Source organism: Schistocerca serialis, chromosome 2, assembly GCF_023864345.2.
Source record: "Schistocerca serialis cubense isolate TAMUIC-IGC-003099 chromosome 2, iqSchSeri2.2, whole genome shotgun sequence".
Taxonomy (NCBI): domain Eukaryota; kingdom Metazoa; phylum Arthropoda; class Insecta; order Orthoptera; family Acrididae; genus Schistocerca; species Schistocerca serialis.
In genome coordinates, this window is record NC_064639.1 from 400,049,632 (window position 1) to 400,121,720 (window position 72,089).

Genomic DNA, 72,089 nt, shown 5'->3' on the forward strand with positions numbered 1-72,089 from the left:
GTTTGCGAGGGAAGCTCTGTGACAGAATAAACCATTCTGAAACATTCTTTTCCGTGGCCTCCCTGAATCACCTAAGGCAAAAGTTCCATTGAAAAGTTCTTTGTCCGGTCCGAACTTGTGTTCAGTTGTCACCAACAGAATATTACTCCCAAACTGCGTTCATCCTAAACATCCTTCCTTGCGGCTGATTTCCTTTCCCAATCTTTCACCAGTGAGTAACTGTGTCGTCTTGTACAACCACTGCGTTGAGACGGAACGCCGTATCCCAGTCTGCATTACTTTTGTAATTGCCGATCGGCGCTTCTCTCCACCAGAAAACGGTTTTCCGTCCAAAAGTATCTCATGACTTAGGAATTAATGCATAGTTCCACGAGAAATAATGATGTAATTCACTATTTCCTTAATATGGTTACATGGTCCAGAAATGTTTAGTTTGTAGTGAGTCCACTCTGCTGAGTAGCTATTAGGGAAGCATCCTTTCATGAATGCCGATTGTAAAATAATAACTTGAATAGTGGCCGGTACTCGTTTTGTCCAGTGTAGAATCCGAAAAAGTGGATGATAAAAGCAAAAGCCAGCGTCGAGAACGACGTCGTTGACTTGGAGTGCGCCCTTTCTTGTCTTTTAATAGTAGTAGTAGTAGTAGTAGTAGTAGTAATAGTAGTAGTTGTTGTTGTTTTATTCTTCCGTAGAATACTTTTACAAGAGTGTTGGAAAAGTCTTAGTATTAAAATTTAAGAATAACAAAAATATCATAATTCACATATATAGGCATTTACATACGAGGACAAGGCTGGAACATGCAGTCGACCATGGCCCTAAAGTAGACACCATGCTGGTATTTCTTCTTCTTTTCCAGACCTTCTCGCGTATCTTCACGTAGTCGGCATGTAATCTGGATTTGGCAATGTTAGTGTAGGAAGGTGACCGGATGCCCTTTTCGTCCCAGAGACGGGGCATAGCCCAGGATAAGACAGGGATGAGGAAATGGCCGTGTTCGAAAGGATCTTACATATGCACCTGTGACAAGTTATGGTCCTACTCTGCAGGCTTACACGGTCAGTGTTACACATCCTTGCAATTACTATTCCGTGGGATTATGCCGCGAGGCATTTTTGTTACCAACGTTTTGTCTCCCAATGCTGAAGACATCATCAGAGACTGTAAAGACACAGTCAGTATTTTTTGATTTAAACAAGCTCTGTAAGCCGAACTGCTTGTACGTAATCGCGCAATGACCGAGTTGTGACGTCATCAGGCCTCTGCCTAAGATCACGAAGTCGCGCTGACGGGTTATGGAGCTTTTACTGCGGAAGAGTTAGCGCAGTTTGCTTTTTTGAGCACTAAGACCAACAGTTTGACTAACATCAGTCCGTCTTTTCTGAGCAACACATACGAGAAATCGACGATAGCAGATAACGAACTAGGACCAGGGAGCAACCAAATTCGTATCTGTGACACTGTAGTTTTATGAGGGCCCAGTTATTACTACGCTGTTATATATACAGACAATTCATAGAACTCAGAAGGAAAAAAAAAATAACAGGACTGAAATTAAACATGTTGCAGGCCTTGTTGTTTTGATGTTCACTCCGAAAATAGGGTTTGATGCAGTTTTCCTCGCTAGTATATCTTGTGCAAGTCTCTTCATCTCTGTATAACTGCGACAAACTACAGCCGTTTGAACCTGCGTATTACGTTCAAGTCTTGGCCCCGCTCTACAATTTTTACACCGACACTTCCATCCAAAACCTAATTGACGAACACACGTATCCCAGTAATAAGACAGCGCTAAGCTTACATGTGCAATAGGAGGGTCATAATATTGGTAACATCGACGAACAGCTTCAAATTCTAGATGAAGTAATAAAAAGTAAACGGTTAGGCATTTTAGAACAACTGGAGATTTATGTTACGAGACGCAGAGAACCTGACAAACTCCTCAATAAACAGAATGAATTTGCAACAGACGCATACTTCAACATTTACAACGATTTGTTCACCTGAGCGAATCGTTTTTACTACATACGTGCTTCAGCTGAGGATCGAGCCTGCCGTCGGTCGAGTATTGCACTGCGTAGTGCGGGCCGCAGCAGACGTCAACAACCTCTAAGGCGGAGGAGCGTGCCAGCCACCTGCAGCAGAGCTCTGCTCTCGTCGTCCTGCCCGTGTCGTCCTGTCGTACCAATGGACAACAGCACAAACAGGCAATAGCTGGATATACAGCGCCATCGGGAGTCAGAAATACACCCTACAAGTGCTAGTACTGTTTTCATCTAGAGCAATGTTACCTCCTTGTTCTGAAACGTTATTTCACTGGATTAACGATCTATTCTATAATTTTAAATTTTATACACATTTGACCTAAATATTAATAATAAATTTGTATATCTTAGGCTTTTGAAAAATTATGGCTATCTCATAGAGGACGCGCGCATCTAGCGCAAAGACGGTGAACAAATCTAACAAATTTTTATATCTACATAAGACCGGTGTTTCACATTTTATAGCTACTTTGACAACGCATGAACCTTTGTTCAGTGTATGCCGCCTTTGGGTATGAACTACATGTTTCGCATAAAGATTACTAATTAGCTTGGTTAAATACTGCACTTATTTTTTTAGGTTTTAATATAAATTTATTTTCGTATTGTTTAAGCATCTGAAGATGGTCATTGTATGGCCGGAACCGGTTATGACTGTGTCATAAACATGTGATTGTGTCTATAAATTAAAACAAAAAAAATTTTACAAGAGAATCAATCACGCACTCCATAGACAAAATGTCGTTTTTTCCAAAACCTAGTTGACGATCCTGTGTTGCCTCAGGCTGTGTTTAATCAACCAAACCGTTCTTTCAGTCGGGTTGCGCCAAGAATTTTTCTCCCCAGTTGTTTTCAGCACCTCTTCCTTTGTTATTCAAGCTACTCATCTAATCTTCAGCATTCTTCAAGAGTACAACATTTCTAAAGTTTGTATTCTCAACTGACCCGTTTCTCGTCCTCATATGACTTCTGTAGAAAGATATACTAAGGCAAAAAAGAAGAAGAAGAAACCAACGATGCACACGAAGTAGTGTGCAAATTGATATTCGTACAGATAGTAACGGAAAACGAAAAATTATAAACTTTGGCTGCCAAATGTGTGACGCTGCAGCACTATTTCACCGCGCAGCTGGCAAGGATAGTCAATAGTGAGCACAGGGCATAAAGTCTCTGCGAACTTCATTCCGTGTGCTCAGTTTATCGTAACTATGCCTCGCCTCGCAGACAGGAGAGTGAACCATATAAGCGTATCTTAGCATTTAAGAGACTACGTGTAGTTCTGCTTAAAGAAGCCGGTTGGAGTAATCAGCGAATCTCGTGACATTTGAATAGAGGCGATGCCACTATTCGACGATGTTGGCAGGAATGGGTGAAACATGGCCGAACACAGTGTGAAGAAGGAAGCCGTCGACCTAGAGAGAACGACAAGACCGGGCATGAGAGAGCCACTCACTCATCATTTTCATAGATCCGACGTGCGACTGATGCTTCAGTGACAACGAGGACAGTTAATAGGCGGATCACAGAAAGGAGGCCGGGCGGAGTGGCCGTGCGGTTCTAGGCGCTACAGTCTAGAGCCGAGCGACTGCTACGGTCGCAGGTTCGAATCCTGCCTCGGGCATGGATGTGTGTGATGTCCTTAGGTTAGTTAGGTTTAATTAGTTCTAAGTTCTAGGCGACTGATGACCTAAGAAGTTAAGTCGCATAGTGTCATTTGAACAGAAAGGGGGCTGAGGTTACGGCGCCCCTTGCGCCGACTGCCATTGACCTTTATGCACCAACAAGCCCGTTTGCAGAGGTGTAGGGCACATTGGGTCTGGAATCTCATTGACTGGAGTAGAATTGTCTTCGGTGATGAGCCCCGATGACTAGCTAAGACGTGTCTGCAGACTCCTCAGACGCGGACAGCAGTGAGATACCAACGTGTCGCCCGCCGTACTGCTCGACCGCACCCTGTGATGGTCTGGGGTGCCGTATCAATTCATAGCAGAACTCCTTTGGTTGTCATCTGCGGCGCCCTTACAGCACATCGGTAAGTCGGCGATAGTCTACGCCCCGTTTTGTTGCCCTTCATAGCAAGCCATCCTGTGCTTACATTTCACCAAGGTACGAGTTTCGTGATTGCCAAACCCTACCTCGGCCAGCAAGTTCGAAGATCTCTATCCAGTAGGGAAAGTTTGGAACATTATGGGCAGGGCCCTCCAACCATCACGGAATTTTTACGATCTAACGCGCCAAATGGAAAGAATTTGGCACGAGATCCCTCAGGAGGACATCCAGCAACTCTTACCAATCAAAGCCAAGCCGAATCACTGCTTGCATAAGGGCCAGAAGTGATCCAATGCGCTATTGACTTGCTCAGTTTGCGAAGCTCTCTCTCTTGAATAAATCATCCAGTTTTTGTGAAATTGTAATCATTTGTTTGTCTGTACATGTACATCACAGCTACAGATTGTTGTCTCATTCGGACAGTTACAGCGTTGTGCGTCTTTTTTTTTGTGTACCTTCTCAACTGACTTCCTAACATTTAATTTTACATTCAGTGTTAACAAATTTTTCTTTGTCAGAAACGCTTATCTTGCTATTGTCAGTCGCCACTTTATAAGCTCTCTACTTCGGCCATTATCAGTTATTTTGCAGACTGTATTGTATTGTATGTTAACCGAGGGCCTAGAGAGGCTCCGTCCTCGCCGCAGCCGCAGTGGTCCACAACCCCACGACGACTACCGCAGCCCACTTCACCCCTCCACTGCCCCACTCTTTCAGGGTTATTATGCGGTTCGGCCCCCGGTGGACGCCCCCCCCCCCCCTCCCACTCTCCCCCAGAGAAAGTCTCACACCAGACGAGTGTAAGCCCTATGTTTGCGTGGCAGAGTAATGGTGGTGTACGCGTACGTAGAGAACTTGTTTGCGTAGCAATCGCCGACATAGTGTAGCTTAGGCGGAATAAGGGGAACCAGCCCATATTCGCCGAGGCAGATGGAAAACCGCCTCACCAGACCTCGACACAAGTCCGCCGGGCGGATTCGTGCCGGGGACCAGGCGCTCCTTCCCAATCCGGAAAGCCGTGCGTTAGGCCGGACGGCTAACCGGGCGGGCCTATTTTGGAGATACCAAAACTTATCTACTTCTGTTAGTGTCCCATTTCCTAATCTGATTTCCTCAGCGTAACCTAATTTAATTCGAGTTCATTCCATTAGCCTTCTTTTAGTTTTCTTTTCTTGATATTATAAGCTATTTTCCAGTCATTATCTTCTCTGAAAGAATTACGTCATCAGCAAATCTCAAAGTTGTCCTTACTTTAGACTAACTTAGTTTTTACAATGCGAAAGAGCATATTCGACAGCAATTTTTCTCCAGCGAACTCGATCAGTTGCCACGTTATTGACTTCTTCCCAGTTCATATCCACGCACTGAAAATTCTTTGCTAAAGTTACACCTACTTCTGTATCCATCCCTTGGTTTCCGCAGCAGTGCTGCGTTGGGGATACTTCCATCTTTAATGCCCCGCAAGCTTCTGTTTTCTAGGCGCTTCAGCCTGGAACCGCACTGCTGTTACGGTCGCAGGTTCGAATCCTGCCTCGGGCATGGATGTGTGTGATGTCCTTAGGTTAGTTAGGTTTTTTAGTTTCTAAGTGTAGGGGACTGATGACCTCAGATGTTAAGTCCCATAGTGCTCAGAGCCATTTGAACCATTTTTTCTGTATTCTTTAGGCTACGATTTTGTGCAGCGTGTTGACCACTTCCGCACAGTCTTTCATCATTTGAAACGTGGTCGCGATGACTAATCTTCATAATTCGCCTCAAACATCGTTGGTCGAAAACACTGAGCTTTTGTGCTATTTTTGCTGACATTTTAGTTTCTTCTCCCTGATTTAAATTTCCTTTCCAAATTTGTCCTTGGTTTTCGTTATTGCTTTCTCAGTTTACAGATTAAATTATATCAGGGACAAGCTACAACCCTACCGCGCTCCCTTCTCAGCTACTGTTTCCATTTCATGTCCTTCAGCTCTTGTAAATGTAATCTTTTTTTGTGCACAAATTGTAGATCAGTTTATGTAGGACAGACGAGCGGAAACTTTAAACGCAAAACACAGAAGAGCGTTAAAAAGTAACAGCTGTCATTCTGCTTTTGCTGAACACCTTACGGACATGAAACGCATCCCAGCAGACGTCAACACCGACTCGAAAATTCTCAAATTCAGCAACGGCCCCTCACAAAAACTAATAATTGAAGAAAACTACCAAACACTCGCACTAAAAGCCATAGTCAAAGGAAAAAAAATAATAAATGAATACACAGAATTCTGCAACGGAACTCTGTTCTCTGTCCTCAAAGAACTGTTAGATAACAACAAACCATAAACACACACACACACACACACACACACACACACACACACACACACACTCACACACACAATCTTCCACGTAGAATTAATTAATGTTATGGCTAACCATAATACTCTCAATCCTAAAATTACGAAGTACATTACTTTCCTACATATGGTTACAGATGATAAACTGTGAAAGAAAACAAGTGCGATAAAAAATACAAAAAAACAGGAAAACCACAGCATGTGGTAACAAGGTATATGTACAAAAGTTTGTTTTTCAAATTTGTAAATACTATCTCAGAAACTCAAATTTATATGTGTACAAGTAGTAAATGGCATTTTTGCTGCTTAACCGTAGAACACTAAAGGCGGAAAATGTTATATTGCTACTAAACCATTGTAAAGTGTACTAAATTACATTTTATTAAAAGGAAATCATATTAAGTAGTAGTTTTTTACAATTATTAGATGTCCAATGGTATGTTGCAAACCAAATAAAGTACAAAAGTCCAGTTTTATATCCTATTGCAATCGTAAATTTTACAAGGGTTCAGTAATCTAAGATTAATAGAAACAAAATAAAAGCCCACTGATGACGCAGAAATTTAGTGAAACATGTTTGGGAAATAGAAGGAATGATAAAATTGTGTTTCGCTCAAGGCGGACTCCTTCAAAAACAAATCTGCCAAGAACCTTTCCTCCCTTTATTTTATCCCTGCAACATTGTCAAAAAGCTTTCTCTAAATACACTAACGTAGGTTCACTTTTTTCAGCCTGTCTACTAAGATAAGCCGTGGGGTAGGTGAGCCATGTTATTAAATAAAGCAAACGGCAGCAGCGGTTTGGTGGCGCTACGACTCGACTGTTGCGCTTTTAAGTGTAAATAGTTTTGCTTGCTGTGCATGTATAAATTTGAAAACACTAACCATTTAATTATAACCTCTGATGTTCTCAGCATAGGACATGAAACGTTAGGCACGTATGATGCCTTAGACCACTGCCTAATACTCATACAGCATAAATCACCAACAAGCTGTGGTCCATTTCCAACAGCTTTACAATAACGCACATGGCCCAAAACAAGAGAGCACGCCGGCTTTGCTTACTTCTGCGGGGATTCACCATTTTGGGCTGTGTTCAAGCTTCCGACAGAAGCCACCATCTTCAATGCCATTTGCAATCGAGGAGGCCCTTCGACATGCTGCAAATCATTTAGTCAGTGGACTAAAAAACCTGCAAAACGCCGTGGGGCTCCAACGCCAACCTCCTTGTGCTCGATGTAATTAAGTTAATCTATCAGTGTGAAAATCAACATAAACTTGTATACGTATTGGCCGGCCGAAGTGGCCGTGCGGTTAAAGGCGCTGCAGTCTGGAACCGCAAGACCACTACGGTCGCAGGTTCGAATCTTGCCTCGGGCATGGATGTTTGTGATGTCCTTAGGTTAGTTCGGTTTAACTAGTTCTAAGTTCTAGGGGACTAATAACCTCAGCAGTTGAGTCCCATAGTGCTCAGAGCCATTTGAACCATTTGTATATGTATTATGGATGAAGGGACGCTCTGGTATCTCATGTAACGAATTAACAGACCACCTGTCGAAACAAAATGTGACTGACAGCCAACCTTACTAGACTTGCCTTCCACATACAGGTCGTGTTGCTGGCGTAAAGAAGAAAGGCCATCAAGTCTGGTCACAGACGTGGGAGGACGCACAGCAATCCAAAGAAACACATTATGCCGCAATACAGCCGAGTATACCGCCAAACACCTGATTCTCCCAAATCAAGCTATCTCGACGTCATACCACTACTAGAAACCCATCCACCTAGGTCACGGCTGTTATCCTGCACATCTGTATAGGATGACGGTTCAGCCTTCTCCGTCTTGCGAAGTACACGCAACTGGGATCGCAAACCTCAACCACGTGATACTAGGTTGTTCACGCTATGACACACAACGCATGCAAGTTTCTTAAAGCCCTGAAAGTTTCTCAAGGCCTTGATCGAAGCAGGAATTCCCCATCCTACAGTTGCGACGGACCTGTTTCGGCAGCTGTCCACAACTGACTACGTAGGTAATGCCCCGTTTCTGCAAGAATCGGATATCCAGTTATGTCAGACACAACGGATCCAGCGTGAGAAGTTGTGATATACGACGGTCACTCCAAAAGAAACGTACACTATTTTATTTTAAATCCATCTTTTATTCTACATGTTTGAAAGTTTTACACTGTGTACTTACACCTTTAGGAACAATATTTTCATTTCTCCACATAATTTCCATCCCTCTCACCTGCCTTAGGCCATCTTGGAACCAGCTCCTGTATACCCGCACGATTAAATTCTGGACCAACCTGTTGGAGCCACTGTTTGGCAGCGTGCACAAGGGAGTCATCATCTTCAAACCTTGTTCCACGAAGAGAGTCTTTCAGTTTCCCAAAGAGGTGATAGTCACATGGAGTGAGGTCAGGACTGTAAGGCGGGTGTTTCAGTGTTGTCCATACGAGTTTTGTGATCGCTTCCATGGTTTTTTGACTGACATGTGGCCGTGCATTGTCGTGCAAGAGCAAAACGTCCTTCTTTTGCCAATGTGGTCGAACACGACTCAGTCGAGCTTGACGTTTCTTCAGTGTCATCACATATGCATCAGAATTTATGGTGGTTCCACTTGGCATGATGTCCAAAAGCAAGAGTCCTTCAGAATCGAAAAACAGTGTACCCATAACTTTTCCAGCATAAGGTGTGGTTTTCAACTTTTTTTTTTTCTTGGGTGAATTTGCATGATGACGCTCCATTGATTGCCTCTTTGTCTCTGGTGAAAAATGATGGAGCCATGTTTCATCACCTGTCACAATTCTTCCAAGAAATTCATCTCTACCATTCTCGTACTGTTCCAAAAGTTCGCTGCATACCGTTTTTCTTGTTTCTTTGTGAGCCACTGTCAACGTTATGTGAACCCACCTGGCACAAACCCTTTTTTTAACGCCAACACTTTCAGTATTCTGCAAACACTTCCTTCCCCTTTCCCAACATAGCGTGACGTTTACTGTGATAACGCCTGTCAGCAGTCACCAGTTCGTTAACTCTCTACACATTGTCTGGAGTGTGTGCAGTACGAGGCCTGCCGCTGCGAGGACAATCCTCAATATTGCCGTGCCCGCTTTCATCACGTAACTTGCTTGCCCACCGACTAACTGTACTGCGAACGACAGCAGCATCTCCATACACATTTTTCAACCTCTTGTGGATGTTTCCCACTGTCTCGTTTTCACAGCACAGGAATCCTAAGACAGCACGTTGCTTCTGACGAAAGTCAAGTGCAGCAATCATCTTGAAGACATGCTGTGAAGGCGCCACTCACGGGAACAGGTTGAATTAAGTTTGAAAACAAGCGGGAAGGATGTATCTACACACTGTAAAACAGTCACACATGCAGAATGAAAACTATATTTTTACAAAAATAGTGTGCATTTCTTTTGGAGTGACCCTCGTACATTGAGGCGACAAAAATCATTGGATAGCGATATGCACTTAGCGGTAGTATGGCGTACACAAAGTGTAAAAGGGCAGTGCATTCATACTCAGGTGATTCATATGAAAAGGCGTCCGACGTGATAATTGCTGCACAATGTGAATTAACAGACTTTGAATGCCGAATGGTAATTGGGGCTAGACGCACGTGGCATTCCGTTTCGGAAGTCGTTAGAGAATTCGTTATTCCGAGATCTACAGTGTCAAGAGAGTACCGAGGATAGCAAATTTCAGGCATTGCCTCTCGTCTCGCACAACGCAGTGGTCGACGGGCTTCACCGACCAAGAGCGGCGGATTTTGCATAGAGTTGCCAATGCTAACAGACGAGTAGCACTACATGAAATAACGGCAGAAATCAGTGTGGGACGTACGGCGAACGTATCCGTTACGACAGTGCGGTGAAATCTGGCGTACATAGACTATGGCAGCAGACGACCAACACGAGTGCCTTCGCTGTCAGGTCGACATCGCCTGCCGCGCGTCTCCTGGGCGCGTGACCATATCGGTTGGATCCTCCAATGGCCTGATCTGATGAGTCCTCATTTCAGTTGGTAAGAACTAATGATAGCGTTCGATTGTGGCGTAGACCCCACGAAGCCATGGACACCAACTTATCAACAAGGCACGGTGCAAGCTGGTGGCGGCTCCATAATGGTGTGGTCTGTGTTTCCATGGAATGGACTGAGTCCTCTGGTCAAACGAACCGATCATTGATTGGAAATGGCTCTGTTCAGCTACTTAGAGACGTTTTATGTGAATAGAAGGTGGAGGGGGAGAAAAGAAAGGGAAGGAGTTGATGATATCAGCTGTATCGAGACCTTATGCGGAATCAGCGGCGACGAGGGAAGAATGCGTACCGGACCACGACTCGAACCCTGGATCTCCTGCTCACTGGACAGTTGCGTTAACTACTGCGCCAGCCCAACACACCGTCCATCGCAACTGCACAGACTATCCTGGCATGCTCCTTGACTGACTCACAAGTGCTAACCAACTTCAGATTCCAGCTGAAGGCCGAACGATACTGTTAAAGTTGTGGATTCATTGCCCATCGAGGCGAATCGATTATATTAATGCGTGGTTTCTGTTCTTTCGGACACCATGCATTGGAAGAGAGCGTTTGGCGTCATTGGCCGGGTGGCCCCTCGCGGGGCAGGCCCGGCCGCCTTGGTGCAGGTCTTGTTGCAGTCGACGCCACATTGGGCGACCTGCGCGCCGGATGTGGATGAAATGAGGATGAAGACAACACAACACCCAGTCCCTGAGCGGAGAAAAATCTCCGACCCAGCCGGGAATCGAACCCCGGCCAGTAGGACGGCAATCCGTCACGCTGACCACTCAGCTATCGGGGCGGACACCATGCATTCATATACACTACTGGCCATTAAAATTGCTACACCACGAAGATGACATGCTACAGACGCGAAATTTAACCTACAGGAAGAAGATGCTGTCATGTGCAAATGATTAGCTTTTCAGAACATTCACACAAGGTTCGCGCCGGTGGCGACACCTACAACGTGCTGACATGAGGAAAGTTTCCAACCGATTTCTCATACACAAACAGCAGTTGACCGGCGTTGCCTGGTGAAACGTTGTTGTGATGCCTCGTGTAAGAAGGAGAAATGCGTACCATCACGTTTCCGACTTTGATAAAGGTCGGATTGTAACCTATCGCGATTGCGGTTTATCGTATCGCGACATTGCTGCTCGCGTTGGTCGAGATCCAATGACTGTTAGCAGAATATGGAACCGGTGGGTTCGGGAGGGTAATACGGAACGCCGTGCTCGATCCCAGCGGCCTCGTATCACTAGCAGTCGAGATGACAGGCATCTTATCCGCATGGCTGTAATGGATCGTGCAGCCACGTCTCGATCCCTGAGTCAACAGATGGGGACGTTTGCAAGACAACAACCATCTGCACGAACAGTTCTGCGACGTTTGTAGCAGCATGGACTATCAGCTCGGAGACCATGGCTACGGTTACCCTTGACACTGCATCACAGGCAGGAGCTTCTGCAACGGTGTACTCAATGACGAACCTGGGTGCACGAATGGGGAAACGTCATTTTTTCGGATGAATCCAGGTTCTGCTTACCGCATCATGATGATCGCATCCGTGTTTGGTGACATCGCGGAGAACGCACATTGGAAGCGTGTATTCGTCATCGCCATACTGGCTTATCATCTGGCCTGATGGTATGGGGTGCCGTTAGTTACACGTCTCGGTCACCTCTTGTTCACATCGACGGCACTTTGAACAGTGGACGTTACATTTAAGATGTGTTACGACCCGTGACTCTACCCTTCATTCTATCCCCGCGAAACCCTACATTTCGGAAGGATAAAGCACGACCGCATGTTGCAGGTCCTATACGGGCCTTTGTAGATACAGAAAATGTTCGACTGCTGCGCTGGCCAGCACATTCTCCGGATCTCTCACCAATTGAAAACGTCTGGTAAATATCGGCCGAGCAACTGGCTCGTCACAATACGCCAGTCAGTACTTTTCATGAACTGTGGTATCGTGTTGAAGCTGCATGGGCAGCTGTACCTGTACACACCATCCAAGCTCTGTTTGACTCAATGCCCAGGCGTATCAAAGCCGTTATTACGGCCAGAGGTGGTTGTTCTGGGTACTGATTTCGCAGGATCTATGCACCCAAATTGCGTGAAAATGTAGTCATATGTCAGTTCTAGTACAATATATTTGTCCAATGAATACCCGTTTATCATCTGCATTTCTTCTTGGTGTAGCAATTTTAATGGCCAGTAGTGTATTTGGAAACCGTTTGCAGACATTCATGGTGGACTTCTTGTTCCCAGACAGTAATGGAATTTTTATGGATGACAATGCAACGTGTCAGAACATTGTGGATGGTTCAAGGGAGTACTTTGTCCACCTAGATTACACGACATGAATCCCATTGAACATTCATGGGAGATAATTGAGAGGTCAATTCGTGACCAAAATCCTGCACTAGCAACACTTTTGCAATTATGGACGGCTATAGGTGCAGTGTGGCTCCGCATTTCTGCAGTGGATTTCCAACGACTTTTTGAGTCCATGTCACATCGATGCATTACGCTGGGGAAAAGGAGGTACGACACGATATTAGGTGTATCCCATGAGTTTTGTCGCCTCATTGTATGGACTGTGTTGTTGAGTCTGTGTATGTACAAAGTGTACCACGGAGTGCAACTGGAATTAATGTAATTTGTAATGTTTATGCTGTATGTATGGTATTGTATACCAAATCTGTAGTTACTCACTTTTGTAGCTAAATGGTCAACGTCAAAGGTCAAACAAAAGAAAAGGCTCACTTCCTCTCGCGAGAACGGAGGCTATCAGTCGCAAGCCATTCGAAGCGAACTTGCTAATAGCTAAATAGGCGTGTCCGATGTTAGGACAGCATACTGGTTCCGGAGGCAGGTATGAGCGGCGGCTGCGGTGCGTCGATTGTGGCGCGCGCTGCGGGCTGCTGGCCCACGGCGCAGGGAGACTGTGGCGCGGGTAAATATAGCAACGCCAGCCGGCCTGCCTTCATTACAGCTCGGCCGCAGCCGCATGCGCACTGCACAGCACCGCACCGCCTCAGTCCCCGACACTTGCTCTCGTGTTGTAGCTCATAAAAACGCCACACGGCCAGCATCGCGCATGCGTGTCAAATTAAGATGACATACCAACGATGACAAATATCGCAGCGAGGGAAGGAGTTTACGTTCGCTTCAGTCCAGCGCACGATTCCAAAACAGTGCTAAGCAAAAGACGCTCAAAATGGTTCATATGGCTCTAAGCAGTATGGGACTTAACATCCGAGGTCATCAGTCCCCTAGACTTAGAACTACTTAAGCCTAACTAACCTAAGGCCATCACACACATCCATGCCTGAGGCAGGATTCGAACCTGCGACCGTAGCATCAGCGCGGTTCTGGACTGAAGCGCCTAGAACCGCTCGGCCACACCGGCCGGCCCAAAAGAAGCTTTCGTGACATCAGTAATTCGAGTAAGGTTGAGACATGCACGTTTCCCTGCACATCTCTATTAGGCTCTCACGTGCAGCAAACATCCAGAAGACAACGGGGACCTCGACTACCAGAATCTACGCTGAGGTGACAATAGTCATGGGATACCTCCTAATATCGTATCGGATTCCTTTTCGCCCGGAGTATTGCAGCAACTCGACGTGGCGTGGACTCAACAAGTTGTTGGAAGTCCCCTGCAGAAATACTGAGCCATGCTGCCTCTATAGCCGTCCGTAACTGGGAAAATGTTGCCGGTGCAGGATTTTGCGCACGAAATGACCTCTCGATTATATCCCGTAAATGTTCGATGGGATTCGTGTCGCACGATCTGGGTGGCCAAATCAATCGCTGGAATTGTCCAGAATCTTTTTCCAAGCATTTGCGAACAACTGTGGCCCGGTGACATGGCAAATTGCCATCAACAAAAATTCCATTGTTGTTCTGGAACATGAATGACTGCAAATGCTCTCAAAGTTGCCGAATATCCACGTAAACACAGCCCACACCATTATGGGGCCGCCACTAGCCTGCATACTGCCTTCTCGACAACCTGGGTCCATGGCTTCGTGGGGTCTGCGCCACACTTTAACCCTACCATCAGCTCTTACCAACTGAAATTGGGACTCATCTAACCAGGCCACGATTTTCCAGTCGTCTAGGGCCCAACCGATACGGTCACAAGCCCAGGAGAAGCACTGCAAAAGCATCCTGGGAACCCACCTGGCACAAACCTTTTTTAACGGCAACACTTTCAGTATTCTGCCGACACTTCCTTCCCCTATCCCAACATAGCGTCACAATTCGTTCACTGTGATGCATCTGTCAGCAGTCACCAGTTCGTTAACTCTCTGAACATTATCTGGAGTGTGTGCAGTACGAGGCCTGCTGCTGCGAGGACAATCCTCAATATTGCCGTGCCCGCTTTCATCACGTAACTTGTTTGCCCACCGACTAACTGTGCTGCGATCGACAGCAACATCTCCATACAAATTTTTCAACCTCTTGTGGATGTTTCCCACTGTCTCGTTTTCACAGCACAGGAATTCTATTACAGCACGTTGCTTCTGACGAACGTCAAGTGTACCAGCCGTCTTGTAGACATGCTGTGACGGCGTCACTCACGGGATCAGGTTGAACTAAGTTTGAAAACAAGCGGGAAGGATGTATCTACACACTGTAAAACTTTCACACATGCAGAATGAAAACTGTATTTTTACAAAAATAGTGTGCTTTTCTTTTGGTGTGACTCTCGTGGAACACATTTAATATCACTTTCGTACGTTTTTGTTGAATAATTCGAAAACCGTACCCTCCAGCGAAAACGTGTCACTGTACAAAATTAAAGTATATTAAATTTCTACAAAAAAGGTCCTATTAATTTTTTCTCTAAAAATAATGGTTTGTAAGAAGAGAGTGCGAGAATGTTGAGAAACTGTCGACGCGCATGCGCTATAGCTTACGTAGTTTTTGTAGCCCATAATGAGGTAGCAAATTGAGACGAACATTTTGATGCCGCGCGGGGTAGCCGCATGATCTCAGGCGCCTTGTCACGGCCCGTGCGGCTCCCCCCGTGGGAGTTTCGAGTCCTCCCTCGGGCATGGGTGTGTGTGTTGTCCATAGCGTAAGTTAGTTAAGTTAGGTTAAGTAGTGTGTAGGCTTAGGGACCGATGACCTCAGCAGTTTCTTCCCATAAGACCTTACCACAAATTTCCAATTTTTTCCAACAGTTTGATACGGGACACTTGTGGTCTATCATGTCGGGAAACTACCTCAAATTGGCCTACAAAAACTACGTAAGCTACAGCGCACGCGCTTCGAGCGAGTTTTTCAACATTCTCGCGCTCTCTTCCCACAAACATTATGAATCACCCTGAAGAAAATGACTTATTGATACATAACCAACACGGGTTCAGAAAATATTGTTCTGGTGCAACACAGCTAGCTCTTTATTCCCATGAAGTAATGAGTGCTGTCGACAAGGGATCTCAGATCGATTCCATATTCCTAGATTTCCGGAAGGCTTTTGATACCGTTCCTCACAAGCGATTATTAATCATATTGCGTGCATATGGAGTATCGTCTCAGTTGTCTGACTGGATTTGTGTTTTACTCTCAGAGAGGTCACATTTTTGTAGTGATAGACGGTAAATCATCGAATAGAACAGAAGTGATATCTGGCGTTCCGCAAGGTAGTTCATAGGCCGTCTGCTGTTCCTGATTTACATAAATGATCTAGGTGATAATATGAGCAGCCCCCTTAGATTGTTTGCAGACGACGCTGTAATGTACCGTCTAGTAGAATCATCGGACGACCAATTCCAATTACAAAATGATCTAGATGCGAGCGAAAAGTGGCAATTGGCACTAAACAAACAAAAGTGCGAGGTCAGCCACATGGGTACTAATAGAAATTAGATAAATTTTGGGTCTACGATAAATCGCACAAATCTAAGGGATGTCAATTTGATTAAATACCTAGGAATTACAATTACGAGCAACTGAAATTGGAAAGACCACATAGATAATATTGTATGGAAGGCGAAACAAAGACTGCGCTTTGTTCGCAGAACACTTAGAAGATGCGACAAACCCACTAAAGAGACACCCTACAATACACTTGTCCGTCCTCTGCTGGAATATTGTCGCGCGGTGTGGTATCCTTACCAGGTAGGATTGACGAAGGACATCTAAAAAGTGCAAAGAAGGGTAGCTCGTTTCGTGTTACCGCGCAATAGCGGTGAGAGTGTCACTGATATGATACGCGAGTTGGTGTGGCCGTCACTGAAACAAAGGCGGTTTTCTTTGCGGCGAGGTCTATTTACGAAATTTCAATCACCAACTTTCTCTTCCGAATGCAAAAATATTTTGTTGACGCCCACCTACGCAGGGAGAAATGATCATCATAATAAAATAAGAGAAATCAGAGCTCGAACGGAAAGATTTAGGTGTTCCTTTTCCCCACGCTCCATTCGAGAGTGGAATGGTAGTGAAGTAGTATGAATGGTTCGATGAACCCTCTGCCAGGCACTTAGGAGTGAATTTCAGAGTGACCATGTAGAAGTAGATGTAGATGAACCATTAGTTCTAGAGAAAAAAATGAATACGACCTTTTTTGTAGGAAATTTAATATAGTTTAATTAAGTACTGCGACACGTTTTCGCTGGAGGGTGTTGTTTTCGAGTTATTCAAGAAAAACGTACAAAAGTGATATTAAATATGTTCTATCTCGGAAAACCATTCGGAATAGGACATTCGTCCATAGAAAGTTTTTTGTTCAGAATCACTAATACTTTCACCCCCCCAAAGCATGTACCTTTCCTCCTGACTCACCCAGTATTCTTTTGGGGTGACTTGTATTCTCCCTGGAATGGAACAAAACGTACATCTTAGCCAGTCAAAACTTAAACGTAAGTCTAGCCCATTACGTAAGTTGTATTCGAAGGAGACCACGAGATGGTGTATTGGGGAAGTCTGTAAAATTTATGCAAGTGCTTAACAATATAAAAAAATGGTTGAGTAATGAATAGTAATAGTAATAATAAGAAAAATGCTTTATTCAATATCAAATAGCTTTTAACATGCACAAAAGTGCAAATACATCATGGAATTGTGGATACTTTTCAGTTGCCAATAAATTGTCTCACTTTTTCGTTTCTTCTACAGAAGTCAATTACATCATATTGTTTCATATTAAAATATAGTTAGAGTAAGACGCATCACTTAAAGCTGTGTCACATAAGATAAGAATTGCTGTTAGTTTGTTTCCCTACTAAGCTGGTTGTCCACAGGGGGCTTTGCACTTATCGGGTGATAGCTCCGGAGCTATTTTCCTTAAACTACTTCGAAGGTATCCCTGCTAGCCAATAAGGGGTCGTGTAGTCGTCTGAAGTCACGAAGCTCAACCACGCTAGAAATACGCTCGATCGTAACTTAACGTCACAGTGCCTTTTAATTACTGCTATTGGTTCCGTAGTGGAGTAAAGAAATTATTATTATTCTAATTGTTGCATTTATGAAACAGTCGTGCTGGAGTTTGGAGTGCTATGGGTACCGTGATGCCAAATACATCTTCTGTTCTATTGAAATAACGTCATGTGTTACAATCATTGTTAAGATACTTAGAGCGCAAGATATGTGAACAGAGTATGCTAAAATCATTGACACCAGGCCAGCGTATGACTTTCACAGCCATATTTTTTTCACAAATGCGAAGCGTATTTTTGATGATGGCAATAGCTTTAACATGTCAGTAATATAACGAATAAGAACATACATGATGTTTTGTCGAAAACTTACATTCTGAGCGCGTGGCTGCGTACAGAACATAAGTTGGTTCTTACAGAGAGGATAACAGCAACCAGCCACTCTTTATAATGCTATTTATTTATTTAAATAGCGCCATTACCGGTTTCGAACCGACAGATTCATCATCAGACGGCTTGTTCACGTTAAGATACGTTTTACATTAGCTTTAATTTTTTGTCCTCCAAATGATGAAATATCGTTGGTGTGGTGGTCCCATTCAACCAAAACAAGATATGAGACAATGTCTGTTAATTGTACCTCACAACGATTTTAAACGATGTAAACAAAGTATTAAAGTGGAGACGTTTTAGTTATGTTGTAATGGGCCGAATGGTCTCACATCTTGATTTGGTAGTCGGGCACCACCACGTCAAGGGAATTTCGTCATTTGGGAGAACAAAAAGTGAAAGCTAAAGAAAAATGTACCTTAACGTGAACAAGCCATCCGATGATGAACCTTTCGGATCGAAACCGGTAACAATGCTATTTAAATAACCACATAGCGTTATGAAAATTGGCTGATTGCTGTTATCTTTTCTGTAAGACTACTAATTTAAAAAAAGCACCTTTAAACGATATAGACAGTACTTTCCCAAAACATCATGGCAAACCCAAATTAGGGTGGTCAGAGACAGCTAAAACCAGCTAGTCCATGAGACTAGCATCTTAACTACTACACCAGCACATGGTGAACCAATATTCTTTGACTTTTCATACCATGTTCCGATATGCTACTTCGCACCCCATCCCTAGCAACTCATATCCTGTTCACAATCAACCAATGTTTCACCATTGTTTCAATACCGTCTCTTTGTTACTGTTTATGGGATTGTCGATCATCTGACACCACCAGCCCATTTACAAAAACCTTCTGGCCTTCAGCAACATCACTGAACGTGGGATAACCATCCGTTACACTTCGTCAGACACCGCAAATATTAATATTTGCTGATTCTTATTAATGACTGAAGAGTGAATTACTTTACTGCCAATAGCCGAGCATCTGCCGTAAACGGCAGTACCATAAGGACTATAGAACAAAAATAGTTAAAAGTGTACACATACACATGTTTGGTTGGATTTCCGCGACTGTCTGTTTAAAATAGATATAAAAAAATCTAGAGCAGTTAACGTGCTTTTTTTCTTTAGTTACGACAGGTGGCGCTTTTCGGATGCTTCGCTCCATCATCAGGTGGCAGTTAGGTGTTAACTCAGGTGCATTGCTCCCGGGAAACAACGATGTCGAAATATCTGCAGTCTTATGTTTTTTATTTATATCTTGGATGAAAATTAAAACTGTTTGGAAAAACTCCAGTTAGCACGTACGGCCTGGTCGTAAGCAGGCATCGGAATGAGGTCACGCATCCGCCCCTCCCCTTCTGGATACACACAGCTAGTTTGCAGCACCCGGTCTGTCCGAAATGCCCTGTGACTCTCACTCATCCATTCCTTTCTCATATGAAAGCGAACCATCTCGAGGACGCCATGCCATGATGTTGATCGTCTCAACGTCTCGGTCGGCAGCATTTTGAGAAGAAATAGTTCGTGACCTCTCGTCAGGAAGCCGTCACCAACGGATATATCGATCAAATGGAAATCTGAGGAAGGGTAAATATGTATAGCATTTGTTATAAGGGGAACGAAAGACTGTAGCAGATTTTAACCAAGGGCTATCCGGAAAATAAGCTCTAGTTTCGAATGAGAAGTAGCTGAGTCCTTGTGTGTGTATTATACACACATCAAAAAAAGTTTTGCATACCCCGGTTCCCAGAACTCCCGAAGATAGGCGTTGACTGTGGATATTGTATCACAGACAGTGTCCCTTTGACTGTTCAGAGATGCCACTAAACCCGCCCGGCCGACGCGGTGGCCGTGCGGTTCTAGGCGCTCCAGTCCGGAGCCGCGCTGTTGCTACGGTCGCAGGTTCGAATCCTGCCTCGGGCATGGGTGTATGTGATGTCCTTAGGTTAGTTAGGTGTCACATCCTGCCCGAGGCAGGATTCGAACCTGCGACCGTAGCAGTCCCGCGGCTCCGGACTGCAGCGCCAGAACCGCACGGCCACCGCGGCCGGCAGCATGATGCGAAACTTCACTCCCGACGTCCATGACGTGGTCCATCTTTGCTACCACGACATCATGCAGCGCGATACAGATGGGTCTAACAACATGCCGCGTGGACCGCTCAGGATTGGTATCACATTCTCTTCACCGATGAGTGTCACATACGCCTTCAACCAGACAATCGTCGGAGACTTGTTTGGAGGCAACCCAGTCGGGCTAAACGCCTTAGACACACTGTCCTACGAGTGCAGCGGGATGGAGGTTCCCCGCTGTTTTGCGGTGGCATTATGTGGGGTTGACGTACGGCGCTGGTGGTCATGGAAGGCACCGTAAAGGCTGTACGATACGTGAATGCCATCCTCGACCGGTAGTGCAACCATTGTTGTTGTTGTTGTTGTGGTCTTCAGTCCTGAGACTCGTTCGATGCAGCTCTCCATGCTACCCTATTCTGTGCAAGCTTCTTCATCTCCCAGTACTTACTGCAACCCACATCCTCCTGAATCTGCTTAGTGTATTCATCTCTTGGTCTCCCTCTACGATTTTTACCCTCCACGCTGCCCTCCAATGCTAAATTTGTGATCCCTTGATGCCTCATAAAATGTCCCACTAACCGGTCCCTTCTTTTTGTCAAGTTGTCCCACATACTCCTCTTCTCCCCAATTCTATTCAATACTTCATCATTAGTTATGTGATCTACCCATCTAATCTTCAGCATTCTTCTGTAGCACCACATTTCGAAAGCTTCTATTCTCTTCTTGTCCAAACTATTTATCGTCCATGTTTCACTTCAATGCATGGCTGCACTCCATACAAATACTTTCAGAAACGACTTCCTGACTCTTAAATCTACACTCGATGTTAACAGATTTCTCTTCTTCAGAAACGCTTTCCTTGCCATTGCTAGTCTACATTTTATATCCTCTCTACTTCGACCATCATCAGTTATTTTGCTCCCCAAATTGCAAAACTCCTTTACTACTTTAAGTGTCTCATTTCCTAATCTAATTCCCTCAGCATCACCCGACTTAATTCGAATACATTCCATTATCCTCGTTTTGCTTTTGTTGATGTTCATCTTATATCCTCCTTTCAAGACACTGTCCATTCAGTTCAACTGTTCTTCCAAGTCCTTTGCTGTCTCTGACAGAATTACAATGTTATCGGCGAACCTTAACGTTTTTATTTCTTCTCCATGGATTTTAATACCTACTCCGAATTTTTCTTTTGTTTCCTTTACTGCTTGCTCAATATACAGATAGAATAACATCGAGGAGAGGCTACAACCCTGTCTCACTCCTTTCCCGACCACTGCTTCCCTTTCATGTCCCTCGACTCTTATAACTGCCATCTGGTTTCTGTACAAATTGTAAATAGCCTTTCGCTCCCTGTATTTTACCCCTGCCACCTTTAGAATTTGAAAGAGAGTATTACAGTAAACATTGTCAAAAGCTTTCTCTAAGTCTACAAATGCTAGAAACGTAGGTTTGCCTTTCCTTAATCTTTCTTCTAAGATAAGTCGTAAGTTCAGTATTGCCTCACGTGTTCCAGTATTTCTACGGAATCCAAACTGATCTTCCCCGAGGTCGGCATCTACTAGTTTTTCCATTCGTCTGTAAAGAATTCGCGTTAGTATTTTGCAGCTGTGACTTGTTAAACTGATAGTTCGGTAATTTTCACATCTGTCAACACCTGCTTTCTTTGGGATTGGAATTATTATATTCTTCTTGAAGTCTGAGGGTATTTCGCCTGTCTCATACATCTTGCTCATCAGATGGTAGAGTTTTGTCAGGACTGGCCCTCCCAAGGCCGTCAGTAGTTCTAATGGAATGTTGTCTACTCCCGGGGCCTTGTTTCGAATCAGGTCTTTCAGTGCTCTCTCAAACTCTTCACGCAGTATCGTATCTCCCATTTCATCTTCATCTACATCCTCTTCCATTTCCATAATATTGTCGTCAAGTACATCGGCCTTGTATAGACCCTCTATTTACTCCTTCCACCTTTCTGCTATCCCTTCTTTGTTTAGAACTGGGTTTCCATCTGAACTCTTGATGTTCATACAAGTGATTCTCTTTTCTCCAAAGGTCTCTTTAATTTTCCTGTAGGCAGAATCTATCTTACCCCTAGTGAGATAAGCCTCTACATCCTTACATTTGTCCTCTAGCCATCCCTGCTTAGCTATTTTGCACTTTCTGTCGATCTCATTTTTGAGACGTTTGTATTCCTTTTTGCCTGCTTCATTTACTGTATTTTTATATTTTCTCCTTTCATCAATTAAATTCAATATTTCTTCTGTTACCCAAGGATTTCTTCTAGCCCTCGTCTTTTTACCTACTTGATCCTCTGCTGCCTTCACTACTTCATCCCTCAAAGCTACCCATTCTTCTTCTACTGTACTTCTCTCCCCCATTCCTGTCAGTTGTTCCCTTATGCTCTCCCTGAAACTCTGTACAACCTCTGGTTCTTTCAGTTTATACAGGTCCCATCTCCTTAAATGCCCACCTTTTTGCAGTTTCTTCAGTTTTAATCTACAGTTCATAACCAATAGATTGTGGTCAGAGTCCACATCTGCCCCTGGAAATGTCTTACAATTTAAAACCTGGTTCCTATATCTCTGTCTTACCATTATATAATCTATCTGATACCTTCTAGTATCTCCAGGATTCTTCCATCTTTACAACCTTCTTTCATGATTCTTGAACGACGTGTTGGCTATGATTAAGTTATGCTCTGTGCAAAACTCTACCAGGCGGCTTCCTCTTTCATTTCTTAGCCCCAATCCATATTCACCTACTATGTTTCGTTCTCTCCCTTTTCCTATTCTCGAATTCCAGTCACCCATCACTATTAAATTTTCGTCTCCCTTCACTACCTGAATAATTTCTTTTATCTCATCATACATTTCTTCAATTTCTTCATCATCTGCAGAGCTAGTTGGCATATAAACTTGTACTACTGTAGTAGGCGTGGGCTTCGTGTCTATCTTGGCCACAATAATGCGTTCACTATGCTGTTTGTAGTAGCTTACCCGCACTCGTATTTTTTTATTCATTATTAAACCTACTCCTGCATTACCCCTATTTGATTTTGTGTTTATAACCCTGTATTCACCAGACAAAAAGTCTTGTTCCTCCTGCCACCGAACTTCGCTAATTCCCACTATATCTAACTTTAACCTATCCATTTCCCTTTTTAAATTTTCTAATCTACCTGCCCGGTTAAGGGATCTGGCATTCCACGCTCCGATCCGTAGAACACCAGTTTTCTTTCTCCTGATAACGACATCCTCTTGAGTAGTCCCCGCCCGGAGATCCGAATGGGGGACTATTTTACCTCCGGAATATTTTACCCAAGAGGACGCCATCATCATTTATCCATACAGTAAAGCTGCATGCCCTCGGGAAAAATTACGGCCGTAGTTTCCCCTTGCTTTCAGCCTTTCGCAGTACCACCACAGCAAGGCCGTTTTGGTTAATGTTGCAAGGCCAGGTCAGTCAATCATCCAGACGGTTGCCCCTGCAACTACTGAAAAGGCTGCTGCCCCTCTTCAGGAACCACATGTTTGTCTGGCCTCTCAACAGATACCCCTCCGTTGTGGTTGCACCTACGGTACGGCCATCTATATCCCTGAGGCACGCAAGCCTCCCCACCAACGGCAAGGTCCATGGTTCATGGGGAAGAGTCCAGCCATATCGGCAACATATTGGCGAGGCATTTGTCTTCATGGACGGCAATTTGCGCCCCCATCGCGCACATCTTGTGAATGACTTCTTTCAGGGTAACGAAAACGCTCGACTAGAGTGGCCAGCATGTCCTCCAGACATGAACCCTATCAAACATGCCTGGGATAGATTAAAAAAGGCTGTTTATGGAAGACGTGACTCAGCGACCACTCTGTGGGATCTACGCCGAATCGCCGTTGAGGAGTGCGACAATCTGGACCAACAGTGCCTTGATGAACTTGTGGATAGTATGCCACGACGAATACAGGCATGCATCAACGCAAGAGGACGTGCTAGTGGGTATTAGGGTATGTACAGAAATCTGGACCACCACCTCTGAAGGTCTCACTGTATGGTGGTAAAACATGCAATGTGTGGTTTTCATGAGCAATAAAAGGGCGTAAATGATGTTTTTGTTGATCTCTATTCCAATTTTCTGTACAGGTTCTGGAACTCTCTTGATGGAGATGATGCAAAACATTTTTTGATGTGTGTATTTTTCAGGCTAGGCGGTAGTTTGAGGTACTCTGATGAACACTCGCCCGTCAATATGCGAATAGTGAAATCAGGCCACATTCAGAGCACAGACACTTCAACTGTCAAAATCTTATCAGTAAACTGTCGAAGTATTCCTAACAAAGTTCCCGAATTTATCGCCCACCAGGAAAGTTATCGAGCTCAGCTCAGCTTAGTCTTGGGACCGAAAACTGTCTGTAACTTGAAGTAGAAAGCTCTGAAATAATTAGTGAGTCATGCAACGTATATCGGAGAGACATATTGGACGCCGTAGGAGGGGGGAGTATTCATTGCAGTCGACGAAAATATTGTCTCTAATGAAACAGGTTTTGAATGTGACGGTGAAGTTACCTGGACGCGTATAAAAGGACTAGGTGAAAATAGGTTAATTGTTGGATGCTTTTACCGTCCACCCGATTCCGCCGTGACAGTTTTAGAGTCATTCAAAGAAAGTTTACGCTCAGCAGCGCGGAAATACAGAAGTCATGCAATATTAGTTGGAGAGGACTCTAGCTACCGAGTACAGACTGGGATGTCTATGGATTCATTGGAGCGTGTACGGACAGACAGTCTTGTGAAGTTCTTTTGAACACGTTTTCTGAAAACTGCCATGAGCAACTAATTTGCCAATCTACATGCACTGGAAATATTTCAGACCTTGCAGATACAAACAGGTCGGAGTTTATCGGTGGTGTCTCTATAGAGACATGGATCATGAAATCATAGGGACGGTGGTTACGAAAGTTACTAAATCAATCAAGAAAGCTAGGAGAGAATTTTTACTAGAAAGAGCAGATAAGCAGGTGTTAGCATCCCACTGAGACAATGAGTGGACGTCATTTAGTTCAATTATGATGGAATTAGAGAAATTATGGGGCAAAGTTTAAACTGATTGTAAATAGCGCTCTGGAGAATTACGAGGGCGTTCAATAAGTAATGCAACATACTTTTCTTCTTGGAGCGAGTTCGTTTTATTCAGGATTCCAATACGCCGTATCATTCCGCACTCTTTAGGCTGCAAAGTCCGATTTTTCAACATAATATCCATTCAATGTGGCGGCAGACGAAAAGAAGTTCGTTTGCATTTTTGTGGCGATGAACACGGTGAAGTCGTTTCTTCAGATTGCTGAGGGTATCAATATACACTTCAGCGTTGATCGTTGCACCATGAGGGACGACACAAAACCGAATAACCTCTCCAGAGTCAAATGTTCAAATGTGTGTGAAATCTTATGGGATTTAACGACTAAGGTCATCACTCCCTAAGCTTACACACTACTTAACCTAAAGTATCCTAAGGACAAACAAACACACCCATGCCAGATGGAGGACTCGAACCTCCGCCGGGACCAGCCGCACAGTCCATGACTGCAGCTCCCCACACCGCTCGGCTAATCCCGTGCGGCCCTCTAGAGTCCCATAAGACCGTCGCCATGACTTTACCGGTTGGACGAGAGTGTCAGCACTTTCCAGCATTGCAAGACCCACAGCTCTGTGCGGCCGGCCGGCACGCGGGCGGTCGGACAGATCTGTGCGACGTTGTTGCGATGATGACAGACACCTCGCCCGACGACTCACCGTGCTTTTGTTCATTGCCAGGTATCCGTAGCGAATCTGCAAGCGTCTATGAATATCTCAGATGCTCTGGTTTTTCGTCAAAAGAAATTCAATGAGAGAGGTCAGCTTAAAAGCACCGCTGTTACAGACGCCATTCGAAGGGTATGTACAGGGTTATTACAAATGATTGAAGCGATTTCACAGCTCTACAATAACTTTATTATTTGATATATTTTCACAATGCTTTGCACACACATACAAAAACTCAAAAAGTTTTTTTAGGCATTCACAAATGTTCGATATGTACCCCTTTAGTGATTTGGCAGACATCAAGCCGATAATCAAGTTCCTCCCACACTCGGCGCAGCGTGTCCCCAACGATGAGTTCGAAAGCATCGTTGATGCGAGGTTGCTGTTCTGGCACGTTTCTTGGTAGAGGAGGCTTAAACACTGAATCTTTCACATAACCCCACAGAAAGAAATCGCATTGGGTTAAGTCGGGAGAGCGTGGAGGCCATGACATGAACAGCTGATCATGATCTCCACCACGACCGATCCATCGGTTTTCCAATCTCCTGTTTAAGAAATGCCGAACATCATGATGGAAGTGCGGTGGAGCACCATGCTGTTGAAAAATGAAGTCGGCGCTGTCGGTCTCCAGTTGTGGCATGAGCCAATTTTCCAGCATGTCCAGATACACGTGTCCTGTAACGTTTTTTTCGCAGAAGAAAAAGGGGCCGTAAACTTTAAACCGTGAGATTACACAAAACACGTTAACTTTTGGTGAATTGCGAATTTGCTGCACGAATGCGTGAGGATTCTCTACCGCCCAGATTCGCACATTGTGTCTGTTCACTTCACCATTAAGAAAAAATGTTGCTTCATCACTGAAAACAAGTTTCGCACTGAACGCATCCTCTTCCATGAGCTGTTGTAACCGCGCCGAAAATTCAAAGCGTTTGACTTTGTCATCGGGTGTCAGGGCTTGTAGCAATTGTAAACGGTAAGGCTTCTGCTTTAGCCTTTTCCGTAAGATTTTCCAAACCGTCGGCTGTGGTACGTTTAGCTCCCTGCTTGCTTTATTCGTCGACTTCCGCGGGCTACGCGTGAAACTTGTCCGCACGCGTTCAACCGTTTCTTCGCTCACTGCAGGCCGACCCGTTGATTTCCCCTTACAGAGGCATCCAGAAGCTTTAAACTGCGCATTCCATCGCCGAATGGAGTTAGCAGTTGGTGGATCTTTGTTGAACTTCGTCCTGAAGTGTCGTTGCACTGTTATGACTGACTGATGTGAGTGCATTTCAAGGACGACATACGCTTTCTCGGCTCCTGTCGCCATTTTGTCTCACTGCGCTCTCGAGCGCTCTGGCGGCAGAAACCTGAAGTGCGGCTTCAGCCTAACAAAACTTTATGAGTTTTTCTACGTATCTGTAGTGTGTCGTGACCATATGTCAATGAATGGAGCTACAGTGAATTTATGAAATCGCTTCAATCATTTGTAATAGCCCTGTATATAGCGCCGCCACCTATAGGAACTTCAAGAAACTGTAGGGGCTGAAGCGGGAATGTAGTACGATGTTCCAGACAAACTCCGCATTTTTCAGACGAAGCTGGTCGAGGAAAAAGACGTTGCATTACTTACTGAACGCCCCTCGTGTGTCCCAAAATAAGTGCATTCAAGACGGAAAGACTCGCCGTGTTTTAACAACAAAATTGTGAAAATACTGACAAGGGAACCTCCCCATCGCACCCCCCTCAGATTTAGTTATAAGCCGGCACAGTGGATAAGCCTTGAAAAACTGAACACAGATCGATCGAAAAAACAGGAAGAAGTTGTGTGGAACTATGAAAAAATAAGCAAGATATACAAACTGAGTAGTTGATGTGCAACATAGGCAACATCAAGGAGATTGTGAGCTCAGGAGCGCCGTGGTCCCGTGGTTAGCGTGAGCAGCTGCGGAACGAGAGGTCATTGGTTCAAGTCTTTCCTCGAGTGAAGAGTTTACTTTCGCAAAGTTATGATCTGTCCGTTCGTTCATTGACGTCTCTGTTCACTACAATATGTTTAATGTCTGTGTTTTGCGACCGCACCGCAAAACCGTGCGATTAGTAGACGAAAGGACGTGCCTCTCCAATGGGAACCGAAAACATTTGATCGCCAGGTCATAGGTCAACCGATTCCTGCACAGGAAAACACGTCTGACATATTCTATACGACACTGGTGACAGCTTGTGCGTCACATGACAGGAATATGTTGTCGACCCACCTAACTTGTACACTTGGCGAATGGGTAAAAAAATTCTTCTACCTTGTCCGATTTAGGTTTTCTTGTGGATGTCATAATCACACCAAAAAAGTGATGAAAACATAAGAGTTTGTCGCATAAACTGAAAATAAAAAATTAAAACTTTTTGACTCGAGGAAGACTTGAACCAAGGACCTCTTGTTCCTCAGTTGCTCGCGCTAACCACGGGACCACGGCGTTCCTAGGCTAACAATGTACTTGATGTTGCTTATGTTGCACATCAACTACTCAGTATATTTTGGTTATTTTTTCATAGTTCCACACAACTTCTTCTTGTTTTCTCGATTGATCTGTGTTCAGTTTTTCAAGGCCTACCCACTGTGCCAACTTATAACTAAATCCGAGGGGGGTGCGATGGGAAGGTTCCCTTGTGAGAGCGAAGAACGTTGCATTCTCGGTACAATAGAGAAGGCGCAAATGACGACAGGAAAAAGTTAGTTGAGATTCGTGCGTTTGTAAAAAGACTGATGCGCGAAGCATACAACTACGACCACCATACGTTAGCAAAGAATCTAGTCAATTGCCGGAGAAAATTTTGGTCTTTTGTAAAATCGCAAAGCTGATCTGCCCAGGCACTCGTTGGTCAATCTGGTGTGGCAATAGAATATATCGAAAGGAAAGCTGAGTTTTAAATTTCGCGTTTAAGAAATAGTTCACGCAGGAGGATCGTACAAACATACTGTCGTTTCACCGTGCCACAGTCTTCCATATAGCGGATCCAGCAATAGGCATCGCTGGCGCAGAGAAGCAACTGAAAGAGTTGAAAACAAGCAAGTCGCCAGGTCCGCATGGAATCCCAACTCGGTTTTGTAGTGAATACTCTACGGCATTGACACCTTACTCAGCTTGTATTTATCGCAAATCTCTCGTTCAGCGGAAAGTACCAAGTGTGTAGAAAAAAGCGCAGGTGACACCTGTACATAAGAAGGGTAGAAGAGCTGACCCAGAAACTTGCAGACCAATATTCTTAACATCATTTTTCTCAAAATTCTTCAACATATTATTAGTTAGTGTATAACAAAGTTCCTTCATACGGAAAAGCTTCTGTCCACAAATCAGGACGGTTTTAGAAAGCATCGTTGTACGAACCCCTTTTCTCACATGATACCCTACGAACCATGGAGGAGGAGACTTGGCGGTTTCCATATTCCTAGATTTTCGAAAAGCACGGTGTCCCTCTGCAGACTTCAACGAAGTTACGAGTATACGGAAAAGGCTCGCAGGTATGAAAATGGCTCGAAGATTTGTTAAGTAATAGGATCCAGTGCGTTGTCCTCGACGGCGAGTGTTCATCAGAGACAAGGGTATCGTTAGGAGTGCCCCAGGGAAGTGTGATAGGACCGCTATTATTTTCTGTGTACATAAATGACCTGCTGTACTGGGTGAGTAGCAGTCTGCGTGGTGTTCAGGAAGTTGTCGTCGTTGAATGACTGTAGGGGGATACAAGATGACTTAATTTCTGTTTGGTGAGATGAGAGGCACCCATTTCTACATGTAGAAAAATGTAAGTTGATGCAGGTCAGTAGGAAAACCAATACCTTAATGAGCAAATACAGCATTAGGAACAGAATTAGGAATGTGCTGCTTGACACAATCAGGTCGTTAAATATATAGGTGCAACGTTAAAAAGCCATAAGCAATGGAGTGAACATGTAAGGAATGAGTGGGGAAGGCGAGTGGCTGACTTCAGTTTATTGGAAGAGTTTCAGGACAGTGTGGGTCATCCGTAAAGGAGACAGCATATAGAACAGAAGTGTGACTCGTTCTTCAGTACTGCTTAAGTGTTTGGGATTCACAATAGGTCGGAGTAAAGAAAGACATAGAAGAAGTTCAGAGGCGGGCTGCTAGATTTGTTACCAGTAGGTTCGATCAACACGCAGTTATTACGATGACGCTTCGGGAACTCATATGGGAGTTCCTGGAGAGAAGGCGGTGTTCTTTTCGAGGAAAGTGAGAAATTTAGAGAACAAGCATTTGAAGCTGCTGCAGAACGATCCTGTTGCCACTAACATACATTTCGCGTAAGGACTACGAACGTAGGAGAAATTAGGGCTCGTACGGAGACGCATAGACAGTCTCTTTTCTCTCGCTCCATTTGCAAGTAGAACAGGAAGAGAAACACGTCCATTAGCTGTTCAAAAAGAGCATAGCAATTTAAGATACCGCCAAATGTGAAACACGAACTGTCATACGGTTTTTAGTGGCAAAAATCACACAACTGTTGACATTCGTTGCAAAATTTGTCCTGTGTATGAGGCGAATGTGATAATTAAGGAGTTATAGCCAATAGTGTCATCTTTTTAAAAGTGCGAGGACGAATGTTCAAGGTGACTGAAAAGACTGTCCGTCTGTGGATAGTAACAAAGGGAGACAGAAAATGGGCGGAACAATTCGCGATAACCGGTCTTTCATTAATATCTCAACTGTGGGACAACTTCCCGCAAACTTCTCGGAGCGTTGTATATGAGATCGTGACTAGACAATTAGGATGTCACAAGTACTGTGCTCGTTGGGCTTCAGAACGCCTTTTTGAGAACTGCAAAACTCAATGGATGACTGTGTCTCTGCACTTCCTCTTTCGTTACTATGGGGAAGGAGAATGCCTGCTGAACAGAACTGGTGACTATACATGGGTTTCTTACACATATGCTGAGGTAAAATTACTGTCACTGGCGTCATATCGTACCACCTCGCCCAACAAACAAACAAAAAAGCAACCCAGCCTCTTTTGGCCATAAAGGATATGGCTACGGTTTTTTTGGAACGCTAACAAAATTTTGATTTTGAATTTTGCGTAATGTAGGAGGTCAGTAAACTCTGAAGCATTGTGTGAGGTATTCAGGAAACTGAGAAGGGGTGTTGTGCTTTTGCACAAGAGTGTCGACCACACTGCCCGGCAAAGTTGTTGCTTCAGTTCAAACGCGACTTTTGTAACATACGACCTATAGATCAGACAGGGCTCCAGATGATTACCAGCTCTTTATGTAGGCGATAACATGGCTTAGCTGCCAACGTTTTGACTCCAACGAAGAAATTCAAGACTCTCGCATGTGCGGAGGCAATCTCAGACGACAAAATTTTCTGCAGAGGGAATTTGTCACCTTGCACTGCTTACCGTTGATTCACCTGTTTGTAATATTTTAAGTGCTGTTTTGTATTAAATGCCGCTGTATGTGCCTCTGCATTGAGATCTGCAAGCACAGACTTCTCTTCCACAAACATTTCCCATAGTTAATCCTTTACCTCAAACGTACCTCACGCTCTTTCATGTTTCGCCAGAGCCGTCTCTCACTCACGCACTTTCAGTTGCCCAGTACTACTTTACACGCTTTCTTAATCCATTCACCTTCGGTTGCCGATTTTGGGCTTCATTTACAACAATCTTTCTCACGAGAAATTCGGCCACATGTAAATTTTGCCGACAGTTTTTTGCACATGGAAAATCACTGATCAGACTCAAAAACTTTCACAATGTGGATGTGTTTCCGTAGACTGTAAACGATTCGAAACAAAGACATTTATGATGCCGCGGAATTACAATCTACACGAAACATGAATAGTACGACTATTTTTAAAAGCTATGTAAACAAGGCTACTGTTCAGATCAGATTGATACCTCACTAATGTTATATTCAGTATCATGTACCAACAAAAAAAAGTAGTTCATGTCAACGCCATCTTTGTACCAGGCTGAAATTTTTTTTCTTGCTCTGCTAATGATGTGGTTGGTAAGTCAATACAGATTTTATTTCCGTGTTCCGTTTCTGTTACGTTTATTTCAATTTGGGCTTAAGGCACGTAAACATTCAACCATCCCACACACATACAGCGATAAATGCATAGCTTTACGAAATTACAACATATTCAGCAGACAACTGCCCTAATTACGAGGGACGTTCAATAACTAATGAAACACACTTTTTTTTCTCGGTCAGTTTCGGCTGAAAAAAAAGCGAGATTTGTTGTGGGACATCTTGGAATATTGTCACTTCAGCTTTTATAGCTTCATGAAGTTCCGATAGATGGCAGCGCTATGCGTAGCCTTCAAAATGGCGTTTGAAACGGAGGTGCGTTCCAAGAGAGCTGTCATTGAGTTTCTTTTGGGGGAAAACCAGAGCATCGCAGATTTTCATAGGCGTACGCAGAATGTCTACGGAGACTTGGCAGTGAACAAAAGCACTACGAGTCGTTGTGCTAGGTGTCAAAGGTCGCACAAAACTATCGGATCTCACGCTCGCCGACCGGCCACACTCATCTAATTCGACGTGATCAACAGATCACAGTCAAACATGTCAGTGCTCAACTGTACGTCCTGTTGGTAGTACCGACACACTCATATACCGGATGGAGTACTCAAAGGTGTGTGCCCGCTGGTTTCCTCGACGCCTAACAAAAGACCGTAAGGAGCAATAAAGGAGCAACTTCGCGGAATTGGTTGTGCGTTACGAGGCTGATAGACCTCGTCATAGGTGATGGAAGATGAGTTCATCACTTCAACCGGAAACTTGGAGCGGCGCCGTATCACCTCACCTCCGAAGAAAAAACTCAAAACCGCACCCTCAGCCGGTAGTCATGGCGACGGCCTTCTGGGATTCTAAAGGGACTATTCTGTTAGATGTCCTCCTTTGACTCTGAAGTGTATTGTACTGTCCTCTGGACACTGAAGAGACGATTTCGCGTGTTTGTCGCTACAAAAATACAAACGAACTTCTCCGTCTCCATGACAACGCAGTGCCTCGCATAAGACTGCGCACCCGAGAGGAACTCACAAAACTTCATTGGTCTGTTCTCCCTCATCCACTCTGCAACCCGTATCTAGCACCTTCCGACTTCCGTCTGCTTGGGTCAACGAAGGATGGACTCTGCAGGTAGCAGCACGCGGATAATTGATGCAGCAAGACGCTGGATCCGACGTGGACTAGTAGAGTGATACCAGGTGGACGTACAGGCCCTCCCAGTAAGGTGCCGTAAGGCCGTCCCATTGAGCACAAATTATCTTGAAAAATAGGGTTTTGTAGTCAGAAGAGTAGGTAATGATGTGGTATATTGGAATCCCGCCTAAAACCAACCTGTTTTCAGAAAAAAATGTGTTGCGTCACTTATTAAATGCCCCTTGTATAATACAGCACTAAAACCGCATCTTAAAACGTAAAAGATTTCACTACACACACATCCGTCTATCAAAAACTCATGTGAAAATCTATATACGACAACATCATTATTTGCAGCTGTGAGGCGGCCATATGCCTGTTTCGCTACTTATAGTAGTGTATCTGTAGTGTCCTGGTGACGCAGTGGGCACCCGTGGAAAAAGTGATTAAGGTCTATAATACCAGCAGGACTCCAACTAACACTGTAAACGTGCTGGCGAAAGCTCCCACAATTACGTCGTAGCCAGGTAATTGACACTATGGAACTTCGGCTACACATTTCGCCCTCGTACCATGGGCGACTTGGTGGAGTAGTTACAATGTCAACTGAAACAGGTGGTTACTTTTTTTGTGGCATGCATCTTAATAGAAGTCATTTGCTGGAATTTTGTCGTATTTGCACTCACTGATCCGGACAACATTCTTAACTAGAGCATTCACCATTTCACTGCTGACGATTCCACGATGGGTTTTTATGCATAGCACGTGGTGTCATACAGAGATCACTTTGCCACATCAAAGTTGGCAACACATTGCAATACCACAGACACTAGCGAGGGTCCCCTGCGATCCGCAACGATCTGTGGGAGGCGCTCGTGGAGACCACGCCTTTCCTCTCAGCATAGCACCGCCCTCATGCTGAGAAAACATAATGTCAAGCTAGCGAGAGCTCTCCCCCAGTTCGAGACCTGAGCTATAGCAGTCAGCATCATCTATTAGGACACTGACCTTTAAAGTTTCTCATGAAATATAGGTGGTATCAAAAAGAATCATCCGATTTAAAAACGAAAAATCAAAACTATTATGTTATCTGAAATTTGTGCGTGAACAACGTACTGTTGGAAAGAGCAAACGCTCGAGTTTTACTTCTTTCCCGCTAGGTAGCAGCAATGCGTGCACACTTCAGTTGTAGTAAAAATGGTGTCGGGACAACAGGAAGCATTCTGTGTTCTACGTTATGCGCAGTGCGGGTCAGTAATAACTGTTCAGCGTCACTTCCGTACTAGGTATGGTGTGGATCCTCCTACAGCACGGAGCATTAGACGATGGCACGAACAATTCTGAAAAACAGTTTCTCTGTGTAAAGGCAAATAGCCGGGCTGTCCCCGAGTGTCTGACACAGACGTCGAACGCATCCGCCATACTATCACAGGGAGCCCGCAGAAATCCGTTCGCCGTGCCGCTCGACAGCACACCATGCCCCCGATGTCCGTCTGGCGTGTGTTGCGTCGACGTTTCCCCATGAAACCATACACAATTCAGCTACTGCTAGCTCTTCGTGAACGTGAGAAACAACAGCGTGTGGAGTTCTGTAATATCGTTCTTGGCAAGATAGAGGATGACAGTTTTCTTCCACGCTTAATGCGTAATGGCGAGGCAACAATCCATTTAAATCTAAAGGTATACCAACATAATGTGAGAATATGGGGTACAGAACAATCATGCAAAATTGTACAACGTGAGACTGACTCTCCAAAATTTAGTGTGTTTTGTGAGTTTCACCGGAAAAGCTGCATCAAACCAGTCTCAGGACTGAAGACCACAACAACAACAACAACACCAGAAAAGGCGTATGATCCACTTTTCTTTGCCGAGATCGCCGTTACAGGAAGCACATATCCCGATATACTTGAGAATTTTCTTTTCACGTAGTTGGAGACTGAATCGAACGACATCATTTACCAACAGGATTGGGCACCGCTACACTGGCATCTGGAAGTGCGCGCATTTTTAAATCAAGGGATTACTGAACGATGAATCTGTCGCACTGGACCAAATGATTCAGCCTTACATTACTGGCCTCCAAGGTCACCGGACCTGACTGTATGTGATTATTTTTTGTGGAGGTTTATAGTGCCTCCGTTACCAACAACAATGAATGAACTGAGACATCGCATTACAGCAGCTGTGGAAGCTGTAACTCAAAGCACGCTCGCTGCAGTGTGGGAACAATTTGAGTACCGCATTGACATACTCTTATGCCTTGCATCTCAAGGGGGGCATATTGAACGCTTATCAAAAGGTATGAAAAAAAATGCTTTTTGAGTTTCCCGTGGCCGGCCGTGGTGGCCGAGCGGTTCTAGGCGCTTCAGTCCGAAACCGCGGGACTGCTACGGTCGCAGGTTCGAATCCTGCCTCGGGCATGGATGTGTGTGATGTCCTTAGGTTAGTTAGGTTTCAGTAGTTCTAAGTTCTAGGGGACTGATGACCTCAGATGTTAAGTCCCATAGTGTTCAGAGCCATTTTTTGAGTTTCCCGTTCATCAAGAATCAAAATTCATTGTACATGTTTATTAGTTTCAGAAATATCGAAGTGCCAAATCGGATGATTCTTTTTGATACACCCTGTATACTTCGTAAATGTTGAACATTGTACTGCACGAGGTTTGTTAATTCGTGCATAAGATCATAATTTGCTAAATAACAGTTGTAACTTACTAGTCAATCCTGTGCCAAAGATCAGTGTCAAAGTTAAGTAATTCTTCAATTCATTTAAGGAGTAAAGTGAACTAACATTTCATGTGTTCTGTTTTAATGTGTCACCTCTCTGAGCAATCACAGAACCCATAGTTGTGGCCTGACGATTTAGTTTCGTCTGGTCATGACATAGCATACTTTTGGAGCTGGAGTATTACTTCCAGTGTCCTATAATCCACAGTTATTCGAGACTTTCACCAGATGAGTAGGTGGAATACGCAAGGAACCACGGTGCGGCAGGCGTTCGCATCCCGACTGGCACTCGTCAATGCTGGTCCTCGCGTGCAGCGCCGGCAGCTCAGCTGGAGTGTCACGCGGCGGGGACTGCCGTGAACTGGCTTAATGAGGCGTGAGCGTCGGCGCACTGTTCTGTGAGCTCTGGCTCCTTTACAAAAGGTTGCGGCCGCGGGTCAGGTCAGCCTGCCCTAGACCGCAACTGGCTCTTGTCGCGTCTGAAATTTACTTTGAGAGCGCGAGTTTTGTTGTGGTCGAGGTACGGTAGAAAGACAAATTAGCGTATACTGTGCGGTCGGTACGAGCCACTGTGCACAACAGTGGGGAAGGTGGTGTCCCAAAATTTCTCGTCGGTAATTTATACAGTTCCCTCATTTGAATGCCCGAACAGCAACTCGTGCCCTACTTCTCCAAGCGAATCCATTGTTTTAAGCACAGGACAACTGCTTCTGTTTCATTATCAGGGGTTTGTGTTCTAAGTTACGATCGCCATTGCAAAAACCGGGCTCATGGTACCTAGTAGAGTCAAAACAGAATTCCTACTTCATTAAGGTACCGTGTGGCTATTATTTAAATTTTCACTACTTGAGAGGGCCCCATGAAAAAACGAGTGATCGTAGGAGAATGATGCTTTGTGGGAACCTTTGTAAGGATATGCGGAAAAGAAATAACGAATAAACCATTGAAAGAAACACATTTTAATTTTCGCATGAGAGGGTTACATTTTGTCAACTGCGTTTCATGTTTACGTTTCAGGTTACAAACGTTGCTCAATATGACAATATCTGCATTCAAGGCAACCAGGAACAGCTCTAGACATACCATTTCATACTTGTTCGCAGAAATTTTCGAATGATGGGCCATGGAATGTTTAGCTATTGTGACAGAGTTCGTGCGCTGCTAGATTATCGCACAATGCGTCCAGCATTTCTCAGCCACAGTACAAATTGTGGCGCAGTTGGCGCCTCCCAGGAGCTATTCCGAAACCAACAGTTCGAGCTTCCGAATCGTTTTCTTCAACCCCGGAGCGGAAAGAGAACCTCTCCGTATTCTTTTAATGCGTCGATAGTCGCGAAGAGCAGCAGCGCTATCACTGTTGTTTTGATAAAACAGCTTTAGGAATAAAGCCCTGCTCACCTTGTCCAAACACATGTTCACTTTCTGCAGCTGTAATCCACACTGACGTCTGTGTTCCGACTCTACGACGCCCAAGACCACCTACAATACAATGTATTGTAGGTGGTCTTGCGTCGCCGTAACAACGGCAAGCTACGATACTATCAACGCAAATCCTGCAGCGCACAGTCTTAACATCATCCCTATAAACTTGGGTACCCTTACGGCAAATACTTCCACGTCTACAATGGCTGAAGTAGCGAAAGTTTAATCATAACCACCTTGTATTTAGAATGCAAAACTCGTTTTTATCCCATCTCCCTACTATGGACTGCATCTCCAAAGGTCCCAGTCATATTGTTTCCGGTTGCCTCCGAAGACAGCACAGGACCACGAAGTTACTGCAGCAATAGTGTCGTCAGGTTAAAAACTCCCAGAGAAATAGCGTAGTTCTTGTGGGCGACAAATGATATCATATTACACAGAAATGTATAAAACTTCATAGCAGAGGATGAAACGAAAATGCAGACAAAGCTTAAGCTACAAGTGGTCAGTATGTAATAAACTAATATCGTAATAGTTTTATGCCGTGTTAAGCTGTTTAGTATTATAATAAATTATGTGCCTCGCCGGTGTGGCCGAGCGGTTCTAGGCGCTACAGTCTGGAACCGCGCGACCGCTGCGGTCGCAGGTTCGAATCCTGCCTCGGGGATGGATGTGTGTGATGTCCTTAGGTTAGTTAGGTTTAATTAGTTCTAAGTTCTGGGGGACTGATGACCTCAGATGTTAAGTCCCATAGTGCTCAGACCCATTTGAACCATTTTTATGTACCTCCAGAGGCCGCTACATATGTTCTTCAATAAGTGACTGGTTGTATGGCTTACCACCGGAGGCCAATAAATTGGAAAAAAAGCAAGTAAGGAAGAAAATGCTGCGCCATCCCACTGCCTAAGTCTTCATTTCATATTGCTATTGAAGGGGCGTATGGTCTGGAGAGTGCTCTCCTGCCGTTAATGTTGGCTTTTGAAACAGGAGCCACTACTACGTCTTCAGGTAGTTCCTCATTTATCTTACACGAAAGTGAATAGATCCCACCAACGAAAAATCCTTGGTGGTGCCGAGAATCGAAAGCTCCTCCTCCGTTTGGCAGTCAGAGGCACTGACCTCTCAACTACACAGTCTCACTGACGTATGATGTTCATTTGGTAATAACTGGAAGAGTGAAAATGCCTCAGTTGCTAAAAAGTCACATTCCGAGCTGATATACCAAGAAATCCGTAATGTATAATAATATCATTCTTTCCTGTCCGCCCCATTAGCTGAGTGCTGAGCGCGTCTGACTGCCATGCAGCGACCTGTGTTGGATTCCCGGGCAGGACGGACTTTTATCCGCTCGGGGACTGGGTGTTGTGTTGTCATCGTCATCGACACGGAAGCGGTGTGGGATCCTTACCAGACAGGACTGACGGAGTACATCGAAAGAGTTCAAAGAAAGGCAGCACGTGTTGTGTTATCGCGAAATATGGGAGAGAGTGCCACAGAAATGATACAGGATTTGGGCTGGAAATCATTAAAAGAAAGGCGTTTTTCGTTGCGAAGGAATCTTCTCACGAAAATGCAATCACCAGCTTTCTCCTCGGAATGCGAAAATATTTTGTTGGCACCGACGTACATAGGGAGGAACGATCACCACGATAAAATAAGGGAAATCAGAGCTCGTACAGAAAGATATAGGTGTTCATTCTTTCCGCGCGCTATACGAGATTGGAATAATAGAGAATTGTGAAGGTGGTTCGATGAACCCTCTGCCAGGCACCTGAATAGGATTTGCAGAATATCGATGTAGATGTAGATGAATGTGGCGTCAACTGAATAGACTTGCAACTCGGGGGTCGAACTTCCCGACATGGGGACTCCTGGCCATCAGTGCCGTATGATCATTTCGTTTCATTTCATCATTCTTTCCTGAAATATATTGCTGAAAAGTAGGAACCGGGTGTCTGGAAGGGTAAGATTGTCTCTCAAACATTATCAGCGTTTTTACCGTCCTGCTCAGGAGTGACACAAAAAGAAATATTTATGAAGCCAATAATATAGTCACAGGAGATTCACATATAATAGAGGTCGAGAACACCCTAAATATCGGATTTTTCTCGGCACGAACAAATGTATATGTACAGTTAGGCCTTGTCATTGTTTTACCTTTCGGAAGCTGCATTCACAAAGAGCAGCAGAAAGCCAGGAGAATGGTCAAAAAATTCAATGACCTTCACTGTAAGGAAGCATAGGCGTAATAACTATTCATAAGGCATGATTATTCCACTTCTTCTTCTTTCAAAATACTAAGCCTTGTCTGTGCAGCCATAGCTTCCTCTCTTCAGCAGTTCTCTTCAGCACCATGTATGAAGAACATACTATCTCAGTGATATTATTTTTTAAATAAGATGTTCTGGATCTTCCTATCCTTCCGTTCCCTCCGATCTTATCTCCGAAAATGTTTTGTGGAAGAATATGATATCTAATTGAATGACCAACGAGTTTTGCCTTACGTACTTGCCTTTCTGTACTTGTTTCTTCTCTCCTATTTCCGGTAGAACCATCTCATTCGTTTTTTTCTGTCAGTCCAGCTAGTTCTTGTATAAGGGGTAGTCAGATGAAAACGGGACAAATGGAAAATACTAAGAAAACTGTTTATTCTTTCAAAAGTAATCACTTCAACTTTTAACACACTTTTGCAATTATGACACAAGGGGGTCAGTGTCTTCATGGAAAAGTTGCCTATGGAACCATGTTTGTACCGAGACGTGCTCTTCGTCCGAAGCAAATTGTCTTTCTTCAAGGCTTCAAAAAATTTTGATTTCGCACGGGGGAGAATGTGTAAGGCCTTCCCAGGAAACATCTGCAGTGTACTCGAAACGACCTAGGAAATATGCGGGCATGCGATCTGGTCCACGTGCCTAACATTTTCGTGCCAGGTGATGAAGGTACTACGATTAAGACAAGTATAGCTTACGCTCATACATTAACATACTGCCGTAAGGTATACCTGCAATGATGTTTTAACGCAGATCTGAGCTACATCTAAGGTATGATGATGACATCAATAGAACTGTCCACTCCAAGTATACCCCACATACAAAGTACGAAAGTAATTGCCATCTGGACTTGATTATTACTGATATCTTCATTATCTACGTCCAACACTTCCAATCATGAATTTTTGTTCTCTGTAATAGGTGGCTTCTGAAAATGGGCATAGCCTGAAACTATCTGCCAATAAATACCAGCTTCGGCATATAGAATTAAAAATGCCTTTTCTTTAAAACCTAGTGAAAGGCTAATTCTGGTTTTAGAATCCAATTCGTCTAGTAGTTGCTGTCGCTGGCCAGCGGAATACCTTTACTCACGTTGCCACACCACTACAACGAAATTCAGTGAACCACGTGGGGGTAGTCTGTCCACAATACTTTTCCTACCATCTTCCCATTATCTTAATTTTCGTTGCACCTTAGGAGCAGTATTTCATCATCACTTTTAATATTTTTTCTCCATTTCAAAAGATAAACCGTTCGTTTCTCTGCTTTGGGACGATCTAAACGCAGTTATAACGAATAGATAAAATGAAATTTCCGCGAATGTGAGCAAAACGTGTCAGACATCAGATTAGCATCTGAGTCAAATGCTATCTCTTGTTAAAGTCGCTGATGTAATAAATGCCTACGTACTTATCTCTGATTGAACTGTTCTTCACAGTTCGTTTGTTCTCGTAGGGTAACGTGAGCCTACTTTTGTTCATGTCATTTAGGTGTTAAAATGAAAGTTCTCGCCCCCATAACAATGCAAAAATGAGGAAAACCGTTACTGTGGTTCTTGATTAACGTGTTTACCATACACAATTTGTATGTAGTGTAGCAAGTTGTTAATATACATTCCATCTTTTGGTAAACAGTTGTGTTGTTGCTGCCGTATAAAATATAATTCTTATTGTCTTTCCTTTCCAGTGTAGTGCTATCGTCAAAAAGGTAACACATTTCTACATGGGAGCTTATGCCCAGCCCCTACTTTCCACAAAGCTTGTATAACTTAACTTTACATGAACCAGATACATTCGCAGTTTGAAAGTCAGATTTATGTTAAATAGTGTTTGCCTGAACCGATTTTCTTAGGAGCATTACGGTCCTACGATGCCTTACAGATCTCTAACATACATTTGCCGCCATTTAAGCAACACTACCAGTGATGATATAATGGTACTTTCTTTTTGTTTGGTAATCCTGTAGATTAAAGTAAAAAAAGCCATCTCTTCTGTATATACTTCGTGCTGGTTTTGAGATGTAGGTCTTACTACAAAATATTAAATAGTGATATTTTGTATGCGAAGTTTAAAATGAAATGTTCTCTTGTTTCAAAACTAATCTCCTCTTCCTCCTCCTCCAATATTTGAAAATGCACTCAGCGTCTTCCAACAAACTTTACACTTAATTTCAAGCCTTTAAAAAATTTTATGCTGACAGCCCCCACGAAATGATGAAAGGAAAAAATATTTGCCTCATTAAAATCTTTTTACCGTTAAAGAAATCACAAGGTTATGACTTTTCTTCGCTCTCATAGATGTGATGCGGTTCGTATTGCACGCTGTTTTGTTTAAGCAACTTTCTACTAGTTCTAAGATTTGTCTTCGGCAACATGTAAGAGGCCTCTGAAACTTTTTGTTTTCCGTAAAACGCATTCTCTCAGAGAACTCTCTATCAAATTGCATTCCCCGCTAGCTCCTCTCAAATGTCTTATTAACGGCCTCACAATATTTACCCGTACGAATTTGTCCAAAAATGCTTTTTGGGCAGAGAGAGCCATTTTAGAAGGTGCAAGACGATGCCCATGGATGCTTTCATTCGCTTTTTGGGAGGAGGAATAAATGACATGGGACCACATTGTGCCTGTAAGGCAGATTTAAACATGTCTGGATCTGTCACTCATTAAGAGATTTCAATACGGTCTTTCACTCTGCAGCGTAGAGTGCGCTGATGTTCAGCTTTCTGGTGGATGGACCCGGTCTCGGACTCGAACCCTTGCCTTTCGCGGGCAGTACTCTTTTCAGTTGAGCTATCCAAGTATGATTCACGATCTTCTTTCGCAGCTACACTTCTGCCAGTACCACTGCCCTGCTTTGCAGATTACAGTCGCTGCCGGAATAGCACTTCTGAATTAGGGGTACGGGTTCGAATTCAGGTCTGAAATAAGGTTTGCATTTCTCATGAAGTTTTGCAACAGAGCACGCTCTACCGCAGAACGACAGATTCATTTTAGAAAGAAATCCTAGGCTGTGACCAAGCGCCGGCCGCTGTGGCCGAGCGGTTCTAAACGCTACAGTCTGGAACCGCGCGATCGCTACGGTCGCAGGTTCGAATCCTGCCTCGGGTATGGATGTGTGTGACGTCCTTAGGTTAGCTAGGTTTAAGTAGTTCTAAGTTCTAGGGGACTGATGACCTCAGGAGTAAAGTCCCATAGTGCTCAGAGCCATTTGAACCATTTGTGACCAAGCCATTACCAGCTATATATTTCTCTCTGGAGTGCTTGGAAAACAGGAAGCAAGTGTACAAGAGCGCATCTGTAGCGATTGGAAATTTGGCGAGAAGTACAGGATGTTGCAGAGAAACGGGGAAGTTTGAAATGATCAGAAAAAAAGAAGTATCATTCCAAAAGTTTGTTTGTACCCCATAATATGTTGTACAGTTCTGGAAAGAGGCATCATTTTATCAAAATTACGCCATTCAAATGCTGCATATGTCGCCCACGCATTGAGGAAGTCGTTGCTATAGGTTTCGTTGTAGGCAGACTTCAGCATCAGACATGACGTGTTAATTTATTACTTTCTTACTACTAGCTCTGTTCTCAACACATTTATAATTTATCGGTGGATTCAGATAGTGGCTGAACACTTTAGCCATGCCGGCCGCGGTGGTCTAGCGGTTCTAGGCGCTCAGTCCGGAACCGCGCAACTGCTACGGTCGCAGGTTCGAATCCTGCCTCGGGCATGGATGTGTATGATGTCCTTAGGTTAGTTAGGTTTAAGTAGTTCTAAGTTCTAGGGGACTGATGACCACAGATGTTAAGTCCCATAGTGCTCAGAGCCATTTGAACCATTTTGAACATTAGCCATAATACAATATGGGAACACTGTTAACTACACACATCAAAATAATTTTTGCGTCACCCCGGTTTCCAGAGCTCCTGAAGATAGACGTTGACTGTGGATATTGTATCACAGACACAGTCCCTTTGACTACGTTGACTGTGGATATTGTATCACAGACACAGTCCCTTTGACTGTTCAGAGATGTCACTAAACCCGTCCAAAGATGTAAACAACCACGGATGAGCAGCGCCTGTTAGACAGAGGGGGTCCGACAGCCGATCAGTTCCAGTCATTCCACCACGTAGGAGGTACACGGCTCGTGTTGTTTGTAGTTCAACCATGCCTAGACGGTCAATACCGCGGTTCGATCGCGTCCGCATTGTTACTTTGTGCCAGGAAGGGCTCCCAGCAAGGTAAGAGTCCAGGCGTCTCTGAATGAACCAAAGCGATGTTGTTCGAACATGGAGGAGATACAGAGAGACAGGACTTGTTAATGACACGCCTCGCTCAGGCCGCCCAAGGGCGACTACTGCAGTGGATGACCGCTACCTACGGATTATGGCTCAGAGGAACCCTGACAGCAACGCCACCATGGTAAATAATGCTTTTCGTGCAGCCATAGGACGTAGTGTTACGACTCAAACTGTGTGCAATAGGCTGCACGATACGCAACTTTACTCCCGACGTCCATGGCGAGGTCCATCTTTGCAACAACAACACCCCGCAACATGCCGAATGGACCGCTCAGGATTGATATTACGTTTTCTACACCACTGAGTGTCGGCTATGCCTTCAACCAGACAATCGTCGGAGACGTGTTTGGAGGCAACCCGGCCATGCCGAACGCCTAAGACACACAGTGTAACGATTGCAGCAAGGTGGAGGTTCCCTGATGTTTTGGGGTGGCATTATGTGGCGCCGACGTACGGCGCTGATCGTCATGGAAGGCACAATAACAGTTGTGCGACACGTGAATACCGTCGTCCGACCGATAGTGCAACCATATCGGCAGCATATTGGCGAGGCATTCGTCTTCATGGACGACAATTCGCGCCCCCATCGCGCACATCTTGTGAATGACTTCCTTCAGGATAACGACATCGCTCGACTAGAGTGGCCAGCATGTTGTCCAGACATGAACCGTATCCAACATGCCTTGGAGAGATTGAAAAGGGCTGTTTATGGACGACGCGACCCACCAACCACTGTGAGGGATCTACGCCGAATAGCCGTTGAGGAGTGGGATAATCTGGACCAACAGTGCGTTGGTGAACCTGCGGATAATATTCCACGAAGAATACAGGCATGCATCAATGCAAGAGGAGTGTATTAGCTTTGTCTCGCTATATGCAGGTGAACTGATTGCTAATCCCAGCGGTCTGAGGCCTGTGGCTTCATAAATTCAAGGCACGGTTCGATAGTCAAGAAGGAAGAGCGTGATTTAACGTCCCGTCAACGACGTGGTTATTAGAGTCGGATCACAAGCTTGGATTGGACGAAGTGAAGGATGAAATCTGCCGTATCTTTTTCAAAGGTAGTGCCCTGGGTTTGGCCCTTATCGATTTAGGGAAATTGTAGAAAACCGAAATCTTGATGACGAGATGGAGATTTGACTCTGGCTCCTCCCGATGCTGGATTAACCTCTTGACGGGCAGTAAAAGGAAAACTGCACATTTTATAATCTTAATAATTTATTGATCGTAAAAAATTTTCATACAAATATTAATAACAGTTATTTGATAATGTCGATTTCTTACTTGCTACTTAAACCAGGTTTTCTTTGTGAAACCAATGAACCACCAGACAACATACTGTATATCGATGCTTCTAGTCTATTTTAACACATGCTTTCTATTGCAGAAGTATTTGCCGTGTTATAAATGGGATAGTGCTTTCCGTTTAATATACAGGCCAACATCGCGCTTTACACACGTCCATGGTGTTGTGTATCAATACTGCTGTGCTCGTTTTCTGAGCGCCCTCTTTGTCTGAAACTTGAATTTGTTGTGTATACTGAGTCTTTTGCTCTTTGGAGGGTACTTTGCTGTGCTACAAAACCGTTCGAAGCGGCCTAAAGTGCAGTGGCCACATAAACCTCGTTTTAGAGAAAGCATATACCAGGCTGCGTCATTGGAAGAAGCTTACGAAAGTCTATTTCATCCGAGAAATAAGGTGCTTTTTCAACCGATTGGTCGTCAGTCTGAAACTCTTATGAGGAAGGAGTAATAGAAGTTAGAGAAGATCCCAGTAAGAGCAACGCGTTTTGTCACGGTATCTTTTTTTAAGCACAAGAACGTTACGGAGATGGTTAACAAACACCTGTGAATCACAGAGATGTTTCCTGCTGAAATTCCTAGGGCGTACATTCCAAGACGAGTTTGTAAGCGTATTTATCACTCGCTCCCACATATAATGCGCGGTCAAATGAAAACGAGACAGATGGAAAAAAAGAAAGTAAACTCCATCAGATTACCTTCCATTCAGAAAGCTGTTGCACTCAGCGACTTTTATATTGACTTGTAAATTATAGACTGCAGCGATCAGTCGTCCTTTTTAAAGTTTATTGTGCAGATGTAGATTTCGGCTAGAGGCTAACCATTCTCAATGCACTCTATTTTCGCTCAATGCATGTAATTCCCTGTTGGTGGGGCTTCATCCACAGTTCACTGAATACTGCTGTTTGCCAGTATTCAATGAACTGTGGATGAAGCCGGACCAACAGGGAATTACATGCACTGAGCGAAAATAAGAGTGCATTGAGAATGGCTAGCCTCTAGCCGAAATCTAGACCTGCACAATAAAATTAAAAAATGACGCCTGATCTCTGCAATCTATAATTTACAAGAAAGTAAACTGTTTATTATTTCAAAAGTAATCGCCTTAGCCGTTAATACATTCATCTCACTGTGGGACAAGATGGTTAATGCCTTTATGTTTGCGGCTGCCTACGGAAGCATGATTCTACCCAGGCGTGCACCTCTTCGTCCGGAGCAAATCGACAGCTAAGAATGTCTTTCTTCAGGGCTCCGAAAATACAGAAATCGTATGGGGAGAGGTCGGAACTGTATGAAGGATGTGTAGGGCCTCCAGCTAAACTTCTGTAGCGTAGTCGGAACAACCTTGGCAACATGTGGGCAGTCATTATGCTTCAACAGAATGAAGCCGTCGTTCCACATTCCTGGACGTTTAAACTTGATGGCGCACATTAACATTAATTTTTAAAAAATGTACACGTACCACTGTGCGTTAATTCTGAGCCGTGTTCCAGAAAGTCAGTTAGCAGCGGGCCCTTGCAGAAAGAGAAAGGTATCCTGACTTCCCGGACGTGGCGTTCACGGCTTTGGGTGTTTTTCGACGGGGATGAATCCATGTGCTTCCACTGCTGGTTGCGATGCTTGCTGTCCGGCTCAGAATGATGACACTGTGTTTTACTTCTCGCAACAATGTGGGACAGGGAACGATATTCTTCATCGTGAGATCGTTCCAGGCGGTGCATTGATGTCGTCATTCTGTTCCGCTTCCGCTCCTCCATCAGGCTGTGGGGAACACATTGTGCATACATTTTCCGGAATTTCAGATGCTCTGTCACCATGCGAGTGGTACCATGACTGGTGCCCAACATGAGCCGAATGTCGTCCGGTCATTTCTGACGGCAGCATCCACTGCAGCAATCACAGAAGGGATAATGACATAATGAGCCTTTCTTGGGCTGCTACAGCCTTTCAATGACTCCTCACCTTCTCGAAATCGTTCATTCCACGCAAACACACGCTCACGTCACATACTATTTTCACCATACGCAGCAGACATTCCGGCATGAATTTTACTTCCTAACACTCCTCACGCAGCCGAAACCCTCACTACATCCCGCTGTTCCTCTTGCTCGGCTTTCATTGCGATTTTTGGATGTGAGGTCCGCCAGTTATGCAAAACACCGTTTTTCTCAGTACCTATGTTTCGGCACTACTGTGCCATCATCGGTAGGTTTTCGTTTTTTTATTCACTCTGCAATGTGAACATTTTGTTAAATGATTATAAAATTATGTGCAATTTTACTTCAAACAACAGATCATTTCTTTTTGTAAATATCTTTACATTTGCTGTGCATTAACTTTCTGGATAATTTTTGTGTTAATTAATACAGGTAGCTTGTCATCTGCAACCAAACGTTTTTGATGAGATAGTTTTTTGCTGGGAGTTAACCTATCTTCTAGAATGTAACTTACAAATAACGTAGAAAAATACTTTTTCACTACACCAGAACACAGTGTGGTTGTGATTTGTTATAGTTACGTATGCATCACAACATCTCAGCATAATGTGGAGAATGGAAGCGTTTGCCACACGAAAACGTAAGTAAATACGAAAATAGGTGCGAAAACATCGCGAAAAACTAAATTACATTCTAGAAGATAGGTTAACTCCCAGCAAAATGCTATCTCATCAACATCGTTTGGTTGCAGATGACAAGCTACCTGTAGTAATTAACACAAAAGTGGTCCAGAAAGTTCATGCACACCAAATGTGAAGGTATTTACAAAAAGAAATGATCTGTTGTTTGAAGTAAAAATGCACATAATTTTATAATCATTTAACAAAATGTTCACATTGCAGAATAAATAAAAATACCAAAACCCACTGATGATGGCACAGTGGTGCCGAAACATGTTTGGGTACTGAGAAAACGGTGTCTTGCATAACTGGCGGACCTCACATCCAAAAATTTTTAACCGCAAACACGGCCAATACAAGGAGCTGCATATCAAAAGATGGATATTTCATAGTGATGTTGGACGCATTCACGACTCACTGACTTTACGTCGAGCGGTGAACGTTCGCGCTGTTCTTTCCTGCTTTTCATTCGAGGGTACTTCTACACACTCGCCAATCTGTGTTACCGACGTCAGTGCCATGCCCGTTGTATAGTTTGTCTCGTGTTCATTTGACTCTCCTTACATGATATGTGTGATAAAAGTAACGTGACTGATTTTTTTATCTACCGAAGTCTTTATGTTTTTCAAACTACAATATTGTCGCCTTCAAAATTGTTCCCTTGGGTAGCTGTACACCGGTTGAGTCTTTGTTCCCAGTCTTGGTAGCAGCGCTGAAAGGCTTCAACTGATACGGTCCTTAACTCGTCGGTCCCGTTTGTTGAATGGTCTCCAGAGTCCCAAAATGATGTCCTTTTAAGACATTTTTCAGTTTAGGGAAAAAACTCACAGTAACTGAGATCAAGTCAACTGGTGGGCTGTGAAACAACGGGAATGCCTTTTTTGTCAAAAATTCTGTGATGGACGTCGCCATGTGACACGGGGTGTTGTCATGCAGCATCCACTTGTCTGCAATGCCCTTCTCCTGAGCCTTTCAAGGACATTTTTTGTAAAACACTTGCTTGACAGTTTGTCCTAGAGGAACAATTTCACAAGACCATGCACACGTTTTACGTTTTCGTCGGTTTTTGAAGTTGAAGGTCTCCCTGAGCGAGGTTCATCTTCAACCAATTCTCGGCCTTCCAAAAATAATTTGTGTCAGCGAGAAACTTGTGCTCTTGATAAGAAACTTTTCCCATAGGCCTGTTTGAACTATTCTAAGGTCATACTCGTGGATTCCCCAAGTTTAACACAAAACTTGATTGCATAACGTTGCTCTATATTCCGCTGTTCCATTTTCTTAACACACAACGAAAACAACTTCACTGTTGGCGCTCTCAAAAATCACTTGATGGCAGTAAGAAGCTGCAACTCGGACTGAGCATCTGGAAGGGATGGGCCTGAACAAGCAGAACAACACGGCTTTGCCAGATAGCTTGAAGTGTTGTCAGTCTTATTACTTTTTGTCACACACCTCGTACGTCGCGCGACATGATCATGGCGAGAAAATCAGATAAAAGATAGATGAGACGGAGGCTTAACGGCACTTACTCTTCCCACGCACACATCGAGAATTGAACAAAGAAGGGGAGAAACGGTACTGATGTCAGAAGTACCTCCTTCACACACAGTAAAGTGGCATGCGGAGTACAGAAGCAGCAGCTGTTAGGAGACATTTGGCGGGCAGTGGTGTTTACGCCGCGCCGCCGCCAGAGAGAGCGCCGCGCGGCCGCAGCTTTCACTGCCAGTTTCACAGCGCTGCCAGGCTCTCTGCTTCACCTGCTGCGGTCTTGCGAAGCGTTCTCCTCCTTCGATTTGACGCAGTATGAGTAAACCGATCGTAAGCGTCCGGAAGCAATGGCGTAACACGCTGTTAATTTTTGTGAGTACTATTATCGTGCACGAAATAATACATTATGTGTCCAAAAGTCTGCAGACGTCCCAGTAAATATTCTCTGCGGCACTAGAAGATAAGCGTCCAACGGGAAAAAACTCTGCTACCACAGTGCGTCTTGTTTTCACTTCGAATGAGTTAACAGAGAGGACAATCTATTTTATACAGGGTGGTTATAATTAAACTTTCCCTATTTAACACGTTATAACACGGAAACTGATTACCGTGCGGGGACCAAACCTGGTAGCATTAGTTTCAAGGACATGGGGAAGAGAAATAATGCAGAATCAATTCAATTGAAGCACTTTTAATGTGCTGCTACGGTACACCATACCATGACATAGCGGTACAATTACTGCTACAAAAGGGGCTCAATACTTGGCGCATCAGTGTCCGTAAGAGTCTGAAAGCGCGGCATTGCATTCTGCACAGGTGAACGCAGCATGTCCGTAGGTATGCTGCCTACCTCTCTTGATGTGCTGCGCTTCAGATCAGCACATATGTGAATGTTACCCTGGTAAATCCTGTCCTTCAGGTAGCCCCACTACCAGAAATCGCAGGGAGTGAGACCAGGTGATCGCGTTGCCCGAGCATTTGGAAATGATCAGTTGATAATTCGATCATTTCCACAGGTGTTTCGGAGAAGCAGGTGAATTTCACGAGCGATGTGCGGTGGGGCCCCATCTCGCAAGAAAACTGTCTAGTTCAATGCGTCTCTGTCATGTAAGGCGGGTGTGACATGCTGGCGAAGCATATCGCAGTAACGCTGGCCAGTCACACCACCCGTCTTTGGTCCTTGAGCGCCAATCTGTTCAAAAAAGAATGGGCCAATGATGAACGTAGCCGCGAAGTCACACCATACAGTGGAACTTCATGCACGGTGAGTAGAGACGAAGATCCCCACACTCGGCAAATCTGTGTGTTCACCTCACCGTCAGAGAAAAATGAGCTCCGTCTGTTCGTAGGATGATCCACGGCCACCCTCGTCAAATTCAGTCCTTGCAAGAAAGTGGAGAGCGAATTCAACACGTCGTTTTACGTCCTGTGGTGCAAGCTGCTGTACGATATGGATCTTGTACGGATACCATTTGAGGAGGAGGAGGAATTAGTGTTTAACGTCCCGTCGACAACGAGGTCATTAGAGACGGAGCACAAGCTCTAATTAGGGAAGGATGGGGAATGAAATCGACCGTGCCCTTTCAAAGGAACCATCCCGGCATTTGCCTGAAACGATTTAGCGAAATCACGGAAAACCTAAATCAGGATGGCTGGAGACGGGTTTGACCCGTCGTTCTCCCGAATGCGAGTCCAGTGTGCTAACCACTGCACCACCTTGCTCGCTCGGATACCATTTGAGAATGATTCGAAGCACCTTCCGTACAGTGGATCGTGGGATGTTCGAGTGTCGTGAAACAGCACGCGCGCTATCAGGAATAACGCGCAGCGTTGTCTGCCATAGCAACAGCGATTTCGCCAACCACCTATGGTGCAACTGGTCGTCGGCCTCTTCCCGGAGCGACGCCCATTTCTCTAGTTCATTCGAACTACTTCATTATGCTCCGCACAGCGGGTGGAGAAAGAGGACCCTTCCGTAACCCTTTCAGCTGGCAATACTCTCCAAGTGCAGCTGCAGCATTATTGTTGTTTTGATAACAGAGTTTCACCAATAATGCCCTGCTCCTTTTGTCCAAGCTCATGTTGACACGTCAACAAGTGCACTGCAACTGGTCAAGTGCGTGAGACTGTGAATCACGATGACTGATCACGGCACGTGGTGGCCATAGTTGGAACTGGACGGTGGCGCTGTGACGCATGAGAATCGTGCACCCCATGCTCTGGACATTAATGCTACCAAGTATAGCACTCGTACGGTAATTATTTTCAAAGTTATAACGTGTTAAATAAAGTTTAATTGTAGTCATCCGGTATGTTATTAAACGGATAAAACGGTGCACGAATCCATTTGCAGGTGCCCTATCTAACGGCTTCTAGGTGCAGCAAGTATTTAATTTTCAATACTTCATACAACTGTAGATCGAATTAAAAAATTTAAAAGATTATCATAATCTGTTCATTAAGAGATATAACCTTACGTTAAAATTTTAACACAGTTAGAAAATGTGTAGACCCTACGTGCAGTGAAACTTATGGCGCGCAAATTACGAGGGTGTGCTGAAAAGCAACGTCTCCAAATTTTGTATATGAGTGCTCTTAAAGCTTTTTAAATAAAACAGACGTTATTAGCATTCTATATCATTATACTTCATGTCTACATACAGGGTGTACATAAAGTCCGGGAACACTTTCAATTATTTATTGCACAAGAACCAACATTGTACAGATATCACACATATGCCATTTTGAAGAGAAATCGTGAAAGTTTTTTTGATGTTAGTTTGGTAATTTGCCGATAGCCGGCGCTAGTCGCAAACATGGCGGCCGTGCTACAGAAGGGGACATCTGTTTCATGAAATGGCCTCCCCGATCAGCAGAACTCACTCCGTGTGACTTTTTTCTGTGGGGGCACATTAAAGATCTGGTTTATGTACCGCCTGTACCACGTGATGTAGCAGAGCTCCGGCAGAGAACACGGGAAGCGACTGCCACACTCGACGATGCCATGCTTGGACGGATACGGCAATTTTCATTTACCGTATTGACGTCTGAAAAAAAAAAAAAGTTCAGATTTTATCTTCAAAATGCAATGTGTGTGACAGCTGTACAATGTTTAGTTCTTGTGCAATTAATAATTAAAAGTGTTTCCAGACTTTATGTACACCCTATGTTTATTTCTCAACATAGCCAGCCTGGCGACGAACACATTTCTCCCAATGAGAGACCAGTTTGTTGACATGGATACTAGAATGACTTTGATGACGGAGGCACACCTTCACCATTGCTTGCACCGCTTCATCACCATAAAAGTGAAGGCCTCGAAGGTGTTCCTTAAGTTTTGGAAACTGATGAATATCGGATGGGGCCAAGTCGAGACTGTGTGGAGGAAGATCTGTGACAGTGAACCCTAGGCGTCGAATTGTTGCAGATGTCGCAGCACCATGTGTTGTGTGGCGTTGTCATACTGAAGGAGTGGGTGCTCCGTGTGTGGACCAACACCTCGTATTCGAAACTCGAGTACAGCACTCTTTCTCACGCACTGTCTTTGTTACGTTACTCACCGCCATGTTACACGCTTCAGTTCAGAGTCCTCTAGCGGCAGAGGGCTGCAAATATGTAGGCATGAAGAACTGAGCTGTAGAATATTAATGACATTCGTTTTATTTAAAAAAAACTTTAAGAACTTCCGCGTAAAAAATTCGGATGCATTACCTTTCAGCACGTCCTCATCCAGTATTTGAGAATGAGAGCACTTAGCGTCTTCCAACAAACTTGAAGCATTATTTCAAATATTTTCTAAACTTTTTCTCTCTTACATGCTTAACGTCAAATATTCAACACATCAACACATTTGTAAAGTAATCTGACAAAGAACAGGGGATATGTGGGTTTCTGGTGATTTAGGGCGGAGCGTGATTGTAGAGGCCCACAAGTACTGGCATATCTTCAGGGAGATCCTGCAGAGTACACGTGCCTATTAATTAAACGCACAGAAACGGAATGAACTGTTCGATGTTGATGAAACTGATGAAAATGCAATGCATAAGATGATATCAACGCAAACAGTTCAGGTATGATGGCCCTACAATGTAGTGATAATGCCACAAACGAATATTTGTGCCAGGCCGGAACACTGACTGTGGTTTTGCTGCTTTTCAGGAGCATTCATCTTAAACATGAGGCTGTGTGTGCACGCTTCCAGGCTTGACTCAAACCTTCATGTTTCACGCTGTGACTTCGAAACACTGTTACCGGCGGTTATCACTATGATATATGTGGGAACGTGGACAGCTGTGGTTGGTTGCGGAAGCAAGGTAGGAATATTAGAATTTAACGTCCCATCGATATCGAGGCCATTAGAGACGGAGCACAAGCTCGGAATGTTTCAATGATAGGAAAGGAAATGTGCCGTGCCCTTTCAAAGGAAACATCCCGGCATTTGCCTGGAGTAATTTAGGGAAATCACGAAAAACCTAAACCTTCACTCGCCCTCCTATCGACCACTCCCGAATGACGCATGATTGTCTTTTGCGACACACAGACCCAATGGAATGCAATGTTTGCGACGTCACAATAACAGTGCACTATGTTTTAACAACCTGTGTGTTGTATGCTGATAGGAGGAATGCCTTTGGTCTCCCGAGGAACTTACCCTCCATTTTAGGCGACGACATAATAACGGCACGACAATTGTTGACATTTTGTGTGGCGTGAGGACTCCTGCCATGTTCAACTGGATGGTGGATTTAATGTGTTTTTTGGTGACTGGCTCATCCTTTTAGTATCGGATTCAACCAGCTTTATTACTGACTTCCACTGTTCCATTATTTTTTTTTTTTTAAGTAGGACAACGGTACGGCTAGATTAGTGGAACTTGTTTGTAATGTTTTCTATTGTTGTAGGTATCTTTATATGCCCCTTTCTTTTTCTTTTAACAAGAGTACTCGCCATTCACTAGTACCGCGATCTTGTGAAAGGGCGCTGTTGACCAAGCGTTCTGCGCCCAACAATTTTAAATCTGGTCGCAGATTTGAATGATCGTCCACCGGAATGTGATTCCAGGTCTAACCAGTGCGCCACCTATCTAGGTGTGGGTTGCTGAGCCATGAGGAATATGTATAAATTGTATCAAAACAGAAGTTGGAAGGCTAATTGACAACGGAAGTTTGGGTCAAGGCTGGAGGCTTGCTCAGAGAACCTAATAATGAAGGCGACTGGTCGCGAAAGGCAGGGATTCCAAGTTCGAGGCCTGCTCTGATAAAAATTTTCAATTATCACGATGCATTCACTACAAAGTCAAAATTTCGTGAAAAGGCGTCAAACAGACGCACAAAATTGTGGCTCTATATCTCCGACGTCGGTCTGTTGAGGAATCTTGGGATATCTTTTATGCTCACGCATTATGACATTTCTGGAGATCGAAAATCTACTTTGATGGAATCAAAATTGGTTCCTAAACAACGTTCGTGTGAAACCCAGAGCAATCTATTTGTCCACGAGATCCATAAAGCAGTAGATACCGACGCCGAGGCTAGTGCTGTGTTCATTGACTTCCGAAAGGTGTTAGATGTAGTTTCGCACTCCCGCCTAGTGAACAAAATACGAGCGTACAGAGTATCGGACCAACCGTGTCATTGGATTGAAGAGTTTCTAGCAAAAAGAGTACAAAACGTCATTCTCAGCAGAGACTGAAGAGTGACTCTGGGCGTACCCCAAGGGAGTATTTCACGACCATTACTGTCACAATATGTATGTATATGAATGACGTAGCGGGTAACGGTGGTAGTTCCATGAAGCTTTCTGCCGATGATGCTGTTGTATGCGAAACTCGCAACCGCGTAAAATTATACCGATATGTAGGAAGACCTGCAGAGAATCAACGCCTGCTGCAGGAAGTGGCAATTGATCCTTTAAAAAAAAATTAACGTATTGCACATAAATATGTAGAAAGCCCCATTTTTTCATGATTACACGATTACAGAACAATCACTGGTTGCAGTTAGTTCTTTAAAATATTTAGGAGTATGCGCACGGAGCGATACAAGGGATACGACCACATAAAACTAATCGCAGGTACGCAGGTAAAGGAGATAGGAGATGCCAGAAGAGTCATTGGAAGAATCTTGAGCAGATGTAGTGCACCCACAAGGTAGATAGTTCACAAAACTCTGTTTCAACCAATATTGCTCGTCAGTATGGGATCCGCAGCAGACAGGATTGATAGACGAAATAGATACAATCGAAAGAAGAGCGCGCGTTTCTACAGGTTCATTTAGTAAGGGTGAAGGCGATATGGAGATGCTGAGTCAACTATAGTGGCAGACGGTACAAGAAATCCGTTATACACACGGTATGATCTACCATTAAAATTTTGAGAGCGTGCGTTTCTAGAAGATATTGTTTCCTCCTGCTAATAACTCGCGGAAAGTCCGATCCCCGTAGCTGAATGGTCAGCGCGACAGACTGTCAGTCCTAAGGGCCCGGGTTCGATTCGCTGAGGAACTGGGTGTTGTGTTGTCCTAATCATCATCATTTCATCCCCATCGACGCGCAAGTCGCCGAAGTGGCGTCAAATCGAAAGACTTGCTCCCGGCGAACGGTTTACCCGACGGGAGGCCCTAGTCACACGACATTTACATTTTACTGGCGGAAATGTCATGAAGATAAAATTGGAGAGATTCGAGCCCACATGGAGGCTTACCAACAACCCTTCTTCCAGCGTAGAAGGTGGAGGGGGGGGGGGGAGGAGGAGTGACAGCGATAAACAAAGTACCCTCCGGCACTCACTGTAGCGGGGCTTGTGAAGCATAGATGCAGGTGTAAAATCCACTGTTAGCACAATCAGAGATGTTCTTGTAGAAATGACAAGGGAATAGATTATAAATTGTAATATCTCTCTGGTAGGCCTCAGCCAACTGATAGGACTCGACCCGCCGTACAGATCAATCATCAGACATCGATGATAATTTTTGGAGAGTATTCCTGTCGCTCCTCAGGCGAAGACGATAGTGAGAGAACAATACTCGTATATTAAGAAATCTTAGAATTGCGCTTGCGTGATACTGGTGCCGCCCAGATGCCAGTGCTGATAACAACGAATGCGCACCATTGCATACTGGTGCAAACAACGCGTCATATGCCTCTGTTGAGCAGTGAAATAGGTTTTAAGATACGTAACGTTTTATGCAATTTTACTCAGATGGTCGTTTATGACCTCACTAAATCTGTTTGCAGGAATGTGTGTGGCGGGAATGAAACTTGGTGGAAACGGAATGATAGCGTGATGCTTTTTCATTTTATTTTGGTCTTAGACCGTTAGTTTAGATTGGTGGCCAAATGTACACAGCTCTTTATATACACGCTTCCCACACTGTACCGACAATTTTGAATCAATCTTTTTTGCATCGACGTGATCTTCTGTCCACGAAGTTAGGATCATTTCATGTTTGTTTGAAAAAAACACTTACTTTGGTGCTCTGATCAAACTCCTAACTAGAATCGCATTGAAGATATTTTCTGATATCATCTATCCATCCTCCAATTGGCGGAATTTCTTATCTCTTGGACGTTACATTCGCCTGGCTACATGTCATCCGCATTTCCTTTTCATTTTCGTTACATCATAAATAACTTCCCACTCCACTTTGTTCGCTGATCAATAAATTAGTTTTTCTCTATTTCTTAGTAATTCCCACCACTGTTCGCTGGGCAATCCTCACTTTTTGCGTGTTTTTACGTAGGAAGCTTTATCTTCCTGTACATCGAGTCGTTGTCTTCAGCTGCCTTAAAGGACTAAAATTCCTCATCAGTTTCTAGGAACTCATTTTTAATTTGTAGTTCAATTCATTGTCATTAGTAAAACGAAGTTGATGAAGTTCTTTCCATTGCCAAGTATTTATTCTTCGTTTCTTACGACGTTAAGGGGGTGAAACCTTCCTGTAGAGCTTCTAAGAATAGTTTCGGAGATATGAAGTCTAATGAAACCTGTAACACCGACGAATGCGAATATGCTCTCGAGTGACGAAGGAGAAAGCCGTATAACGTTGTTCCTTGGAGACCCTGAGGTGTAATTCCAAGCGCTTAAATGAAAAGGGTTTCCTTACTTCTTGCACAACGGCCCCTTTCCACGCGCTGTGTGAGTGTTGTATCCTAAACGCACATGTTGAGTGAAGGTGAATGTTATACGCGCGCGCACACGTGTGTGTGTGTGTGGGGGGGGGGGGGGGGGGAGGGGGGGCATTTTTGTGTAGTACCATGATGCGAGAAGGATGAGGGTAAAATTCTGGTTCCAGAATAAAGCCAACTTTTCACAAATAGCACCAAGGGAATTGCTGGGGGCAGTTTACCATCAATAGGACAGACCAGCAGTGTCGCATGTCAGCGCTCCCTGAGACACTGCGAAAAGATTTCGTATTTAATCATGGACATTGTCGCAAAGTCTGGCGGTCAGGAACTTTCACGCCACATCTCTCCTCCCCTTGTTGGTCAAAAATTGAAACTGAAAATTTGTTCCAGCTACCAGTTTTTATTTATCCGAGTAAAAGAAAACACTAAAACACAATATAATCTGAAGTAACAATCTGCTGTTAATGATTGAGAGAAGTTCACAATTCTTTAGTCTAGTATTCAGCAGCCAGAACGGCACGGCACGGTCATTCGCTGCAAACAAGTCTTCCATGTCACCGTGTTCGCTCAGATTGCTGCAAACCAACAATTGGTTACAGTCTTGCCTTGCTCCACGTTCACAAAATTCATCGTTACTGATACCCTGCTTCTTCGGATTAGTCGTGCACCGCATCATCTCTTCCAGTATGTTGAGTGTCTTCCAGGTCCCTTATTGGAGGTGCCAGCGTGATGGTAGCTTCTTGTTGCTTTCCATAATCCTCTAGGAGATTTTGTTCTCCACACCTTAGTTTGTCGGGCGTCCGCTGGAACTGGGATTAGTACTGTTCTAAGGAGGAAGCTTATACGAGGGTGAGCCAAATGAAAACCTTAAATTTGTAATAACAAATCGAAATTTCGCGCCGTTATCGTGTAAGTTGGTGAGCGTGCTACAAACAGCGTGCAGAATGGCCTGTAGGTGGCAGCTCAGTGCAGATGCACACATACCGTCGCAGTATCAGTATAGATATGGCCGCCCAACGTGCGACTTGCACAAGGGAAGAACAGCGTTCTTTTATTCGGTTTTTGGGTAGTGAAGGAGTGAAACCTATTGAAATTCATCGGTGAATGAAGGTTCAGTACGGTGATGCATGTTTGTCACAGCAGCAAGTCTACGAATGGAGTAGGAAGTTCGCAAACGGTGTGACTTCAGTGGAAGATGCTCCTCGTTCAGGTCAGGCACAACGAGTTGTGACTCCACAGAACATTGCAGGAATTGAAGCCATAGTGAACGAAAACCGCCGAGTGACACTGAATGACATTGCAGCATGTTTACAGATTAATAATGGGTCAGGACACCTCATTGTGCATGATGTGCTCCAGTTTCACAAAGTGTCTGCAAGATGGGCGCTACGGCAGCTGACTCCTGAAATGAGAGAACGACGTGTTGATGCTTGTGAAAAACTTCTTTGGCGCTTTGAACGAGGAGGTGATGGCTTCCTTGCACGAATCGTTACTGGGGACGAAACCTGGGTTCACTTCCACCAACCGGAAACGAAGAGAGCGAACAAGGAATAGCGCCATTCCTCATCACCAAAACTTTCGAACAGAACCATCAGCAGGGAAGGTAAGCTGACTCTCTTTTGGAACGAAAAACGCGTCATTTTGGAGCATTACATGCGTAGAGGGACCTTTGTCACCAGTGCATCATACACAGATCTCCTAAAAAATCATCTGCTTCATGTAATCAAATCAAAGCGACGTGGATTGCTGTCAGCAGGTGTCCTTTTGCAACATGACAATGCAAGGCCCCACACTGCCTGTACAACAGTTGCTACAATCACAGACCTGCATTTTGAGTGTCTTCCTCGTCCACCATACTCACCAGACCTTGCCCCAAGTGATTTCCATATCGACCACTCAAAGACACAGTGGGAAGAAAGAAATTCCGTTCTGATGAAGAGGTACTCCACGCGGTGCATGAGTGGTTGCGCGGACTAGAAAAATAATTTTTTTCTAAAGGGATTTATGCACTTTGTAAGCGCTGGAGGACTTGCGTTGAGCGTGGGGGAGATTATATTGAAAAGTGATACAGCTTTGTACCACTTCTGCACAATAAATAATATTTAAAAAATATTTAAGGTTTTCATTTTACTCACACTCGTACTATATTTCAGTCACGATAGATAAGGATGAGTTTCGAACAATGAATGCCTTGGATATGTTTCTTGCTTTTTCTTTTCATCCTTTGCTGCTACCTGTTTTTTCCATCTGGAGGTGCTGTTCCCATGAGTAGAAAGATCTTATTGACTGGTGTTGGCCTTACGTACCCTGTCTCATGAAAAGCCTCCAGATTGTTGCGGCGTACTCTGCAACAGAGAAAAACAGAGAAAGAGCGGATGCGCTTAGGTCGCTGGGTGGCGCTCCCATGTGGTGTTTGTCAGTTTGCGGGTCAGACTGCATACCTTCTGTCTGGTGCCTATATAGCGTTGTTTGTAACTTAACCCACTATCCAGATTTAACGCTAGTTACCAAGGGTGAACGCCGTGATTTAAATCGTGTCCTTTCAAGGAGATTTTCAGATTTCTTCTCGCCCTCTTTTTGTGTAGATGAAACGCACACACTTGAATTTTATCCGGATTGGGTATCAAGTGGTTGTCTTCATAGTAGACAGCAAATTCTTCGAGAGCAGATTTGAGCTTGGATTCTACTTCTTCAGACGTTGTTCGCAGAGCAGCGACTACTGTTTCTTCATCTTTACAGATGAAGGACCGGGTTCCAGTGTTGAGTGGTGATTACTGGTATTTAATATACATTGTGTAATATCGGAGCCAGCACACTTCCCTAGGGAAATGCACACTTCTGCATTCTTCATCGGCTCTTTTTGTCATTTAGAGTGACAAAAAATCGTCTGTTCTGCAGCAGACACTGGGTAAACTACGTCAGTGAGTTGGCCTTACTTGTTGTGTACTTCTTGTTGGTTTCCACTTCACGGTAACGTAAGCAGCTGTTCAAATGGTTCAAATGGCTCTGAGCACTATGGGACTTAACACTTTAGGTCATCACTCCCGTAGAACGTAGAACTACTTAAACCTAACTAACCTAAGGACATCACACACATCCATGCCCGAGGTAGGATTCGAACCTGCGTCCGTAGCAGTCCCGCGGTTCCAGATTGCAGCGCCTAGAACCGCACGGCCACAGCGGCCGGCTAAGCAGCTGTAAGAACGATGAATGCAACTTCTGTAATCCGCTGTCTTTCATAACGTACCTTGATGTGTTGGGTTACATTAAGTACCTGACTAGTACATGACTTTCGGAAACCTGACTATTCTTTAATGATCTTCCTGTAGACAAACTCAGAAATCCGATTCAAAATCATTCTCCACAGAACTTTCAACAGATGGCACAGAAGTGATATAGCTCTGAAGTTCATGGAATTATTCGGTTCTTTGCCTGATTTAAGCAATGCCACGACTTTTGCCTTGCGCCAGATCTTTGGGATTATTATTCTAGCGACACAAATCAGGATCCAGTTGATAGTTGCAGGGCAAAAGTTCTTTAATTGCTGTTATCTCACGTCATCCAAGCATGCAGCTTTGTTACTTTTCAGTCGATGAATAGTAGTTCTCAGTTCATCTGTGAATGGAGTACCAAGATGATCATTCTCCTCCTCACGTCCTTCAAGTCTCGGTACTTTTGATCTTTTTGTGTTTTTGCCATCGTACAGCAGTTGATGTGCCATTTGGGCAGAGGTGACTTCGCGTTCCTGAGGGTTAAACTGTAGGATCACCGTTCAGTTTTCTCAATAATTTCCAAGCTTGTCGACTTTTAACATTCCATCTCCAAACTTTCGAGGAGATTACGCCATTTTTATGTTCGTAGTGTTGACACGGCTGGGATAAGTTGTTCTCCTGTTTGTATTGCCTCTTCTGAGAATTGATAGTTTTCGAAAAGCTTTTCATAAGTCTGAAGGAGCACTTTTGAGTCTTTACCAAGTACAGTTACAGCCTCTTGGAGCGTGTTTACAAGAGGTGCTCTTTACTAGCTCTGCAATATCTCCTTAATTTTCTGGATCAAGCCTTACTCTTATGACTTCTTCATCCAAGTTCTGAGAAAAATGATCCACCAACCTTTTTTTGAACTTGAATTATCTTCTGAATATAATTTTTTGTGGTTTAACAACTGCTTCTACGGTGCACATAACAGGTTAGTGTTGTGTTCTTGTGAATGGTGCTGCAGTATGCTTCTTCGTTCGGTCAGCAATTTGTTCGGAGGAAAAAATATTAACTTGATTGTCACCCGTCCTCCATAGTCCACTATTAACGGAGTAGGGCAACTGTGCGTCGTGTATTAGTTCCAAACTCATGCATTCCGTCCAGTGTTCTAGATTTTTGCAGTTTGTGACTGTCTCTTTATATTCTCAAAAATTACTATGACAATTAAAGTCTTCTATGATCTGATTTGTTGGCTGACAGTCAAAATTGAAAGTCTCTGTAAATTTATATACTTTATGCGGTGACTTGTAACAGACACATGTCATAGCGCAAGATTGAATTTCTATGTCGTCTGTACGGTTCATATCTGCACACATTATGTCAGTGCTCATTTTTGTGTAAATGGCACACCCATATTGCTCGTCACGTCTCTCCATTCACCGTCGGTCGACGTTCATTTGGTCCTCTGCGAGTTTCAGGGGCCAATGCAAATGTCAGATGGTAATGCTCCCTTCTCTGCCGTCTACCGAAATATCCTGACTATTAATGTAGATTGTTACTAGTGCTGGCATTGACACATGCCGTTTTAAGTGCACCACTGTAGTGTCTTTGGTGGTGGAAGATTCAGCTCAAGTTGAGATAGCCATCAATGTTGCTCTCTGTATGCCCGGTTGTTTCACAATCCTCGAGGAAGCATCTTTCTTGTACTACCAGTATTCGATCAAGACCCGCCCGGTAGTCACGCGCGATAGAAAACCACTCCCGGGATTCGGGGAGGCGCACCCGTTCTGGATAGAATCTGCAGGTGGATTAACGATTAGGGCCGGCGTGCCGTCCAACCTGAATGCGGTTTTTAGGCGGTTTCCCCCCTACCCATTATGTGAAAATCGGGCTGATACCTGCTCCCACTCCCCACCACCCCCCATCCCGGAAAGCGAGGTGGCATGGTTGTTAGAACACAGGACCCGCTTTCGCGAGAACAATGTTTCATATCCCAGTCCGGCTATCTTCGTTTATAGCAAATGCATTGATGATTCCTTTCCTTCCTCGTCCTTCCTTAATCTGAGCTTATTATTCGCCTCTAATGATCACGTTGTCGACGGGACGTGAAACAATAATTTTCCTTCCTTCCGACGTCCGGCGTCAGTTGCACGACTCTGAACCTTTCCGAAGAAAACATTCTCCCACTTTCACATGAGATAACGCTAGACGCAGATTGACGGGGTAAACAAATTCGCTCGCGAGGGAAGAGCATGCAGCCACCCTCTCCCACTAACATCGCAAACCTTGATTAACTTTCACATGGGATAACACTAGAATAAAGACACTTCGACTGTCACAGTTTTATCAGTAAACTGTCGAAGTATTCGTAATAAAGTTCCCGAATGTACTGCCCTGCAGGAAAGTTCTCGCGCTCAAATTATTCTTGGGACTGAGATCTGGCTAAAACCCGAAGTGGAAAGCTCGAGATATTTAGCGAGTCGTGGAACGTATATCGGAAAGATAGATTAGAGGCCATAGAAGGGGGAGTGATCATTGCAGTTGAAAAAAATATTATCTTTACAGCAACTATGTCCGCCCCGATAGCTGAGTGGTCAGCGTGACGGATTGCCGTCCTACGGTCCGGGTTCGATTCCCGGCTGGGTCGGGGATTTTCTCCGCTCAGGGACTGGGTGTTGTGCTGTCTTCATCATCATTTCATCCCCATCCGGCGCGCAGGTCGCCCAATGTGGCGTCGAATGTAATAAGACCTGCACCAACGCGGCCGGACCTGCCCCGCAAGGGCCCCCCCGGCCAATGACGCCAAACGCTCATTTCCATTTTCATAACAACTATGATTACGAAAGTTAATAAATCAGTCAAGAAGGCTAGGAGAGTGTTTTTGCTAGACAGAGCAGACAAGCAGTTATTAAAATTTCTCTTAGATAGTGAATTAGCATCACTTAGTTCCAGTAAGATGGACGTAGAGGAATTATGAGCGAAGTTTAAGCAGAGTGTAAATCGTAGTCTGGAGAGTTATGTGCCTGGTAAGTGGATAAATGATGGAAGACCCACTACGGTTTGATAACGAAATTCGGCGGATGCTGAGGAAGCAGAGGCTGTTCCACACTAGTTTCAAAAGAAGACGCACAAATGATGACAAGCGAAGGTTGGTAGAGATTCGTGCGTCTGTGAAAAGATCTATGCGCGAAGCATACAACGACTAACAGCGTCACACCTTAGCAAAAAATCTGGCGGAGAACAAGAGAAAATTCTGGTCGTATGTAAAATCGCTAAGCGGGTCTAAAGCTTCCATTTAGTCCCTTGTGGACCATTCTGGTGTGGCAGTTGAAAATAGCAAAACGAATGCCGAAGTTTTAAATTTCACGTTCAAAAAGTCGTGCACACAGAAAAACCGTACAAACATACCGTCATTTGACCATCGGACAGACTGCCGTATGGACGACACAGAAATAAGCATACCTGGCGTAGAGAAACAACTGAAAAATTTGACAAAAAATAACCCCCCTAGGTCCGAATGGAATCCCAGTTCGATTTTACAAAGAGTACCCTACGGCATTGGCCCCTTACCCACTTTGCATTTATCGTGAATCTCTCACCCAACACAAAGTCCGAAGCGACTGGAAAAAAGCGCAGGTGGCTCGTATGTACAAGAAGTGTGAAAAAATGTACCCCCAAAATTACAGACTTCTGCTTACTGCAGAATTCTTGAACGAATTCTCAGTTCGAATATAATAAACTTCCTTGAGGCTACGAAGTATATATCCATGAATCAGCAGGGTTTTAGAAAGCATCGCTTCTACGAAACTCAGCTTGCCTTTTTCTCACGTGAAATACTGAATACTATGAATGAAGGGCAACAGGCAATTTCGAAATTTGTAGATTTCCGGAAATCATTTGACACGGTGCCCCATTGCAGGTATGGGCATATGGAATAAGTTCACAGATATGTGAGAGGCTTGAAGACTTCTTAGATAATAGAACCCGGTATGTTGTCCTTGACGGCGAGTGTTCATCAGAGAGACAAGGGTATCGTCAGGAGTGCCCCAGGGAAGGGGACCGCTGTTCTTCTCCATACACGTAAATGATTTGGCAGACAGTGTGGGCAGCTATTTGCGGTTGTTTGCGGATGATACCGAGGAGTCGGTAAGGTGTCGAAGTTGAGTGGCTGTGGGAAGATACAAGACGACTTACACAAAATTTCCAGTTGGTTTGATGAATGGCAGATAGCCCTAAATGTGGAAAAATGTAAGTTAATGTGGGTTAGTAGTATGGATGAGTAGGAAGATCAAACCTGTGATGTTCCGATACAGTATTACTAGTGTCCTGCTTGACACAGTCAAGTCGTTTAAATATCCGGGCGTAGCGTCGCAAAGAGATGTGAAGTGAAACGACCATGTGAAAACTGTGGTAAGGAAGACAAATGGTCGACTTCGGTTTATGGGAAGAATTTAAGGAAAATTGGTTTACCTGTAAAGGAGACAGCATATAGGAGCTGGTGCGACGTATTCATGAGTACTGATCGAGTGTTTGGGTTCCGTACAGGGTCGGATTAAGGGAGGACATCGATGCAATTCAGAGGCGGGCTTCTAGATTTGTTACCGGTAGGTTCGAACAACACGTAAGTGCTACGGAGATGCTTCGGGCACTCAAATAGGAATCCCTGGAGGGAAGGCGACGTTTTTTTTTTCGAGGAACACTATTGAGAAACTTTAGAGAACCGGCATTTGAAGCTGACTGCCGAACGATTCTACTGGCGCCAGTATACATCGCGCATAAGGACCACGAAAATGAGATACGAGAAATTATGACTCCCTTGCTCTATTTGTGAGTGGAACAGGAGAGGAAATGACAAGTAGTAGTACAGGGTATCCTCCTCCACGCGCCGTACTGTGGATTGTGGAGTGTTTATGTAGATGTAGATATGAATGTAGATGTAGATGCAGATGCAGACTGATGGTGGTAAACAAATTCGCTCGCGAGAAGAAAGGGGCAATGGCAGGAAGAACATCCGATGTCCCTTTCCCACTAACATTGCAAACCAATATTAACATGCCGACACAGTGCAAAAACGGTATAAGACCATTAAAAAGGGGTTGGTGACCGGTGTTCGAACCAACTACCTCAGAGTTGAGCGACATGGGACAAGCACTCGTTAGCGACGTTGGCTGCGGTGGCGGGGATATCTTCGACATAGACTCAATCAGTGCCTTGCTTCTCGAGGGCCGTTTTGTTAAATCCGACCCAAAAGGTTTCTAAAAATCTGTGGGATCTAGACAGAGGGGTGATTCATACTCACTAGTCATTACTCCATTTTGTGTTGTTTTCGATAATATGAAAATAACTTAATTTGTCAGTCTTTTTATTATCCACACGTCATCCGGCTCTGTTGTCTCCTTTTCAGTGGCTCTGTTGTCCCCTTTTCAGTGGGTGTTTCCGTTTGTTCTGAAAGTCAGACTAGTCAGTTCACTCACTTAAAGGCCATTCTGGAGAAAAACAATGTTTCTATCAAGTTGACTGTTTCAATAATTTGGAATTGCTTTAACTGGAGCGTATTTAAGGCCTAAATTCTAAATATAATACAAAAACATTACTGTGTTTCAGACGTACTTTGAATAGATTCGAAGACCATAACGTTACTTTAAAATACACATTGGAGTATATACTAAGATATTGCAGAATAATAGAAAGGAAGAAAGATTTGAGTTTAGCATCCCATCGACTGCAGCGTCATTAGAGAGGGAGCACAATCGCTAATTGGGAAAGGAAACCGGTTTGTCCTTTTTAAAGCATCCATCCCGATATTTGTCTTAAGCGATTTTGAAAAACCACGGAAAACCTAAATCGTGATGGCCAATAGGTATTTGAACCATAGTCCTCTCGAATTATTGCTGAATAGTGTGGTGATTATGAAAATAATCCGATTTTATAAACGTGTTTTTGTTCCTTAGTAGCATTGAGTCGTCAGTTTGACTGCATGCACGATTTTCAGAACAAAAGGAAGAATCACGGAAGATCGTGCAATAGTAAAACTACGTTCAATAAAATGCGGTACAAGAAGTCTGTCTTCATCTGTTTATCATTTTCTGTTCCTTATTTGTCATCTGAATGACAACGAAATCGTAGTAGATCAAATATGCTAAAACAGCTTTTTGTCCAATTTTTTTGAGGAGGTCTTTCTCTTGAGTTACAGCATCGTAGCTACATAGCAGTTTGAAATTAAAAAGGGCGCAGGCTTAGTTGGGCACCGATGGGAACGACATCTGCGTAACGTTTGTTGAGAGTACAGCCAATTAAATCGTTCACAGTGGACTGCATTTTGAGAACTGCGAGTGGTAGTTAGGTACTGTGTATTGTCAGTGGAGAAGCAGTAAAAGCCTAATGTGTCGGTCAGGCGAACGAGAAGGCGTCATCTAAAAATCCATCGGGGCCGTTTCAACCGTTCTAAAGCTGCCCAAGTGCGTTGTTAGTGATGTGATAGTGCAGTGGAAAAGCAACTGAAAACCACAACTGAAGTAAGATAGGCAGAGGTCGTGTTTTGACGGGCAGGGACCGTCGAGCATTGCGAAGGGGGACTGTAAAAAGTTGCACGAAATCAGTGGAAGGAATCACTCGTGATTTCCAAAGTGCCACCAGCAGTCCAACCAACAGTGTCGAGCAGCATCTCATATGGCACACATTTCTGTAGTCAGTGATAAGCGACGCTTGATGTGATGTTAAGAGAGACGGCACTGGACAGTGAATGACTGGAAACGAGTGATTTGGAGTGATGAATTACGTCATAACCTGTGGTAGTTCGATAGAAGGGTTTGGGTTTAGCGAATGCCTGGAGAACGGAGAACGTTATTTGCCGTCATGTGCGGCGTCAACAGTGAAGTAACCCTGGTGTTAGGAGTGTTTTTCGTGGTTAGCGTGTGGTCTACTTATTGTGGTTAAGAAACGCCAAGGACAACAACCTTCCTGAATTGGACTGTGCTTTCCAGAACGATGAATGCGATGAAACACTTCTTGGATGAGTTGGAACTTCGACTTCGCTCCAGGGCCCAATATAACTACCTTCTGCGTAAAGGAAATAAATCTAAATAGATTATAATGAAAATTAGCATACTTTAAATCCATATGTAACGGCCCAGTGTTGTCATCAAGAAAGTCGATTACAATAAAAAATAAACGAACAATCACTACCTTTCTCGTGTCACCCGTTGAAGCAGAACGGGCTGTCATTCCTCAACAGACATTCAGACACTCACTGAAAGTTTCCTCAGCAGTGTTCAAGCCATCATGAAGGCAAAGAGTGGGCATACCCCTTATTAATGCCCACAAATGGGTGTCCGGATTCTTTTGATTAGATGGTGTACATTATCACCTCAACGATCCACACATACACCACATGGACTTGATTGAACAGCCGACTGAATAGATGGAGTCACATGACTGACTTCAGACAGTTGGGGGACGGACTGGATGGTTTCAGAGGCACAGACAATTGACTGTTGAGTAGTTTCAAATGTATTAGGACCTGGACTACAAAGAATTCCAAACGAATTCACCAAAAAATAATTAAATACTTTTCATGTAGATGAGATGAGGCACCATGTACTAATGCGATACTGAAAATGCTTAATGACTCTTCGTTTTCTTAAGTTCATGTGACAGGATGTATAAAAACAGTACTTATACCCACTACCGAGTACATGTATATATGGTGGGTAGTCATAACGTTTCAGTTATCATCCCAAAAGATAAATTTACGTAATTGATATTCTGTTTGTTTGCAAGTACATGTTTATAGTTCCGGTACACAATAAAACCGAAGGCACCCCAGTACCGTAGCAGACCGCTAGAGAAACCAAACCAAAATGGTGCAACCGTTTGGTACCTTGCGTAACGAGTGGTAATTCGTTTTCGAACGTTGCAGCCGGTCGCGGTGGCCGAGCGGTTCTAGGCGCTTCATTCCGGAGCCGGGCGACTGCTACGGTCGCAGATTCGAATCCTGCCTCGGGCATGGATGTGTGTGATGTCCTTAGGTGAGTTAGGTTTAAGTAGTTGTTCTAGGGGACTGACGACCTCAGATGTTAAGTCCCATAGTGCTCAGAGCCACTTCAACCATTCGAAAGTTGTAGCTGTGTCAGACGAATACAGTCATCTGGGTACAACACTTCTGCTGCTCCCGAAAACGATTTACTGCCCGATAGTCCACTTTATCAATAGTCTGCGCCGAATAGTTGTGGCTCATAAACAAAAAGTTAATTTCGTAAACTTCTGATTCCTTCGAGGCTGTAATTAAGAGTTTATGGCTCTCCCTCGAAGAAAATAGTGTTATAAAATTCCGGTCTGTCGTCGAAATGTATCGATATTTCCAATATGTCGACAGTATAGCAGGGATGTGTAAATATCGATAGCAAGTATAAAAACTATTAGTACCTCCGATGTGTCGTTGCCATCTCTAGTGCAGTCTGCTTCGCATAATGAGCAGTTTACTGGTTTACTTCGCGGAGACAGTAAGATTGGGACGTTCTTTTGGGAAGAGTGAACGGTGGCAGCGCGCACGGTTAACTCACGCGGCCGGGTCACTTGGGACAGTGGGCTACCACTGCCCCGGCGACGATTCTTGCGGAGAGAGCGCGCCCACAGAGCGTGGAAGTGTGGCTGCTACGCGTGGCGCGGAGCGGCGGGCAGCGACCCGTCAGGTGGTGGTCGCTATCTGCACACGCCGCTGATAACCGCGCCGACTCAGCGCCCAGGCCGCGCCTCTAGAGGACCCAAAACCCGCATTAAGCCGACACGCCGCTCTGAGCGAAGACCGACACCATCTACATCTGCAGCCATACGCTGTAAACTATTGTGAAGTGCGTGGCAAAGGGTACTTCCCGTTGTTCAGCATCATGTTTTGACCGTCCCATTCGTTTATTTGTCGCGGGAAGTGTGACTGGAATTGCCTCTGCGTACGGTATTATTATTACCTTTCTGCATAAGTTCGTAGCGTTTTTGCATAAGTATAATAAACACAACAGATTCACTTAACAAAGACTTCACACATCAGTAATAGACTGAAGCGCCAAAGAAACTGGTATAGGCATGCGTATTCAAATGCAGAGATACATAAACAGGCAGAATACGGCTATGCGGTTGGCAACTGGCGCAGTTTTTAGACCAGTTACTCCTGCTACAATGGCAAGTTATCAAGATTTAACTTGAGTTTAAACGTGTTGTTATAATCGGCACACGAGCGATGGGACACAGCATCTCCGAGGTAGCGATGAAGTGGGGATTTTCCCGTACGACCATTTCATGACTGTACCGTGAATATCAAGAACCCGGAAAACCATCAGATCTGCCACATCGCTGCAACAGGGAAAAGATCCTGTAAGTACGGGACCAACGACGACTGAAGAGAATCGGTGAACGTGACAGAAGTGCATCCCTTCCTCAAATTGCTGCAGATTTCAGTGCTTGGCCATCAACAAGTGTCAGCGTGCGAACCATTCAACGAAACATCATGATATGGGTTTTCATAGACCCTGCATGCTAGCAGGGGACTGTTCAAGCTGGTGGAGGCTCTGTAATGGTGTGGGGCGTGTGAAGTTAGAGTGATATGGGACCCCTGATACGTCTACATACGACTCTTGACAAGTGACGCGTACGTAAGCATTCTGTCTGATCAGCTGCATCCATTCATGTCCATTGTGCACTCCGACAGACTTGAAAATTGGAGCAGAACAATGCGACCCCACACGACCAGAATTGCTACAGAGTGGCCCCAGGAACACTCTTCTGAATTTAAACACTTCCGCTGGCCACAAAACTCCTCAGACATGAACAGCCTTCCAACGTGCTGTTCAGAAGAGATTATTTTATTTATTTATTTACGCGTCAAGTTCCGTCGGACCAAATTGAGGAGCAAATCTCGAAGGTCATCGAACGTGTCAATACATGAAATTACAACGTAAAAGTAATAACAGATAAAAATAAAACGTTTATGAACCCAAAAAGTCAAGCCATAAGTTTAAGTAAACGAAATCAACAATACAACAAGAATCAGCTTACTTTTTCAAGGACCTCTTCGGCAGAATAGAAGCCATTAGGAAACTCTTCAGTTCCCATTTGAAAGCGCGTGGATTACTGCTAAGATTTTTGAATTCTTATGGTAGCTTATAGAAAATGGATACAGCAGTATACTGCACACTTTTCTGCACAAGAGTTACGGAAGTCCGATCCAAACGCACTTTTGATTTCTGCCGAGTATTAACTAAGTGAAAGCTGCTTATTCTTGTTAACAAGAAATGACAGTAAGTAATATATATATTGAGAGGCCAATGTCAAAATACCCAGACTTGTGAACAGGGGTCGACAAGAGGTTAGTGAATTTACACCACTTATTGCCCGAACCTCCCGTTTCTGAGCCAAAAATATCCTTTCAGAATGGGAAGAGTTGCTCCAAAATATAATACCATACGACATAAGCGAATAAAAATAAGCAAAGTAGACTAATTTTCGTGTCGAACGATCACTTACTTCAGATATCGTTCTAATAGTAAAAAAGGCAGCATTAAGTCTTTGAACAAGATCCTGAACGTGGGCTTTCCACGACAGTTTATCATCTATCTGAACACCTAGAAATTAGAACTGTTCAGTTTCACTAATCATATGCTGAGTCCGTGAAATTAAAACGTCAGGTTTGGTTGAATTGTGTTAGAAACTGTAAAAACTGAGTCTTACTGTGATTTAGCGTTGATTTATTATCTACAAGTCAAAAAACTTAATGAACTACCCTGTTTGAAACCGAGCCAGTGTTGCACACAACACCCTTCACTACCAAGCTAGTGTCATCAGCCAACAGAAATATTTTAGAGTTACCCGTAATACTAGACGGCATATCATTTATATAAATAAGGAACAGGAGTGGTCCCAACGCTGATCCCTGGGGGCGCCCCCATATGACTGTACCTCACTCAGACCCCACATCACAGCCATTCTCAACGCTATGAATAATGACCTCCTGCTGTCTGTTGCTAAAGTAAGAGGTAAACCAATTGTAAACTACTCCCCGTATTCTGCAACGGTCCAACTTCTGGAGCAATATTTTGTAATCAACACGAATCAAATGCCTTAGTTAAATCAAAAAATATGCCGAGCGTTCGAAACCTTTTGTTTAACCCATCCAATACCTCACAGAGAAAAGAGAATATAGCAGTTTCAGTTGTTAAACGACTTCTAAAGCCGAACTTAACATTTGATAGCAAATTGTGCGATGTAGAATGATCAATTATCCTTACATACACATCCTTTTCAATAACTTTAGCAGACACTGATGTCATAGAAATAGGTCTAAAATTGTCTACATTATTCCTTTCTCCCTTTTTATAAAGCGGCT